The sequence below is a fragment of the Medicago sativa genome, chromosome 3, assembly GCF_051527215.1.
Source record: "Medicago sativa cultivar Bolivia chromosome 3, Bolivia_mono, whole genome shotgun sequence".
In the NCBI taxonomy this organism is placed as follows: Eukaryota; Viridiplantae; Streptophyta; class Magnoliopsida; order Fabales; family Fabaceae; genus Medicago; species Medicago sativa.
Window position 1 is genome coordinate 29,961,983 of NC_140751.1, and position 54,556 is coordinate 30,016,538.

At 37.8% G+C, this 54,556-nt stretch overlaps 2 protein-coding genes and 2 pseudogenes across 2 annotated transcripts; 3 read left to right on the forward strand and 1 right to left on the reverse strand.

Moving 5' to 3' along the window:
* Nucleotides 1–10,000: 10,000 nt before the first annotated feature.
* On the forward strand, nucleotides 10,001–11,372 carry LOC146937016 (FBD-associated F-box protein At1g60410-like; annotated as a pseudogene).
* Nucleotides 11,373–22,014: 10,642 nt separating this feature from the next.
* On the forward strand, nucleotides 22,015–23,519 carry LOC146937017 (F-box/LRR-repeat protein At3g58900-like). The gene is made up of 2 exons (XM_085749316.1): nucleotides 22,015–22,914; nucleotides 23,253–23,519. The coding sequence occupies exons 1-2, from the start codon at nucleotides 22,015–22,017 to the stop codon at nucleotides 23,517–23,519; spliced, it is 1,167 nt and encodes a 388-aa protein (XP_085605442.1).
* A 1,090-nt stretch (nucleotides 23,520–24,609) lies between these two features.
* On the reverse strand, nucleotides 24,610–25,795 carry LOC146937018 (FBD-associated F-box protein At4g10400-like; annotated as a pseudogene).
* A 4,954-nt stretch (nucleotides 25,796–30,749) lies between these two features.
* On the forward strand, nucleotides 30,750–34,121 carry LOC146937019 (uncharacterized). The gene is made up of 2 exons (XM_085749317.1): nucleotides 30,750–32,426; nucleotides 32,802–34,121. Exons 1-2 carry the CDS (start codon nucleotides 30,750–30,752, stop codon nucleotides 34,119–34,121), a joined length of 2,997 nt encoding a protein of 998 aa, XP_085605443.1.
* Nucleotides 34,122–54,556: the final 20,435 nt, after the last annotated feature.

Below are 54,556 nucleotides of genomic sequence, written 5' to 3' on the forward strand. Positions count from 1 at the left end.
GACCCTCATCTCTATGAACTTCATAAAACATCGCCCACCCATGCAATATGCCCTCAAGCACAATGTACCTATTTTATTTTTACTTCCTAACCCATCTCGGACTAACACCAAGGTGGAGGAGAATATGTTGTATGTTGATAATGGCCAGGTACATGAGGAGAAAAATCTAGATGAGGGAGAAAGTGCTCACTTGCACCATGATGAAGGGCACCATGAGCAAGAAGCCGGTGAGCTCAATGACAATGAAAGATGGGCATGGATGCAAACTGAGGTTGAGAGGATAAGCACCGAGCAACAAAGGCAAGGTGTTGAATTATCCGGGCTAAGAAATGATGTCCAAAGGGGCAACCGCATGACCGAAGAGAACAATGAAATGTTCCGGAGGATGATGCAACACTTTCATCTCCAAGGTCCTCCTTATGGACCTCAATGAAAAATTGTGAGCTTTCCTCTTCCTCTCTTCCCTTATCTCTTCTCTCTTTCTCCTACTATTTCTTCTCCTCCTACTCATTCTACTTCTTCTTCTTCTCCTCCTTCTCTTTAATTTTTCTTTTTGAATCATTGAGGACAATGCTTCTCCTAAGTGTGGGGGGAGCCTAATAAAGTGTCTAGAGTCGTAGTGTCCCAAACTCCCTTGAACTTTATTCTTTTGTTTTGTTTTTACTGCGAAAGGCATGATTAAGCAGCTTGTTTTTATTGAAAATTATGACATAAATTTTTGTTGTCTCCTCTAAATTGGTTGTTTCTTGTACATGAAAGTGAACTCTTGTGTTTTAAGTTTTCTTGATATACCCACATCTTGTTTTATTGTGAATAATTCTCCAATGAGAAAAGCACAAGTTGCATCCCTTGAGCAATTGTATGAATAGCTATTTTAAGGAGCACGTTCTGACTCTTAAGGTAAATTAACCCTCAAAAATTTTCAGAGTAAAAGTAGTGTAAGTTAGTGTGGGGGAGTTTATAAAAAAAAAAAACCAAAATAATTTCTGTGTTGCATCATTGAATCTAGATTGGGGAAGGAGGTAGGCCCTCCGACTTCCTACGTGAAGATGATGTTATCTTGAGAAAAAAGCATCACTGAATCGAGATTGGGGAAGGGGGTAGGCCCTTCGACTTCCTACGTGAAGGTGATGTTTTAAGGGGCACCATTGAATCTAGATTAGGGAAGGGGGTAGGCCCTCCGACTTCCTACGTGAAGATGTTATCTCCTTAAATTAATAAAAATTCAGCTGAAAATCTCAAAAAGAAAAAAAATATATGCAAATGAAAAAAAAGAAAAAAAAAATCAAATGATCGCAAATACTCCCATCTCTCTTATATGAAATGAAGAAAAAAAATTTCTCAATTGGTTTAGTCTTAAGGTTTGAACCTGTTTCCTCATAATATCTATCTTATACAGGAGCAAGAAAAGGGTTGGACTACACACACACACACACACACTCACTTAGAACTTGATTGTTGGGTTGAATAAAGATTGCAAGAAATGCTTGAGTTTGTGATTAGTGTACGCTTGAAATAAAAGCCTTTGAGGAGACATGAGTTTTAATTGAAATGTCATATGTTAATCTTTTTGTTGCTGCTATGTCTATGCCTTTTGCTTGAGGACAAGCAAAGATTCAAGTGTGGGGGAGTTTGATGAGTCAATAATTAGTTATTTTTATATAATATTTAGTTTCGTTTTATTTAGATTTAAGTTTATTTTATTTAAGTATCATTTCCTTTTTGAACTATTTTACTTCAATCGCATATTATTATATTTCAGGAATGAATGTTTGATAGATTGAGTCTTGGAGCAAAAGAAAGAGGACTAGGAGCTGATTCGGGTGAAAAATACAAAGATTGAAGACAAAAATATGATCCCTCAAAGTCAGAAGCTTGGCACGGCCATGCCACCCTCCAGGGCCACTTTTGCTGCTTTTGCTTCAAGAATTAGCTGCCTGTTTTGACCAAAAAGCCCGTGGTTTCTTGTGGAACATTCTGGTGAATAGTTGCTTAGGTTTTAAGTCGACAATATGACTATAAATAGAGTAGCTAGCTATCATTAACATTCATCTTGTCTTGGAATTCAATAAGTGACAATTGTCTTTCTAATAAAAGTGTTTTTTCTTTATTTCTTTATTTCTTTGTTATTTACTTTATGCTTTTCTTCTTCTTCTCTATGTCTACGATGAACATGAGTGAGTAGACTTCTCTTGTCTTGGGATTGTTGGATAAGTCTAATGACATAATCCGAATCAAACCAAGCCTTAAACCTTAATTTTATGTAACCCTAATTTCTAATCTAGATTCACCGTTTTAACATGAATTAACCATTATCAAAATGTAGATGCGAAAGTGGAGGGTTTGATAATTGTTAATTCATTATTCCAAATATCAATTCATAAAACGAAAGTGAAGTTTTTATATTCAAACAAGTGAATCTAGACAAGGATTGTGAAACATGAAAATAGTCTAGCAAACCTTGAGACACATAAAATTTCGAGCTTCAAGGATTCCAAAGGCAGTCACCAATGAAAATAGGCGTGGTTGTTGGAGGAACACACTCACTGACACCGAAAGGAGATGTGATAGGCCAAAGAGAAAATTGTCTTTAGAAATTAGGTCTAACATAAAGTTATAAGTTTAAAGGTTTGGGTTGTGAAGGATTTGTCGCCATGACGGACCAATAATCCCAAGGCTCTCTTTTATTATTATTTTCTACCATTTAAAAACCCCAACTTTGCAATTTAATCTCTTATAATCATCAACTAAAGTTAATTGAATTGAACAACTCCCTGTCGGAACGATACTCTTTTTATTACTACATCGGTAAATCGTGCACTTGCGGTTTATCCCATCAAAAACAAACTTCGCTTCCAAGTCCCTTAATACACATCTTAACTCTAGCAGTTATAAAAATCATGGTTTGACATTATCATAGCAAGTATCGTCATCACTTAACACGCATGGCACATGAGGGTATGAATCTTATCGTATAAAACGTGATGGTCGTGTCTTCCTTCATAGCAACACTCTTATTGTGTTATTCTTTGTTACATGAAGTTCACGTGTTCCTTGCATTATCCTACTAAATTTGGGTTTAGGGGTACACATCGCATTCTTAAGGATTGAGGATTTTCTTTAAACTTTACAAGATTGCATTGTTACTCATGGGGGATGGCACAAGGCATTAGGATAAGTAATTAGAAAATAAGTGAAAGATCTATACTGATTTCGATAATGGCGAAATGTCTCTGGAAAGTCTTGAGAATTTCGCTATTAGCGAAACTAACCTGATGCCATCATCTGAATTTCGCTATTGGTGAACTACTACTGAAAATTCTGTAAAACTTCGCCATCAGCGAACCTCATCTGATCATAATGTAAAATTTTCATTTTTGAATACTTGGACCTCAAACCTAAGTATGCATATGAACTCTAATCGTCCAAGATGACTAAAATTAAGGGAAGGAAATGTATGGAACTTTAAACATGATTCTTACCACTCTTCTAGCTTCATTGCATCTTTGATCATAATCCTGTTAAACCTTACGTATACTTTCTCTTGACACACTAAAGAGGGAACAAATTCATCATATTATTTCCACGTCTTTCGTTAACTATCTGATTTTTGCTACCTTGCTTCTGATGCTTCAAACTTCCTACTCTTCTCGTAGTGATACTTATTTCAGTATCCAAAACCTTGTGGACTTGATTAAATTTCTTACCGGCCAAACTTAGGTTGCGCTACTCTGATTCCTTATTCAACTTTAGCCATAACCATTAACCCATCGAGATGAGTGAAACTTCGCATTCTTCTTACCACATGGTTATCAATCCCGTGTATCATCTATACGAATTCCCATGATAGACTCTTCACATACTCGTACAAGCCTTCCTTGAACATCCAACATTGCATCTTCGTATTCTCGCATGCCGTGCTTTACTTAATCATACCAATGCTTGCTCGTTGATTTCCTTCTTAAAGAAAACTTCACAATATTAGCACACGGGTCATTGGCGTTGATGATTCTTCATCATATACATATAGTGAATCCGGGTCCTAAATGTTACCATAAAATCACGGAACGAGTTGACAACACAACTGTGCCATCAAATCTTGCTCCAAGTGAGTTTAGTACAGTCTGCGCGAGTCGTGACGGACCGGGATCTGCAGAATTCTATTTTAGTTCAAGAACGCCAACTCCAATCACCCATATGCATGTATTTATTCTTAAACTTTATAAACATTGAAATTCATCATTGTAACGAGCCTTAGCAAGGTAATTAAGCAAGACATAGACTCGAGGATTATCCATAACTTCAAAAAAATCCGGGAATCTTGTGATATCACATAACTCTTCACCATTTAACTTCTTGTCTCATGTCTTCACGTCCGCAACATCCATTCCATATGATCGAACCTCAAAACTCTTGGTCCACGCTCCTTCTTAACTCTTGACATATTAGTTCCTGCCTTCACCTTGAACTAGATTGCTTCCTTTAGTGTTTTCTCATGTCTTTTCTTTTGAAAACTTTAAGATGAAATACGTATTACATACTTGACATTTGAGGGGTTTCAATGTTAGAAAAAGTCTGCAAAAAGTTGCCTTGGAAAATACTACAGGGCCCTCAAAACAAACCAAGAACTCCCAAGAGATTGTGGAACTCGCCATAAACTCGCCTATGGCGAGTTGCCTCTGGAAAATCTTGGCTACAAGCGAATTATTTCACTTATAGCGAGTTCCTTCAGGTCCTGCACTTCAAAATTCAAATATTTGGCTTAAAGACCTCAAATTCAAGTTCTTAATGACCGCAATACACTTAAAACACATAGGAAACATTATAAGGTCATTGCATGGCAAACACTAACATCAAATCAATATAATTCATGGCACAATGAAACTAATTCCATATACATCGTAACACTTTAACATAAAATTGTCTCGTTAGACCTTGTCTTCATCTACTTCCAACGACTTTACATGTTTCTCTGCCGATCCACTTAATACTCCAAATGTTAGAACCTCGTCCACTCTAGGCATTCAAATCTTTGGCTTCATACACAAACTAATACCCCTGAAAGCTTACTGATTTCGTCAACATATGTCGACTTCTCCTTATCTTGTAGCCTTGCACTTACGTTCCAGAATACAATTCCTTTCTATATCACAATCCCGTTCCAACAACGACTCTTACCGAAGCTACAGATCAAACTTAGATATTTCCAAATTCTTCACTTTCGGGTATACGAAGTATCATTAACAACTCACCCAACGTTGTCGGAACACTCCATCTTAACATTGTTTCGCATTCCCGGAGGACTTAAACTTCGAATGCTTAGTTCACCGGCCACCTTCTGGTACGATTAAATTCTTACTATTACTCACTCCGAGTTCCTATTTCTGAGTTCATCTTCATCACATACTTCGTTCCTCCTGGACCCTATTCAACTCTCAGGCATCCGTCCTAATCATCGAATGTTAAATCGAGTTGATCAGGCTCAACTAACAACAACAATTAGAACATTTACCTGGAACCCAATTGTCCCACTACCTTAGTTGAAATTTATTAACCCATGGCACGATCTAAATCGACCTGCTCTGATACCAAATGTAACACCCATACTAAACGTATCTAGAAAGTTTAGCATGTGCATTAACTTGACACTGGATACATTAAAATTTACAACAATAAATCATCGAATAAATATTATATACAACAAATCACGTTCGTACAACCAACAATATAATACACCTCGTCCATACATAAAGAATACGTCCTTGATATCCATGACATCCTGCAGCGGGTACGAACGAGCACTTGCTGACATATCCATCCGGCTATGAGCTTGCAATACCATCCTGTTTATCTGAAACAAATAAGGATTGGGATGAGACATAATGTCTCAGTGAGTTCTACCTAATCCTAGGCTATAGGAAACCTCGGGGGAAACCTATGGTCACCACGTGTCTACTATACAACCTGACGGTTAATTATACGTGTGTGGTCATGTTTGCCTAGACGATCGTGCATGCTAGATCCGTCATAGGTTCATCTTAACTTGTCATGGGTCTTGTTTACTTCATACGTGTCATGGCGATTAAAAGGAACCTAAGACCGCTAACTCAAGAAACGGTAAACGCATAAAGACTTTGCACACTTATTCATAACACGATCCCTATACCGGACGATTAGGGAAACCTAAGATCGTCTTCGGTTTAACATTCACAACTTGCTCTATTTCATAAACTTGAAAGTGTCTAACATCATATCATAATCATACATAGTCATATTCGTTCATACATAGATGTTAGCGTTGAACAAACATATCATCTAAGTTCATTTTACGGAGAGCCCCGGGTGGAGTAACCCCGAGTACAATCCCATACATGACCGATGAAAACCTAGCTAAGGTACATCGGACTCCCTCAGTGACGTACGGGCCCCCCTTGCGGAGCTTATCCCGTTCCCCTTGGAGAACCTCTCGTATCCCCCTTGGTGTGGATAACGGAAAGACACGCACCTACATCTAACATACTTATTTACCACGGATACGTAAAAGATCTGATTAACGGTAAACTACACATACATTATAGTCTTGGTCATACATACATGAAGGGTTAAACCTATACATACATGCTCGTTTACCACGGGTCCGTAATCTACCCGATTAGCGGTAAACTACCTACATAGACTTTCTCGTTCATAGTGAAGAGATTAGCTTATCTATTCACGGCTTAACATGCTTGCATGGTCATTCTTGTTCATGTGCAAAGAGAATACACTAATCACTTCGCGTCTTAACATACATAGGATTCATGCTTAGCATTCTAGTTCTCGACAAACTATGTCGAGGCTCTACATTCATTCCCTTTCTTAGTTCATCACTACCTGAGTAATTCGGCTTAAACTCTCTTGTACCATTCTTGATGCATATGTTAATTTGGCCATGATTTTCTCTTCAAGAATCGTTTGGTGTTATGTGCATTGATTAGATGTTGTTTAGGGGTTATAAAGTTGGAAAACATAGCAAGAAAAGCCTCGGAATGCACTACGACCTCTTAACAAGCCAACAAGCCATACAAAAGTGGGAGATGACAGATCCTACTCACCTATGGCGTGTTGCTGTTCTAGGGAAACTCGCTATAAGCGACTTTTAGGCTTATGGCGAGTTTCTTCGGGTCTGTAGTGCAGATTTTATATTTTTGACCCAAACATCATCCAATCTGATCCTGTAATGCATGATACACATCCAGCAACTTATATAAACATCATAAAACATCTTACATGGCAATTTTAACATAAACATAACAAGATCATTGGCAAGGGTACTAAAATCATACTTTCCTAAACTTAACATAATTCATGTTTTCTTCATAAGATTGTACAATCCCACAGGTAGGTAATCTATCTATAGAACTCACCTTAAGATAATCTTGCAATTTCTTCAAGCTTCAATCTCCTCAAGATCAAATCCTAACTCCTTGAGTCTCTTGATCCACATGCTCCAATGATTTACCATTCCAATCTTGTTGTTTTCTTGCAATTTTAAACACCATAATCCATGCTTGGTTACCACATATTGATCTTCAAAGAGTTTGGTGGATTAGGAGAGGGAAAGGGGCGACATGCTTAGAGAGAAGGAGGAGAAAATCTCAAACTTTCAACCTAGAGAGAGAACGAACAAAGAATAATGAAATGTTTGTGGCCTCTAGTGCTTATATACCCTTTTTCGTGAAAGCACCAATATGCCCTTCGCCTTAATCGTGTTTAGCCTAACACTGATATTTAAACTCGTGCTTGTCTGATATCGTTTGATAAACATCCTCCGTCGTACTTACTTTCCATGAACATTTGTTTTCTAACACGTTTGACTGGTAATATCCCAATACCGACGAGCGGGATATTACAGTTCTACTAGTACCCATATTTCTTGTTTAGCATAAAAGCTAATACCACATAAACATTGGTTTGACATTGTGAATCAAAGCTACAGGTTGAAAAGAAGTATTTCAAATAAGGAAACCTTAGAAACTAACTCCAAAATGCTTGTTAGCCTACATCACCAAATATATCCCACCTTAACCTAAATCATGACAAAACCTTGAAAAGACCTCTATATTTATGTGTGATAATATGTATCTTGAATATCTGTTTAGAATTTCTTCAACCTCAGAAGAAGGGACAATCACTTGACGATTGGAGTGTAACATAAAAAACCAATTCAAGAAAACAATTTAAAAGACCAATCTAAAATAAGAGTTAAACATAAATGTCCTTCGATGTAATTTTACCTATTTATAATCTATACAAAAAGAAAAATATATATGTACTTTATATAAAGAAAATAGTCTAAAAATACATGAGTTTAGGGTGGCTTTTTCACTACCTATTTTACCCTTCATTTAAACTATTTTATCCTTTAATAATATTATTTTAAATTTTAATTAAAACAATTAAATTCCATTAAAATAGGAAATGTCCAACTACAAATGAACAATATTATCAATATTATATATGAAAGGGATAGATATTTTGGTCTTAACTCTATATAATTTCTATTATATCCTTAAACAAATTTTTCTATATTCATTTTTTTTTAGAGAAATTTTTTCTATATTAATGTTATATTGTTGGTGGTATTAAAAAGAGAATGATTTATATTATATTCGTTAAATTATTGTTGTTATTGAAAAAGATAAACATCGCTTTTTGGGTTTGTTACAATTTGAAAGTCAGAAATAATTATACTTATAATTTTTATCAAAATCAATTTTTTTTTATAAAACACCGTTCATATTTATACATTTTAGTACAATAAAAAGAGCGGAAAGACGTGCACGTGAGTGTGTTTGTCTTATCGCGGGTCATAAAAAACTTAGCAATTACTTACTTATTTTTTGAACCGTTACATATTATATACTTCCCTACAAAAATTAAATTTTGAACCGTTAATGACATATATTATATACTTCCCTACAAAAACTAAATTTATGTTTTGTTTTTAAGTCAATATTAAATAGGCTTAATTGCACTTTTGCCCCCTATATTTTGCCAATTGTGCGATTTTGCACCCCATTGTTTCAAACGAGCGATTTTGCACCCAATATTTTGCCAATTGTGCGATTTTGCACCCAATTGTTTCAAACGAGCGATTTTGCACCCCAAAAAATCAAAAAAATATTCAGTTTTTTTCCAAAAAATTTTAAAAATTAGAAAAAAAAATCAGAAAATATAATCAGATTTTTTTTTTAAAATTCTGGAATTTAATTTCAAAATACAAAAAAAGTAAATTTTCAAAATTTTAAAAAAAGGTCAGATTTTTTTTAAAAAAATTCTGGAAACAAAATTTAATTTTTAAAAATCTGGATACCAATTTAAAAAAAGGTCAGATTTTTTTAAAAAATTCTGGAAAAAAATTTAATTTTTAAAAATCTGGATACCAATTTAAAAAAAGGTCAGATTTTTTTAAAAAAATTCTAGAAAAAAATTTAATTTTTAAAAATCTGGATACCAATTTAAAAAAAGGTCTGATTTTTTTAAAAAATTCTGGAAAAAAATTTAATTTTAAAAATCTGGATACCAATTTAAAAAAAGGTCATATTTTTTTAAAATTTTGAATATTTACTTTTTTTTTTGTATTTTAAAAATTAAATTCCAGAATTTTAAAAAAAATCTGATTATATTTTCTTATTTTTTTCTAATTTTTAAATTTTTTTTTGATTTTTTAATTTTTTTGGAAAAAAACTAAATATTTTTATGATTTTTGGGGGTGCAATATCAGAAAGGGGGGAAACTATGGGGTGCAAAATCGCTCGTTTGAAACAATGAGGTGCAAAATCGCACAATTGGCAAAATATAGGGTGCAAAATCGCTCGTTTGAATATATTTTTCTTTTGCTTCTTCTTCTTCTATGAATATATTTTCCAAAAAAAAAAGAATATATTAAGTTATTTCTCACCTTAGTTTTTTCGTTTGCAAAATTTTGAAGCAGCACAATTGTTGCTTCTGCCTCACAATGAAGATACCATGGAGAAATAACGGCATCGATGAAAATAAAGTCAGGCTCAGTGATTTATGTGATTACCTTTTAATTCACATACTCTCATTTTTGGAGTCTAAAAAAGCAGTTCAAACTTGCATACTGTCCACTAGATGGAGGAATCTCTGGAAGCAACTTCCCATTCTTTCATTATATTATTCTCGTTTTAAGACTATTCAAGGTCTCACTGAATTTGCGTCCCAGTTTTTGTCTCTACGTGATGACTCAACTTCCCTGTTCACTCTCGAATTTCACAATGTTTATTTTGATGGTGTCATGGAGCCTCCCGAACTTGAAAGGATTTTACAATATGCTGTTTCACACAATATCAAACTATTAAAATATCACTGCCTACTGTGATATTCAACATTTTCCATCTTGCTTGTTTTCATGTCACACTTTAACATCTCTTTGCTTTTATCTTACCCCTAGACGTTGTCATCAACCAAAAATGTTATTTCCAAATAGTTTGAATTTGCCATCACTAACCAGCTTGTGTCTAGGGTTTGTCGCCTTTCGTGGCGGAGCTGAGCTTTTTGAAGCATATCCTAGGTTGAAGAGTTTGAAAATTACTCATTTTGAAATACTCGGTGAAAAAAACCTCTGCATATCAAGTACAGCACTTGTGAGATTAACAATAGGTTTTTGGTTTAAACCTAAGAAATATCGGAAAATTGAGCTATTTACACCAAGTCTTTGTGCATTTGTCTTTATTGGTACTCCATTTCAGATTTTATGTGGGAGCCCCCTTAGGTCTGTTAAGCACATAGAGATTGATGCAGATATGTGGTGGAATAATGCTGAGGCTCCATCAATTCTACTTAGATGGTTTCTCGAGTTTATTGATATCGAATCATTGATAGTGTCTTCCACTACTCTTCAGGTATATGTTAATAGAATTTACTTCAAAATGTTAGTTTGGCTGGTTAGCTTTTTGTTTTAACAAGCGTGCTTTTCAAAGTTATTTCTGTCATAAAATTACTTCACATGTTTTGAGGATTTATTTTTGCTTACATAATTTATTTACTTCTAAATTTACCTTTAACTGATCATGATTCACCATCATCCTTCATTTTGTTAGGTTCTCTCCTTAGTTCCTGATTTATTGAAGGTTAAGCTCTCTTCTTTGCGTAACTTGAAGTCACTCAAAGTAAAAAGAAAAAGTCTTTCATATCAATTATCCAAGATACTGATAGATGCCAACTTAGCGCAGCTGCCTTCCAGGTCAGAGAAAGAAGCTGCCCGATTACAAGAAGTGTTTAAAGTAGGATCTTCATCCATACCTGATGAAATGATTAATTTTTTGCTTCAAAACTCAACATCAAAAGAATTTCATATCATTAATTAGATTCAAAAGGTGAAATGTGCATTCTACTTTTGAAAGTGAGATTCTTTAATATGACTTTTGCCTCAATTGTTTTTGTTCCCGTTGGTTTCTATAGTTATAATTTACTATCATTCATAACTTGGGTGGAAAAACAAACTTTGTGGATGCTATTACTATATATCATGATTTGAATGCTTGTTTTGAAGGTTAGTGGTGTGGTTCGGTTTTGAAAAACATTTATTATTGGTATTAATGAAAGCCTATGAGAGCAAAGGAAGAAATAAATAATTCTTAGATGTTGAAGGAATGAAATAAAAAACTAATACTTAGATGTTAAGGAAACGTAAAATCTAGAATTTGTGTATATGTAATTGATACTCAATGGTGTTGTTTTTATGTTTCAACAACATTCACCAATCCACTACTATCATGCATCCATTAAACCATATTGCAGTTTCGTCTCCTGTTCGATAACTAGCGAAAACACTATTTATCTGACGCATAGCATAGGATCCATTAGCATCACCTATGATGCAACTCCTTGATACTCTTCATTCAATCCAAAAATAAAGCCATGATTCTTTTTTTGTTTTTTGGTCAAGTAAAATGGTATGATTTTATCTTCTGATCTAAAACCTTTTGCATATTACACATAGTTTTAAATGCTATATTACTAATGAATATGATTCCTTCAAAGCTATTCAAAACCCCTCGATGGGTGGGTCTTGCAGTCAATTAAAGATTTTTGGTTATTTGAGTTATGTTTCTACTTTACCAACTAATATAAACATAAAAAGTGTATTTCTTTGTGTCAGAGAAGATACTGCTTGAACTTAATTGAAGATTCAATTCTACATAGTTGTAAACTATTTAATACTCCACTTGACCCTTCAACTCATTCGTATCAAGATGTAGGTTCTGTCTATACTAACATCACTTTATATAAAAGATTAGTTTGACGCTTGCTATATCTCACCACTATATAAACAGACATAGCCTTTGCTGCTCAACGGTTGAGTCCACTATAACATAATTGAGATTTAGTAACACTTGAAAACTATTACTAAATCAAGAAAAATGTTACTTATAGTAACACTTATTTAATCACCAGTAACAATACAAAAAATGTTGCATTTATCATTTGGATAAAGATACTTATCGCGAGACATATTCTCACGAGCGTATCCCGATTGTGATTCCCCTGTATGCCAAAAAAAAAAAATTTGTCCCATGTCCCCATGAATTCCGGCCAACAAGTATTTTTATTGGTTAAGCACTGTTCGCGATTTGCTCGGGACACTTTCTCTCGGGGTATATAGCAATACTCTTATCATTTTTGAGAAGTTGAAAAAGTGTCGCAAAATTGTCTAGAATAAAAAATTTTGAATCTACCAAATAATTCTTTCTTTAGGCTTCATTCAATATTAGAAGATCAAATATCATTGATATTTACAACTCCAAATATGTTACAAATGTTTGAAATTTGATTTCATAATTGAAACGAACTATGCAACACAACAACGACAATTACATACCAAGTAGTGCACATCTATAGCCCAACTAATTTTGCTCCTTAGTATGTTTTCGTTTTCGCACTAAGTAGTGCACATCTATAGCCCCACTAATTTTTGAAATAGCAATATCCTCAAGCATGCCATCGTTTAGCCTCCAAAGATTTCATCACCACAACTTGGCCACAAAGATTTTTACTTTTGAAGAACCTGCAACAAATTCGAAAAACTAGAGAATTCAGCTCCATGGATATATCATGTATAAACCATAGAGAAACCCATAGATTTCATCTTATTAAAAGCCAAAACTCAATAAAACCAGTAAAGAGACACAAGATAAAAACCAGAAATCCTCCCAAGCCTATAACCAGAAAAATGTCACTTCTGATATGAGCCCGAATCAGACCCTGGTACTAAATTGCAATAAACATGAAGCAACATAGACAAACTTGCACTGATATCAATAACCTCAGACCAACATACAACAACAAAACCAAATATTATTGAACAAAAATATCAAAATAATACTCAAAACTGAGCAACAAAATAAAACACTCCAAAAACTAAGATTCCTTCAAACATTATAAAAACAAACAAAAAGACATCCTAGAGTCTGATATCAATAACCTCATACTATTCAATTTGATATTGCATTGTATATTCAATTCCTTAATACATATGAAGCTAGTATGCACATAGATCAAAAAGTTGAATTACCTTATGTTTTCCCAATTGAACCACCAAGCAAGAGTTTCACTTCTCTTACTATACTGTGCATTAAGCTTGTATTTGAAAGATGTGTGTCCAACCATAGCAGATGTATCTTTTGAAATAAATAAAGATAACTACTATGGTTATTTCAGGAACCATTAATCTACTTTCATTATAATAACATACACTATCCCATTATAATCGACCACTCTTCTGAATAACTATTTATTTTTAAATTCATTTTGTCAATCAGTGCCTTTTAATTACTCTAGCTACAATGCATTCAAATCAAGACTTGTCTATGCATATCTATGTTCATGTGTCCTAATAAAAAATGAAATTTTGTGCCAAAATTGGCATATATTAGATATCTTACGCAAATGGTCACCTCTCAGATAAATTGATATTTTTATACAAAAACATACTTAATAGAAAAATGAAAGAAAACATAAAACAAAAAGCTTTATATGTATAAAGTAAGTGAGCTAACCTTGTGACAACAAGAGGATACCCAACAGGTATTGGAAAAGAGCCACTACCTAGAAGTCCATCACGCTCATGACCTTACAACATGAAACATCATACCATCAGGGCCAACTAGAGGATCTTAAACTATGCAAAATCCTATCCAAGGAAACTAGACACGGGCATAGAATAACATGAACATCATACCATCAGGGCCAACTGTCTTCCATCTATAACAGCCCTCTCAAAGGGATCCTTTGCCTCATGCAATAGAAGAACATACGGCAAAAATCATTTATAAGCAGATATAAGATACAGAGCTTAATTAATCTTAAATTAATCACAATCTGCGACTATCAACAAACAATCTAAAACCATAGTATGAAATATTATCAATACAAACAGAAAGGATACCTTTAAGTCTGCTTTTGCACTATTACAGGTTTCTAATAGCTCTTAAAACTATGTCAGAAAGTTATCAATATTTCAGGTAAAGTTATCTACTGCAGTGGCACCACATAACAAAATCAGCCCCTAACCAATGTACACAAGTATCCTTTCGTCTCTGATATCCACCACGTCGGAGCTGAAGCTGCAATAGTTTGGTTGTGCGTGACGGAAAACTGATTGGCTTATGTAACATCGAGGAAAAAATATCCATTTCTTCAACCCAAGTTTCCATCAATTTAGTTAAGATCGAATCTAAAATTTACAGATAATCGCATTCCGAACAAACAAATCCGTTCGTTTTGCAGAACCGAAACACATTTAAAGAGCATAGATGCAGGAGAATCACATTGCTGAGATTAGATTTAGAGAAGTAAATAAAATTTGGTTCAAGCATTTTATCAGACAAAAATCAAGCATTGTACCATAAAGGTTGATTGAAGCATTTTATCAATTAGAAAACAAGCATTGAATCATAAAGTTTGGTTGTAGCAGTTTATCAAACACAAAACAAGCATTCTACCATGAAGCACAACAAAAGCAAAATCAAAACAATAACCAACACAATACAAAACTCACACTTCATCTCAACCATTTTTTCAACGTGAAAAACCAAAGTGAAAGAAAAATAAGCAAGGCATTATATCAATAAGATTACCTTCATCTAGGCATGGCAACAAAACCCATACCCACGGTTACCCGCCCGAACCAAACCCAATTTGACGGGTTTTCCCCATTTTGACTGGGTTTGGGTATGGGTATGGGTTTTCCGGATTTCAAAATACGGGTATGGGACGGGTAACGGATATATAGGTACCCACCCTGAACCCATACCCAAACTCGTCCCAAATGTAAAAAAAAATTACTTTATGTTGATATCTCATGTTATTTTGTTTGATAATTGTCATGTTGATAAAAACTACCATTAATATTTAAAGGATCAACTAAATCATTCTGTCTAACAAATGTTAAAGGGAACGTATTGTTGGATAATATATTACAACATTGCTCTTGGGGATGCAAAAAAACTTCTACTTTTTATTAAAAAAATACTCAATGCGGGGACGGAGATGGGGCGGGGATACCCGAACCCGTCAGGGACGGGGATGAGATTCAATTTCTCATCCCGTTGGATATGGATAGGGTAACGGGTAAGTATGTGAGAATCAGGTATGGGGACGGAGAAGGTAAAACCCGCCCCCAACCCGTCCCATTGCCATGCCTACCATCAGCGAAGATGGCTAATGGAGAAATTGAATACATAATCGAAGATGAAAACAAATACATAATCGAAGATGAAATCAAATACAAATTGGAAGATGAAATTGAATACAGAAAGATGAATTCGAATACAGAGTCGAAGATGAAAATCAATTTCAAAATCGAAGATGAAATCGAATCCGGAATTGAAGAATTGTGAATTCACCTATGATCGAAATCGCACATATTTAGCTTTAAGGCCATGTTTGAACCTTTATTTCTAATCAATCATCCCTACCAAAGAGTTGAAAAGTTGTGAATTCACCACTTATCTTTTAGCTTTGAGGTTAGTTCGAACACATGAGACAGAGAGAGAGTTCAAAGAGTTGAAATGTTTTTTGTTTTAGTAGTGCTGCAGTTGATCTGTTCCCACTGCCCAGCATATGGTCTGAACCTAACCGCTATGGGCCTACCACTACTTTCCGCTTGAGTGATCCTAAGATGAAAGTTATTCAGGACTTGGGGAACGCTGGCCGGAGCAGGGCGATGACCGAAGGGATCATTGCTGCAATGAAGGCTTTGGAAATAGCGGTGGTCGTGAATAATTCTTCGACTGAAGAACAAGTCATGGCTAAAGTGCTGGGGAAGGAGAGGGATGTCCTTTTAGCCAAGGTGTCCAAGCTGGAGGAGGACGCAATCAAGGCCAAGAATGAGTCTGACGGTCGGGTTGCTAAGCTCAGCGAGCAATTGGCGGAGGCCCAGAAAGCTCTAGAAAAGGAGGTTGAAACCAGGGAAAGCTTGCCAAGGAGAACAAATCCCGTGAGGCTTTTCGTAAGACCAACTCCCCCAAGACGAAGATTCTGAGGATACCGCTGGTTTGGACCGCTCCGGCTTGTTGGAGAAGATAGGAGTTTTTCAAGTCAACCTGTTAAATGGGGTCAAGCATGGTTTCAAGAATTTTGTGGCCAGCTGAGTAACCCAGACGTGGAGTTGTCCGTCGAAGGGATCAGTTTCCTCAATTTGGTTGAAGATGGAGTAATCTGATCTCCCACGCCTATCGAGATGGAAGTTGATGGACATGTTGCTAAAGCCCTGACCGAGGAGGTCGTGTAATTTTTACTTCTTTTGCTGAACAATTTTGCTTTTTGCTTTGACCGGCCTACGTGCCAGAGACAATGTGTGCCCTTCGAGGTTAGCACCAAATATTATGTAATATTTATGTCGTTTATTTTTCTCGCTTCTTTATCATATTTTGCTTGAAAATGTGTTTTATTTCCAAGTATGATGTGCGAACCGAGTGCTCGTTGCGCGAGGCTTTTTGTGTTAGAATTTGTTTTTACTTTTCATTGACTTAGGTGTATGCTTGGTAGGGTTTTTACTTATTGTCATACCCCAAGTTTTGCCGCCACATTGCACAATCATAGAAAGAAACTGGATTCTAGATCGAGGAAGTGTATCTATCGAGGTTTTAAAGATGGTGTGAAGGGTCACATTCTTTTTGATTTACTATCAAAAGAACTTTTTCTGTCTAGAGATGTTATTTTATTTTTTTTTAACATATTTTTCCCTATCAGTCAGACATGTCTAATAATAACAAGACATCTAAGTCTTAATATGCCCAAAATACTTCTCTTATTATTGATGACATGTTTGACAGTCATATATCTCCTTCTTCTGCTATAAGTAGTTCATCTCCTTCCTCATCTTTACCTACTACTTCAAGCCATGATAATACTTATTCCTTACCAAATGCGTCTACTTCTACTCCTTTATCTGATACTGATCATACTCAACAAATTGATACTTCACCAAATTCATCTCAATCTACATCATCTCAGCATAATCATATTGATAGCATTCCTCTTAGGAAATCTACAAGATTTACAAAGCCACCAGCATAGTTACATGACTATCATTGTGATTTTAACAAAAATACATTCCATAATTCACAACATGTTGTACCATCATCATCTTCACATAGTAAGTATCCATTAGCTTCTTACTTGTCTTATAATAATCTCTCTTCTGCACATAAACACTATACCTTCAATCTTTCCACCATTCCTGAACCTTCTTCCTATGAGGAGGATATGCGTAATGAGAATTGGAGATCAGCTATCCAAGATGAGTTCTTTGCTTTGGTTTAAAACAACACCTGGAATCTTGTTTAGCTCCCTGATCACAAGAAATCTGTTGGGTGCAAGTGGGTGTTCAAGGTGAAATTACATTCAAATGGCTCTGTGGAAAGATATAAAGCAAGGCGGGTTTGCTAATGGTTTCACCCAAACAGAGGGACTTGACTACATGGATACCTTTAGTCATGTGGTAAAACTGGTTTGCTAGCCATTGCAGCTTCCCAAAACTGGCCTCTTTTTCAGCTTGATGTGAATACCTCTTTTCTATATGCAACCTCCACCAGGGTTATCCTTACCTCAAGCTAACTTAGTCTACAAGCTTCAAAGATCTTTGTATGGCCTCAAACAAGCTAGCAGACAATGGAACATCAAGCTCAATAAAACACTTATTCTCTCAGGCTACACTAAATATAAGGCGGATTACTCTCTCTTTACAAAGAAAAGCATTGCTGGCTTCACTGTCATTTTAGTATTAAGACCCTCTTGAATGACAAATTCAGCATCAAAGACCTGGAAACTCTCAAGTACTTTCTAGGATTTGAAGTTTCTAGAACTCGGAATGGTATCTCGTTGTGTCAGAGGAAATACACTTTATAACTATTATAGGATGCTGGTTTACTTGGGACCAAACCTTATCTAACTCATATGCAACCTCAATTGCAGTTGTACAAGTCATTTGGTAAACCATTGACTGAACCAAAAACATACAAAAGAATGATTGGTCGATTGTTGTACTTAACACACTAAAGACCTGAAATATCATATGCAGTAAGTAAACTGAGCCAGTTTCTGGATGCACCAACAAAAGAGCATATGTTAGCAGCTATACATGTTCTAAAGTTCCTTAAGAATAACCCTGGACAAGGATTATTCTTCAATGCTTCTTCTTCACTTACTCTAAAAGATTTCTCTTACTCAAATTGGGAAGCTTTCCTAAATACTAGGAGGTTAACTACAGGCTTCTGCTTCTTGCTAGGAACATCATTGATAAGCTGGAAAAGTAAGAACCAACCTGTCATATCCATATCTTCATCTGAAGTTGAGTACAAAGCTTTAGCACAAGCAACATGTGAAGGTCAATGGCTTCTATATCTGCTACATGATTTGATTGTCCCACATCCATCTCCCATCATCATATACGGTGACAACAAATCAACTATGCATATAGAAGCTAATCATGTTTTTCAAGAGAGAACTAAACACATTGAAATTGACTGTCATGTGTTAAGAGATAACAAATTTCTACAAGTTTCATCCAAAGACCAGGTTGTAGATACTCTGACCAAATCCTTGCATCCTGGACCATTCAATACACTACAAAACAAGCTAGGAGTAATTGACATATTTTCCAGCTTAAGGGGGACTGTTGAACATAGTGAACACTGAGTAACGTGTCATATATAAAGAAAAATATATATGTACTATATATAAAGAAAATGGGCTTAAAATACAAGAGTTGGGGCTGGTTTTTTCATAACCTATTTTAACATTTATTTAAACTATTTTATTTACTATTTTATCCATTAATAATATTATTTTAAATATTAATTAAAACAATTGAATTCCATTAAAATAGGAAATGTCCAACTACAATATGAACAATATTATCAATATTATATATGAAGGGGATAGAGATTTTGGGCTGAATATTTTATAATTCTAATTATATCCTTAAACAAATTTTTATATATTAATGTTATATTGTGGGTGGTATTAAAAAGATAAGAATTTATATTATATTCACTAGCGGAAAGACGGGCACTACCGTGCCCGTCTGTCCGCTCTTTCTACTGCGCTAACACATGTGATTATTTTATTATGTTTATTTGTATAATTTTGATTTAAATTTTAAAATGTTAATGAAAATTATTGATATTTGATTTATAAACAAAATATTGTCAAGGCATATACCAATTATTTATGAACTCAACATATTTTGCTCACGTTTGTTACTAATATTTTTATCAGAGGATTTAAAGTCCAATTTTTAACATATATTTTTGCTCATGTTTGTTACTAATTTTTTTTTTTGCTAACATTTGTTACTAATATTTTATTAGAAGATTTAAAGTCTAATCTTTAACATTATTTTTTGCTCATGTTTGTTACTAATCTTTTTTTTAGAGGATTTAAAGTCCAATCTTTAACAATATTTTTTGCTCACGTTTGTTACTAATATTTTTTTAGAGGATTTATAGTCCATTTAATATAGTGCTAACAGATATTTTTCTAAAAAATTTTGAATCATAATATTTTGCTCACGTTTGTTACTAATATTTTCATCAGAGGATTTAAACCAATTTTTAACATTATTTTTTGCTCATGTTTGTTATTAATCTTTATTTTTTTTTTTTGCTCACTTTGTTACTAATCTTTTATTAGAGGATTTAAAGTCTAATCTTTAACATTATTTTTTGCTCATGTTTGTTACTAATCATTTTTTAGAGGATTTAAAGTCCAATCTTTAACAATGTTTTTTGCTCACGTTTGTTACTAATCTTTTTTTAGAGGATTTATAGTCCAATCCTCATCGGCTATTATTTTTGTTTAAAAAAAATTTTAAAAACTCAAAGAGTTGTGAGAAATAAAGCAGGAAAAAACATAAACTTTGGATTATTTGTTTTTGCATAAGTGATTATTGTTCACCTTTGATTTTCTCAAATTCTAATTCATTCATTCTTCTAACAAAAAAAAGTAAAAACAAAGCTTGAATTGTAATGTTGGCGGAAAGTAAATTGGTCGAAGGATATAACAGAAAGATATTCAATTCATGAAGTGGACCTTAAAGATATTCCATTCATTGGTGCTTCAGAAGTATTAATCAAGTTCTTGAGCCTTGAAACTTTCTAATTTTTTAGAGGTGATGAGATGTACTATGATGAATTCTGGATCGATTTGAATTCATGAGAAGAGACATAAAAAATGCAAATATAATTATTTTAAACTTTTTGTGAGTTTGATCTGTGGTTAACGATGGTAAAAGAAGGTTAACGATGACGATTAGCTAGTGACATTGATTATTAATACACGTGTTATTTTATAATTGGCTATTCGTATTTAAAATTAAGGGTATTTTTGAAAAGAAAATTACAACCCAAAAGTGTGCTGAAAGGGGTAGTTTTCTTTATATATAGTATAGATTAAATTATTGTGGTTATTGAAAAAGGTAAACATGATTTTTTGGGGTTTGTTACAATTTAAATGTCACTAATATTTGTACTTAATTTTAATCAAAATCAAAATTTCATATAAAATACCGTTCATATTTATACGCATTAGTGCAATAAAAAGAGCGGAAATACGTGCACGTGAGTTCCCGTCTTTTTGTGGGTTATAAAAAACTTATCAATTACTTACTTTTTTTTAACAGTTGATTACATATTATATGCATCCCTACAAAAATTAAATTTTGAACCGTTAATGACATATTATATACGTACCTTAAAAAATAAAATATACGTTTTGTTTTTAAGAAAATATTAAATATAAATATTATATTTTTTTATTTGACCAATATATAGTATATACCCGTAAAAAGAATATATTATATACTTCTTTAATTTATTGAATGCTTTTTAGGTGAAAGGCCAATAGTTATAACTTATTGAATGATTTTTTTATTCAATTTATGGAAAATGGAAAAACATTTATATTATATGTAATTTTGAAAAATATAAATAGAAACACAAGAATGGAAAAATATTTATATTATTGCAAATTGATAAATAATTTTTTTTTTGGATGAAAGTCAAATAAATTTCATTTATTGTTTTTCATATTTAATTATTATTAAATTAAAATCATATATAATATAAATGTTTGACGATTTTCCTTAATTTGAATAAAGAAAGTTTGATTATCTAAGAAACTCAATAAATAAAAATAAAAAAAAGTTTGACTATCTTTATTCAAAAAAATAGAGAAATATTTAGGAAAAAGCCCAATAGGAGAATCATACAGATTCTCGCCGATTCTGAGGGTTATCGCAAAATAAAATCTAGTTATTACTTACTTTTTTCGTTTTGTTTTCTGTTTCTTCTTCTTCTATTTTGTTTTGTTTTCTGTTTCTTCTTCTTCTACCATGCGTATATGTATATCTACAAGTATATCAAGTTATTTCTCACTATTGAGGCATACTCTCATCTTATTTTCTTAAGATAAATTTTGAAGCCCCACTGCTGCTTCTGCCTCAAGATGAAGATATCAAGGAGAACTAACAACATCGATGAAAATATAGACAGGCTCAGTGATTTATCCAATTACCTTTTAATTCACATACTCTCCTTTTTGGAGACTGAACAAGCCGTTCAAACTTGCATACTGTCCAGAAGATGGAGGAATCTCTGGAAGCAACTTCCCTTTCTTTCATTACATAGCTCTAATACTCTCCTGCGTATCTCCGAATTTGTGTCCCAGTTTTTGTCTCTACGTGATGGCTCGACTTCCCTGTTCATTCTCAAATTTTACAATTTTTGTAGTGAGGGTATTATGGAGCCTCACATGCTTGACACAATTTTACAATATGCCGTTTCACACAATATCCAACACTTAGATATCTATGTCAAATGTGATATTCAACATTTTCCATCTTGCTTGTTTTCATGTGATACGTTAACATCTCTTCGCTTTTATGTTGCCCATATACGCTATGATAAACTAAAAATAATATTTCCAAATAGCTTGAATTTGCCATCATTAACTAGCTTGCGTTTAGGTTTTGTCGCCTTTCATGGTGGACTCGAGCTTTTTCTGGCATATCCTAGGTTGAAGAGTTTGGAGATTGCTCATTTTGAAATCCTCGGTGAAGAAAACCTCTTCATATCAAGTACAACACTCGAGAAATTAACAATAGAACTTTGTTTTAAACCTAAGAACGATCGCAAAATTGAGCTATTTACTCCAAGTCTTTGTGCATTTGCTTTTATTGGTACTCCTTTTCAGATTTTATGTGGGAGCCCCCTTTGTTTTGTTAAGCACATAGAGATTGATGCAGATATGTGGTGGAATTATGCTGACGCTCCTTCAATTCTACTTAGATGGTTGCTAGAGATTTCTGATATCCAATCATTGATAGTCTCTTCCAATACTCTTCAGGTATATCTTAATCTAATATGCAAGTATGTTTCACATGTTTTGAGGATTTATTCACTACAACATAATTAAGATTTAGAAACGCTTTAAAACTGTAACTAAATCAAGAAAAATGTTACGAATGAAATTCAGTAACATTTTAACATTTGTTATGTAAAGCGCCTGTTACTAGAAAGTTTTAGCTACAAGTGTCACATTTTTTAACAATTGTTACAAAAAATAAATGAATAGTTACATTTTTTATAATGTTACAATGACAGTGTTACTCAATTCCAGTATTGAAGTAGTAGTGATTTCTGCTAACATAATTTATTTACTTCTAGTTAATTATATTTTTTTAGGTTCTCTCCTTAGTTCCTAATTTATCGAAAGTTAAGCTCTCTTCTTTGGGTAACTTGAAGTCACTCAAAGTAAAAAGGAAATGGCTTTCATATCAATTATCCAAGATACTGATAGATGCCAACTTAGCGCAGCTGCCTTCCAGGTCAGAGAAAGAAGTTGCCGAATTACAAGAAGTGTTTGAAGTAGGATCTTCATCCATACCTGATGAAATGATTAATATTGTGCTTAAAAACTCAGCTTTAAAAGAATTTCACATCATTAATTAGATTCAAAAGGTGAAATGTGCATTGTACTTTTGAAAGAGATTCTTTAATTTGACTTTTGCCTCATCTGTTTTTGTTATGAATGCTAATAGCCTATTACTATATATCATGATTTGAATGCTTGTTTTGAAGGTTATTGGTGTGGATCGGTTTTGGAAAACATTTATTTTTGGTATTAATGAAAGCCTATAATTAAATGAAAATACAGTTTCGTCTTTCATTTATAATTAATGAAAGACCAAAATCATTTATAATTACTGAATTCCTTTTTCTGGTATGATTTTATCTTCAGAACTAAAACCTTTTGCAAAACACATAGTTTTAAATGCTATATACTAATGATTAGGATTCCTACAGAGTACCTTACAAACTAATATAGAGATAACAAACGTGCTTTCTTAGGATACAATGTTAATGATTTCTAGATATTAGTATTAATGAGTCCCATCTCTTGAAACCTAACTCACAGGAAAATATCAATGAGTCCCATCTCTTGAACCTGGTCAGGTATCCAAGTAAACAAGAAATTCGTCAATGGTTGATAAGTTGGCAATGCATGGTATAAGCACTTCATGCCAATAATAGCTAAGCTAATTCTAAATATATTTATCTCTAATTGTACTGTGATATAGAAATGCTAATTCAAGAGACATGAATACTCACACCTTGGAGAACCCATCTATTTGGAGAAACAAAATGCATGTTTGATCTTTTGCATTTGCCAATATGACCCTGTGTGTGAGAGACAAAACACACCAGTGGCAAACCTATGAACACAATCTCATATTTGACACCCTTTGTCAATATTAAACTGCATGTTTGATCTTTTGCATTTGCCAATATGACCCTGTGTGTGAGAGACAAAACACACCAGTGGCAAACCTATGAACACACTCATATTTTACACCCTTTGTCAATAATAAACAAGAACTTCTGAAAAATGATAAACACTGATATACCTCCAAATTTCAAAATCAACCCAAAAAGTATAAGAGGATCAATAACCCAACTAACTATTTGAACGACAATATATATCATAGCGGACAAAATGAAACAAAAGTTCAAGTCTTTTGCTAACATGCCACAACTGTGGTCAATCAAATAAAAGTTTACATGTTTTAGATCCCCTTGAGCTTGACGATAGTTTCAGCGACATTTGGTACTTTTCAAGACAGGTACTCTTAATTATCATGGTTTCTAGTACTTTTGAATGCTGATATATTTTGCAAATTCAAACTCATATTCTGTGCCTCTATAACCTCTAATGCAACATGTTTTGAGCCGTGTTGACAGACATTCTGGAACAATTGGGGGATCCATCCAAATTGTTTTAAACATACTGTCTAGACGTTCATATTCCTGTCAACAATAGACAATTTTTGATTTTATAAAATGTAAAACGTATGAAACTAGACTTAATAAGTAAAAAAAATTATAAAGATCAGCAAAACCTGAATTGTAAGATTTTGAAGTTTTGGTGAGTGTTTGAGCACTTCAATCAACCACAAGCCCGTCAAAAACCAATCTTGATTTATAAAGTTAAGCTCCAAGTAAGTCAGATTCTGAAACATGGGAAGCTGCGTGATGCATGTAGAAACCATACTAATCAGAATACTCAAATCACTAATCCTTGCTTTAATCAAATTGGGTAACCTCCTAAAGTTTTCCTCTAGAGGATACCTTTCATTGCCGTTGGGTGCTTGTAAACATTTTGTTTTCAAATCCTCTAGAATAGAGCAACCTGATAAAAGCTTCATTACATGTTCATGACATCCAAAGTGAACCCTACTCAAATGGAGAGTTTTAAGACAAGGTAAATCTATATCCACCAGATGAGAAATATCGACCATCATTATGCTTTTCAACTTAAGAACTTCCAGTGTCCTACAACTTAAAATGTTATGAGGTAATTTAGTTTGTATCATACATGATTCTGGCAGGTGGAGGTAGATGTTTTGTATTCCACGTTGCAGTACAAATTTAACAAATTGATTGACATCCTTTTGGTCGAAACTAGAATATCTAGGACATCTTAAGCGAAAGGAATGGATTGGTAGTGTGATGTCTCTCCGTTTTATTGTTGAGTTTATTACACAGACTAAACGAACCAAAGTTTTGAAGTCGTTGGAGTTGAAGTTGAGAGCGAGAACTGAGAGCCACAATGGTCTCCATCGCTTTGAAAGGACGCTTGTAATTGCAGCTTGTTTGGTCGAGATAAAAGAGAGAATGTGACACATAATTGAATCCGGCAAGTTACTAATCCTATCCGCCCTTTCCATTGACAGCCATGATGAAGACTTCACCTTCTCCAACGGGGTGGATGTGACGAGCAAAGGATAATAGGTACAGGGGCGGATCTACATGCAAGTGAGGGTGTGCACTGAACTTTCAAAAAGGGTAGTAGGAATGTGGAAAACAAGTTTGGCTGATATAAGTTGTTTGCGTTTCAATTAATACACATATATAGATCTATGTATATAGGTTTTCTATTTTAGTATCAAATCTCATCACCAAGGTTTATTTTTGACGCAAATCTCATCACTAAAGATAAGAGTAAACTTTAAATATAAAATATATTATGAATCAATAATAGATATAACTTTAGTAAAAAGAATAAAGATAAATCTTGAACGTATATTCCAAATCTTGAATGTATTTTGTCACGCAATAATTTCTGAGCAAACTGTTCCTATAACAAACTTTTTTAGTACAAATTCTATAACAAACTGTTCACCACAAAAAAAAAATTCTATAACAAACTTTATCTACTTGTAATAAAAAATAAAACAAACTTCATCTAATATTTTATCAACGAATTCTTTATTTATAATTTGTTCTGGACCGGTCAAAGGGATTCTTGGCCCATTTACTTAGGCCCAATATCATTCAAAGCCCAAACTCCACGTTTGGCATTATTGCTCGCAACATACGCCATCTCCTGAAGGGGGGTGCACGAAGCAAAGAGACCGGTTCAAACGAACCCCAACGTCTCTCTTGCACGTTGTGCACGTTCCCGCAATAAAATCTCTGGCGGTTACTGTAACAGCCCGATTTTCGCTAGTTTTATTTTATTATTTATTTATGTGTGTTATATGTGCTCTTATGTGATTATTTGCCTCTGTGTGTATTTTTGGTTGGGAATTGTAGAATTCGGTGTTAGAAGGGTATTTTAGTCATTTTGGACTTAGGGGCATTTTGGTCATTTTGAGGGCAGTGGCAATTTTGTAATTTTGCAGAAAGTTATTTTTTTTTAGTGTTTAGTGGAAGTTATTATTTTACCAAGTTACTAGAGAGGGTGTAGTAATTATTTTAATTACCATTAAGTGACCGTTAGTGTTATATTTTACCGGTAGGTGAGTAGTAACATTTTTAAGGTTGAATTAGAAATGAGTTAGGCCCATTAAGGTTTGTGAGATAAGCCCATTAAGTGAGCCTTTATAAACTAATGTTAGTGAGAAGAGATAGGGTTACAACATTTTCATTTCATTTTTCATTTAAGAAGATAAGAGATAGATGCTAGAGAGAAGAACAAGTGCAAGGGTTAGAGGCAAGAGGGATTCATCATCTAGGAGCTAAATTGAAGCTTGGGTTAGAGAATCTTGGTGCTAGAGGTAAGAGGGTTAGATTTCAACCATAATTCACATCTTTTTCTCTTTACCCATTTTTGTGAAATTGTTGAATTGAACCTAATTGCTTTCAAATTCGTGTTCATGTTTTGATGCAATGTTTGAGTATGTAATTTGAATGTTAATTGAGTTGTTGATGATGAAATTACATGCTTAAGTTGTGGTTATATGTATACTTTGCATTTTTGCCCAAAAATGGTGATATGAGATGTTGTTGTGATGAATTGTTGGTGAATTCATGATGTTTAGCTGCTGTTGTTGTTGATAGATGTTGTTGTTGATGATTAAAACATTGGGTAATCATAATTGGAGAGTTTGATATGACTTTGTGTTGTTTTGTTTGAAGTTTGATGAAAATGGGTCAAATGGTGATTTTTGTTAGGAGAATGTTTTGGGGCAAATTTTATATGGAATTGGGTGTCTTTTCATGTTTAGAAATGTTTAAACAAACTTTGGGATCAAATTTGAGCTTTGGGAAGTCAAAATTGGGGTTTTGGGGTGAAAAAGTGAGTTTTTCTCGTAACAGGACTGTCCCAACTTGCCACAGCGAGTGGGAGGCGAGTTGGAGGCGAGCAGGAGGTGCTTTCGGTGATGCTTACTCGCCTCGCGAGTAGATTTACTCGCCACGGCGAGCTGCACAGTGGCAGCATCCCCTGTTTCGCATTCTTGCGTCTTTTTCCCTCGTTTCTGTTTTGAATTGGTTTTCGGTGTAAACATGAAAGTTGTAGATAATTTTGTTAGCTTCCCAATGGCTTTGTTTTGACTTGAAAATGATTATTGGTTTTTGAGTTATGAGGCAAATACTCCAAGGTGGTCTTGGTGAAATTTTACGAAAAATCCGCATAACTATTTCTAAGTCGACCCAAACCTTATGGATTGTTTCCAAACTTTCAAACTTATATTTTATGAGTTCAATTAAGGTGTTTAGTAGTATTTACACTATGATGTGAGGGATTTAACTTGTTTTACTTAGAAAATGGAAAATTTCTTGAAAAGTGTTTCGGTGAGACGAACTTTGTGATTTTTATGAATTCATCGTATTTGGCCGATGAAATGCTTATGTAATCTCTACTGCACATATGTGTGACTTGAGTGGATACATGGCATAGGCAATTGAACTCATTTACTTGGTTTTGGCTTAGGTGCTCAATTATTTTCAATATTGTGATTTTTGAGACGAACTTGATTGAAAATGATCATTGAAGGCCAATTGCTTATGAACCCTCTATGATTAGATTGATATGATTATGAGATGATGTATGAATGGTTGTTAGGTGATTAATATGATGTTTGTGATCATATGTTGTAATTGTTCTTTTATTTGGAATGTAAGGAACTATGTGGAGATATGAACTATATGATATAGTTGAATGATGATTATAGCCGTTGACTTATAGCCGTTGATTATAGCCGTTGAATTGTTGTGAACATATGCATAGTGAATTGAGTCATATGTTCATGCATCATATGTCGTGTCGGATGTTATATCCATATTGCCGTTGACTATAGCCGTTGATAATGATGTTTTTGTTGCATCATGGGTGACGACCTTGAGGAGAATTGGTACCACATGCATCTAGATGAGTCTAGAGCCATTGCATACTCGTTGGTGAATTGAAATGCATTTGAGTTGATGATTGAATTTGTTAATTGTTGATTAAGATGGTTGATTTTGTGATGTGTGTATGTTACACTTGTGGGTATGAATTTGAGATGTTGATATTGAATGATGTGAATGTTAAGAATACTTGTGAATACGTGTATGGTTTGTTATCCATCGTTCTTAAATGTATCTTTCATTCTCAAAGTTTCTTGATTAATTTCAAGTGGATTATGATGATGTAATGCTAACCCTCAGTGGTCTGTGGTGGACCGCCTACCTCTCTGTATGGATGGGTAGACGGCGTGCAGGATGTTAGTTGTTGCTTGTTGATGCCGAGGAGTGGAGTTCCTCTTTTTCATGCAAGTGTCTAGATTAGGGCTCTGATCTAGGATAGTCTTTGCATGTTGTTTATTTGACTTTGTATTTCGGAGTTGTTGAGATATTCTGTTATTTGAGATTTGGATGATACATTTGTATTTAAATTGGAGATCCAGAGATTGTTTATGACTTATATATTATTCCGCTGCTATGTGGTATAACATGATCTTTATGCATGTATGATTTGTGGTTTATTCGAAGACGTAGCATCTATTTCTAGAATATGTTAGTATATTCGCGCGTTTTACCGCTTATTAGAAATAGGGTGTTACAGTTACACTTCCCATGATTTCGTAACCGCCAGAGCCAGGTGTGCCTCCTCAACGGCTCTGCAGCTCTCCACCTCTATAAATAGGGGACTCACCGCAGTCCCCAAGGTAGAACTCTTCTCTTCCTCTAAGCCCTCACTCTCTGATCTCTACTGACTTGAGCATCGGAGTGCCTGCAGGTACACACCCCCCATCCGCTCCAAGAAGCATTCTGACGTATTCCACCACCGTCACATCCACCGCATTCAAAGCGCCGGCAATCTCCTTCTGATCAGGTACGATCAGTGGCACCGTCTGTGGGAAATATATAAGCTTCCCCGTTTTTATCCCTAAAAACCAAAGCTTTTCACAAAAAACTACAATGGCTGCCAACGGTGCTAAATCCCAGCTACGAAGTGAGGTGCGCATTCCTCAACAGGATGGCGTAACATCCTCACCTTCACCTGTGGATACACCCAGGGAGGAACCAACCCAGGTACTTCCTATCCAACAAAGGCCTCTGCTAGGTCCCATCCGCCCTACAGAGACGCCAGAAGACGCAACATCAACCGGCGTACTCATCAGCAACCTGATCCGCACTGTTCAACGACAAACGTCGTTAATCGTGGAACAGAACCGCCAACTGATGGATCTGGAGCAAGCACGTCCAACCGTCCAAACCCGGCGATCTCCCTCCCCAATACATAACAGAAGAGAAGGGAGCCCCAGCCGGTCACGTTCCAGATCCCCTCGACATTCGGCGAGCATCGGATCTCCATCCTACTCCCGGAGGTCAACAAAAAGGTCCCCCCGACGGTCTCCACCAAGGAGATCCCCTCCGTGAAGGGCACCGTCGCAAAGATCCCCTATGCGTCGAACTCCACCCAGGAGGTCTCCGCCCAGACGCAACAGACACTCACGGTCACCTTCCAGTTCTTTGGACACTCGTGATACCCGAACAGATCGTAATGCTTACGGTCCGTTCACACGGCGTATCCGGGAAGCTCCTATCCCTCGTAGATTGGAAAAGCCGCCGCAAATGGACTCATACGACGGGACTACCGATCCAGATGAGCACATCGAGAACATCGAAGCAGTTCTCACTTACCGATCGGTGCGGGGCACCGTCAAGTGCTAGCTCTTCGTCACTACTCTAAGGCTAGGAGCCGTTACGTGGTTCAAGAACTTGAGGAGAAACTCCATCGACTCTTGGAGTGACCTCTGCAACGAGTTCACCACCCATTTCACCGCGTCAAGAACGCAACCAAAAACGGTGGCTTCCGTCGAAGCCATCGTCCAAGGAAGAAGCGAGCCTCTCCGAGACTACATCGAGAAGTTCAACAAAGAAGCCGTCCAGGTCCGGGGCGCAAATGAGACAATGAAGCTGTACCTCATTGCCAAAGGCCTACGCGACGAGACGGACGTCAAGAAAGCTGTCCTCTTTGATCGCCCAAGGACTCTCAACGAGTTCCTAGCGATCGCCAAGATCTACATCGCCTACGAAGAGGCTTTGTACGCGGACAGCCTCAACAAGGTTAGGAAGGAGGAACCTACTGCTGAATCCTCCAAAAAGCCCTTCCACGAGAGAAAGAAGGAAGGCAAAGCTACTCGAGAGAGCAAGAGGCCCAGCGGCCACTTCGACGAGTACACTCCTTTGGCCATGTCAAGGGAGAAGATCCTTGCCGAGATCGCAGTAGCCGATCTAGCAGAAGTCGGCATCAAGCCGCCAAAGGCTCCATCTCAGAAGAGGAAGGGAGTCGACAAAACAAAGTATTGTCGATTACACAAGTGCCATGGACACACCACCGAACTCCACTCAATCATCGAACTCCTCATCCAAAGGGGTCGACTCAAGCAGTACGTCAAAAATCCGGAAGCAGAACGGAAAGCCGTCGAACTTATAGGTGACAGATCTGAGCCCGGAAGGACCATCGCCATGTCCGTAGAACATCTTGGTGATTTCCCTGACAACGTGGAAATCACCCCCTACTCATGCACCTGGGAGCAGTTCCCTACCGCTAACATCATCACCGGAGGATCGCTGAACATTTCCATGGGCAGCATGAAGAGGAAATTCCAGGAACTCATTGAAGTCAATGCCATGGCCCCCTCCAATCGAGGAGGAAGACCATCTTTGGCATTCTACGACTCCGAACTGCCTGGTGGAGCTTCAAATTCTGCCATCCCTATGCTCGTGCGAGCATCGATGGCCAACGCAGATGTCAGACGAGTCCTGATAGACACAGGGGCCTCATGCGACATCATGTACACCAGCCTGTTCAGAACTCTCCAACTGACGGAGAAAAACCTTTCTCCCTACGCTGGGGATGAACTCTATGGCTTCAACGGCTCATCCACTCAACCATGGGGGTATGTAGAGCTACTGGTCACCTTCAGCGAAGAGGAGGCCAAAAAGACAATAAAGATCCCATTCTTGGTGATCGACTACCCTTCTCTCTATAACTGCATTATAGGGAGGACCGGGTTAGCCCAGCTGGGGGCCGCATGTTCAACCGCTCATCTGAAGTTGAAGTACCATGCAAAAGACGGCATCATCGCCTCTCTCAACAGAGACATCGAAGCTGCTAGAAGATGTTTCCTCCAAGCTAATAAAACCCAGAAATCGGTTTCCCAACCCAGCAAACCTGCTGGGGACAAAGGGAAAGCTGTTGCGAGTACCCTGGACGCCAACTTGGTCGAACTCGACTCCAGGTTCACCAAGGAAGACCTGAAGGAGCAAAAATGGGATAAGAAGGATCCGATCAACGCGAAACTTCTTCGACCTGTTCCCGATGGTGAATTCGAGCTAGTCCCTTTTGGCAACGACCCCTCGAAGAACTTCAAGATTGGCAAGGATCTCCCCGAACTTGTCAAGAACCAGCTGATCGCCTGCCTCAGAGAAAACGCTGACCTGTTCGCCTGGAGCGCAACTGACATGCCCCAAATCGACCCTAGCGTTGCCTGTCACCAACTGACAATGGATCCCGGAGTCAGTGCTGTAGCCCAGCGTCGTAGGAAGCAGTCTCCTGAAAAGTCAGAGGCTGCAGAAAAAGCTGTAAAAGACCTCCTAGAGGCAAAGTTTATTTCCGAGGCCAAATACACTACCTGGCTCTCCAATGTTGTACTTGTCAAAAAATCTAATGGAAAGTGGCGTATGTGTGTTGACTATACCGATCTTAATAGGGCCTGCCCTAAAGTTGCATATCCTCTTCCTAACATCGACAAACTCGTTGATAATTCCTCTGGCTATAAACTTTTATCCTTCATGGACGCCTATTCTGGGTACAATCAGATACCCATGGCTGAAGAAGATAAAATGAAAACGGCCTTCATGACCGAATCAGGGAACTATTACTACAACGTAATGCCCTTCGGTCTACGAAACGCGGGGGCTACTTATCAACGGATGATGAACAGATTTTATGATAAGGCACTTCTGGGCGACATTCTAGAGGTTTACATGGACGACATGATCGTAAAATCCCAACAAGAGGTGGATCATGCCGCCCATCTGAAAAGAGTGTTCGAGCAAACTCGGAAATACAACATGAGACTCAACCCAGAAAAGTGCACCTTCGGAGTCCAAGCGGGTAAATTCCTTGGTTTCTATCTTACAGAAAGAGGAATTGAAGCAAACCCAGACAAATGCCGCGCATTTACTAAGCTTCCAACACCCCACTCCAAAAAGTGCATCCAAACACTCAACGGAATGCTGACCGCTCTCTCTAGGTTCGTGGCCAAGTCCGCTCAACACGCACTTCCTTTCTTCAAACTCTTGAGGAGAGAAACGAAGTTCGAATGGACGGACGAGTGCGAGCCTGCCTTGCAGCACCTCAAAGAAACGCTATTTGCGCCACCAGTGCTATCGCGACCAAATCAAGGTGAAGTACTGTACCTATATCTCTCTGTTTCCTCTGACGCGGTAAGCGCCGTCCTCATCAGAGAAACTGCGGAGGGACAGAAACCAATATACTTCACCAGCAAAGCATTGTTGCGACTTGAAACAAGGTACCAGAGGATCGAAAAGGTGGCCCTCGCACTCCTCACCGCAGCCAGAAGGCTAAGGCAGTACTTCCTAGCTCATACGGTGGTAGTCCGGGCGGATCAACCCATCAGGCAGATCCTGGGTCGTCCAGACATGGCCGGTCAGATGATGAAATGGTCACTCGAGCTATCCGAGTTCGACATTCATTACGAATCCAGGAAGGCACTAAAGGCTCAGGTGTTCGCTGACTTTCTCGCCGAGATGACTTTCCCAGCTGAGGAAAACCCCGAAGAATGGACCGTCTTCGTAGATGGGTCATCTAACGCCAAGGGAAGCGGAGCCGGAATAATCATCGAAGACAACAAAGGTATCGTTGTCGAAATTTCCCTATCTTTGTCTTTTCATGTTACCAATAACACTGCAGAGTATGAAGCCTTCCTGGCTGGCTTGCCAACCGCCAAAGACATGGGGGCCAAAAGGGTGAAAATCTTTACCAACTCGCAACTAGTGGCTTCCCAAGTCACAGGAGAGTTCCAGGTAAAAGAAGACCACCTCCAAAAGTACGTCCAGTTAGTACTAGAGAAAATGAAAGAATTCGACGCCGTAGAAGTAATTCACATTCCCTGCGAACAGAATACTCGGGCAGACATTCTTTCAAAACTCGCAAGTACGCGAACAGCGAGCGGAAACAAAACAGTAATACAAGAGGTCCTCGGCGAGCCAAGCATCCAGAACACAGGAACTCTGCATCAAGAGGTCAACTAGATCATCGGAATGGAAGATTGGAGGGGACCCATCTCTCGATACATAGAGAATGGCGAGCTTCCGACCGATCCGCAAGAACAGACAAGGTTGAAACGAAGGGCCTACTCATTCACTTTAGTGGAAGGAACCTTGTACAAAAGAGGTTTCAACATTCCGCTAATCAAGTGCCTAGGACCCAATGAGACCCAAGAAGTCCTCGCCGACATCCACGACGGCATCTGCGGACAACACCTTGGTGCAAAAGCTCTCGCAAAAAAGGTCCTACGAGCAGGATACTACTGGCCTACCATTGTTATACCCTAATTTTGGACCTAAAAATACTAACTCATTTCTTTTCTTGCATTACAAGCCATTTGAACTGTCTCTGAGCAACTACATCTTTCTCTGCATTTTATTTCAATATCATTTGCAAAATTCATGAAAAAGGGTATTTTAGTCATTTCCTATGTCAAATTTTTCTTTCAGTCTTTTAAAAATTTGTTTGAGTCCTTTCAAGTAGTTTGAATAAGTCTCTGTTTCATTCTATGCCAAAATCCATTCCAAAAATTGCATTTGAAGTCATTTTGGGTCAGTTTTGCCCCTAGGGGCATTTTAGTCTTTTCATGTGTTAAAGCCCTGTTTAAATTCTAAAAATTGTCTTTGAGTCTTTTAATTTGCTTGTATAAGCTCTTGCTTTGACTCCTTGTTAAAAATCCATTTTTTAAAAAATTGCATCTGAGTCATTTTTAGTCGTTTTAGCCCTAGGGGCACTTTGGTCATTTCACACGAAATTTCGGCAGAGAGAGGTTACTTTAAAGTACCTCATTTAGGTAATTGGTTCATCTTAGTCCGTTTTGTCAATTTTAATCGTTTCACTTTACATTATTTTCCATTTTACCAATTTTAGTTCAATTTTATTTTAAATTTCATTTTAGTCCTAAAGTTCCTAAAATTGCATTTTGGCCCTTTATGTCATTTTGTTTTAAGACTTTTTTTTTATCTTTAGGTCAATTTTCATTTAAGTCCCTTTTTTGGTCAAATACACTTTAGTCCCCAAAGTTCCAAATATTGCAAAATGGTCCTTTTTTTTCCAGAATCCAGTCCAAAATAGGTCCAAAAACACGTGGCAGTTCCACATTGGTCTAGGGATCACTAGCTGGCCTATAAATGCAGGCCAACTCATCACAAGTGTCAGATTTCGTCAATCACACAGTGCCACATCACACAAACGCATTTCACCCATTCTCTCTCCTCTAACAGAATCCAAAACCGTTTTCCAGAAACACGATGAAATTCATGAAGAACTTCATCCCCAAATCATAAACCCTAACTCAATTCAAGTTCAATCCTTCACAGAACCGTACCAATTTCATCACAAAAAGCTCAAATTCAGCAATTACGTAACAAAAACAGTTCAAAATTAAGGTGATTTTGCTTCACAATTCTCAGAGATTCAAAGGAATCATCATCATCGAATTGTGAACTCTGCAATTCCAACACCGAATCATCCAGAGGATAAAACGGTGTGATCACAGAGTTTGAGGAAGAGAAGAAGAGAAATCAAAGAACCAGAGAGTACGAAGAGCGAGAAGACGAAGAGAGCTTCGATTTATTTTCGAAGTTCGAATTCAGGAGTTCACCAGAGGCAAGAAGAAGATATCAGATCATCTTTTCACCATTCTTTCGCTCGAACCTCCAAAATTCCAGCAGGTAAGCCGTCAAACTCACCTTTTTCTCTCCTAATCTCGTACTCTTTTGGTTACGAACACTTTCACATTAGAATCCATGTAGATCGTAAAGAATCAGTGTGATTTGAAATGTTTCGAAGTGATTTCATCAAAAAATATCAGGTTTAAAACGTTTCGAATCCTTTTCTTTGAAAAACATCTGGATTGAAACATTTTAAACGACGTTCTTCAAAAAAATATCCAGATCGAAACGTTTCGAATAACTTTCCTCAAAAAGCAGCAAGATCGAAGCATTTCGAACTGATTCCTTTAAGAGATAACAAAATCGAACGTTTCGAATGACTTTCCTTCAAAAAGTACGCAGATCCGAAACGTTTGGTCCGATCTACATAGATCTAGGGTTTCTTTGTGATTTCTGGTGTTTGATGCATGTTTAGAACGAAAAACAAACGGTGAGAAGCTTTAGATCATTGAGTTTAGGTGAGTTTAAGTGACGGTTAGGTTTCCGGCAACGGAATCTTCACCGGCGGCGGTGAAACCCGCCGGGGAAGACGACCAGAAGTCTAGAGAGAAGGAAGAGCGTTTAGGTTAGAGAGAGAGTGAGAAGGAAGGAATGAGGTGAACCGGCCTCATTATCCCTTTAGAAACGTTTTTGAACCGGCCGGTTCACCCAAACCTTACTGGTTCACTTGGTTCAGTTTTCTCCCTTTCAATCTGGACCATTCATCTTGCCTGATGATGACGTGTACGGTCTTGATAGCATGATTCTGGGTGTCTGCATGTTTCTTATGGTGCGCTGCACGTTCTAACCGTTTGATTTAGGGTTTGTGGATCCTGGATCAATCCAACGTCCCTGGTACGTTTGGATAGTCCAGGATCCATATTCCCTTGGGCCTGGACTCCTCCCTTTCGTTTCTGGTGTTTTTTTGCTATATGCACCCTTTTTCTTGCTACTGGGACTCCTGCCTTGCCTAAAAAATTCTTACAAAATTCCAGATAAATTTCCATGAGTTTTTAGTATTTTCTTTAGTGTTTTTTATGATATTTTGTATGATAAAACTTGACAAAAATAGATGTATTAATTCTTGTTACTTGTTTGCTTTTTCTTGTCAATTTTTGCGAAATCTTGCTATGTTTTGACCATGATACTTTGTTATGTGATATTGATACTCGATATGGGACTTTGTGATGTGTTTATCCCTGGATGTGTGCTTGTTTTGTGTATTCAATTATGAGTTTCTTGCTTTGCAAGTAAGGAAGGTATTCTTGTGAAAAATTTGTGCAAAATAGACCTAAGAATATACTATGACCCTTTGGCTTGTGATTTTCTTGTGACTCTCATATTAGGGCTGATCCCAAAACCTCTTGAAAAATGTCATAATATGAGGGTTATGAGTCTTTTGTGTGCTTGGGATTTTGGTATTTTGTTAGGTGTATTTCGTCACCTTTTCTTGCCATTTTTTGTTCTGTTATCATGCCTCATTTCTTTGCCAATTTTCTACTATCCTATGCCTATTATTACTAACCATTCCATCTATTGGTTTCATACATAAGCATCTCATCTCCCATCCCTCATTCTTAGCTTTTATTTTCTTTCATGCAAAAATTAGGATGTAAACTTAGGAATTTTTGTAATATTTTTCTTCATGCAATTTTTAATTTCTTGCAAGACCATAGAATGTATCTAGGCCAATGATGTAAAGGACAATGGACTCTAATAATGTACACCGACACAAGCACCGACACATGCACACACACCACTTTAGGTATGTAGCTAGAATATGCATGTTTAGATGTATGTTTAGGATTGTATGTTTAGATGAATGTTTAGGCTCTATACTTAGAAAAATCAATTTTCAAAAAAAACTTGAACGAATTTCATTCAAATCATTTTCAAAATAAACCTTGGGATCCAAAATCCCATTGTATTTTCTCTTTCGTTTTCTTAATCAAAATTCAATGAAAATAATCATATTTGACTTCTTTTGAAAATGACTAATCAAACCTCACTTTTTTCTTAAATTCTCATGCCCTTGAGGCCTCTCAATCTCTACTCTTCAAAATCCATTTTCAAACTTAAAATCAACCAACAAAAACAAAAACATTTTTGGAAGAGAACTACGACGGATTTGATCCCTTAAACGGGTACGTAGGCAAGGACAAAATTCCTTCAATTCAAATAAAATAAAAATTCAAACACATTTTTCTCCCTCCAATTCTTCACTTAGAAACCAGTAGGTGTAAACAACACTTTTCAAATAGCATTTAAAAATAAAGCGCGCGCGTAGAAATTAAAGACGGTTCCTATAGGTTACTATAGTCGTTATGGGTGCCTAACACCTTCCCGTAGCGAAAACAACTCCCGGACCTCGATTCTGAAGGGTTAGGCTTATTTTTCCCTTCCCAAGAAAAAATGAGATATCACCGGTTAAAAAGGTTCAAACGTAATCAATGTTTGACACCCGAAAAACCAAGATAAAACAACCATGATGAAAGACGCCCAAGACTACGTGAACCTCTTGTTTTATCTTGGTTTTCGGGTGTCAAACATTGATTACGTTTGAACCTTTTAAACCGGTGATATCTTATTTTTTCTTGGGAAGGGAAAAAGTAAGCAAAACCCTTGAGAATCGAGGTCCGGGAGTTGTTTTCGCTACGGAAAGGTGTTAGGCACCCATAACGACTATAGTAACCTATAGGAACCGTCTTTAATTTCTACGCGCGCGCTTTATTTTTTAAATGCTATTTTGAAAGAAAATATTAAGCCTAAGAGTGTCTAAGTGAAGAATTGGAGGGAGAAGAATGTGTTTGAATTTTTATTTTAGTTGAATTGAAGGAATTTTGTTCCTTGCCTACGTACCCGGTTAAGGGATCAAATCCACCGTAGTTCTTTCTCAAAAAATGTTTTTGTTTTTGTTGGTTGATTTTAAGTTTGAAAATGGGTTTTGAAGAATAGAAAGAAGCCTCAAAGGCATGAGATTAGGAAATAGTGAGGTTGAATTAGTGAATTGCAAAAGAAGTCAAAGTTTGATTATTTTCATTGAAATTTGATTAAGAAAATGGAAAAGAAAATACAATGAGATATTGGATCCCAAGGTTTATTAGGAAAAGATTTGTGTGAAGTTGTTCACATTTGTTTGAAAAATTGGTTTTTTCTAAGTATGAATCCTAGGCATTCATCTAAACATACAATCCTAAACATACATCTAAACATGCATATTCTAGCTACTTAGTGATGTGTGTGCATGTGTCGGTGCTTGTGTCGGTGTACATTTTTAGAGTCCATTGTCCTTTACATTATACCCTAGATACATTCTATGGCCTCTTTGCCAAGAGAAATAAAAGCATGAAAGAATATTACAAAAATTTCCTAAGTGTTTACATTCTAACTTTGGTACAAATCAAGTTGCAAGAAAGAAAATAGAGATGAAAATGGGATGCAATGATGGTGCTTATGGTGAATATGAAATATGAAAGGAAAATGGTTAGTAGCATAAGGCAATGTCAAAGAAGTGAAGTAAGAGGAATATTAGGATGTAAAAGGTAGAAAATAAGTGCAAACATGGCTAAAATTTGTTCATAAAATGCAAGAACCAAGTGACCTATAATCCTCACATTCCAATTACATTTTAAAGGTTTAGAAACAAGTATTGGAACGGGAATTAAGGCTACATGGTTTACTTGACATTTTAAAACAAGTTTGAAGCATATTTACATTATTTATTTGCTTAGTGACTTGCAAGCTAAGTAACCTACCAAGACTCACAATTATGCAACAATATTAAACACAAACAGCAGCTAAAACCTTATGAAATCAAGTGGCATAGGTCACTAAAATTTAGCAAGCACCTTGGATTGAAATCAAGCAAAAGATCCACTTATTTTTAGCACAAAATATGACAAAAATAGCAAGAAAAATGATACCTAATTTTTTTAACCAATTTTAACATGTGAAAATTGTCACAAAATACTACAAAAAATATCAAGAGATCTACATGATTTTTTTTGGAGATTTTTTAAAGATTTTTGGACTAAAAATTGCAAGAAAGTTGCTAATTCTAATAAAAATGAAGAAAAAATGCTATGCATATTTTTTCAAATTTTACCATGTAAAATGTCATAAAAAAAAACTAGAATATCATCAAGAGCCTATGGAAATTTAATTGGAATTTCTAAAAGATTTTTGAACAGGCAGGGGGTGCAAATAACAAGAAACAGGGGTAAGAATAGCAACAAAGCAAGGAAACACGCAGGAAACTAAGCCCAAACCCAAGCCCAAGGGGTGAATGGATCCTGGATCCTTCAGGAATCAACGAAGGCCGCTGGATTGATCCAATTGGATCAACCCCTAGATCTAACGGCCAGGACATAAAGCTGGTGAACCAAAACTGAACCAGACCGGTTCAGTCACCTATACAAAGGCTATTGGACCGGTCCAGTCCATTATCACCATTCGTTTCTCTCTCTTCTCTCAGACTTCTCTCGTTCTCTCTTCTTCTTACCCTAACCCTAACGGCGCCGTTCATGGCTTTCACACATCAAACATGATTTTGGACTATGAACTATGAATCAATACACAAATCAAACATAGAACAGACATGAATCACTTCGATCTTGTTATTTTTCTGAAGAAAGTTGTTTGAACCGTTTGATTTTGATTTGATTTTTTGGAGAACAAGAGTTCGAAACGCTTCGATCTACACGTTCTTTGAAGACGAGCGTTCAAAACGTTTCGATCTACATGTTTCTACAGGTTTGATTTCGGATTCTTGTGTTTTTTAGGGTTTCAACTTTCTTTTCAAAATTTTTTGAACCAAAACCCTAATTCGAACTACTTTCTTCATTATTCATGGATTTGAAACTCAATTGATGAAATAAACGGTGAATTTTGGACGATTCATGTTTCTAGGGTTTCGTTCGAACTTCTTCGAATCTTTTTCAAAATCTTTCTTCAATTCACCGTTTATTCTTGATCTCAAACCTTCGATGATGATTTCGAAACAAAAACGAGAAGGTTTTTCATGAATATACCTGGATTTGTTTGGAGATTCGAACAAAAAGATCCACGCAGCTTTGAATTTTTCTGATAGGCTTCGAAACCGAAAATAAATCGGTGTTTTGATCTTTCTCTTCTTCGAACTGTGATCTTGCTTCAATTCCTCTTCTTCTCACTCTCTTCGAACTGTGATCGCACAATTGTGCTTGAATTGCAGTTTTTCAATTCGATGATGATGATTCCTTCGAATCTCTGAGAATTGCGAAACCAAATCACCTCAATCTTGAACTGTTTTCATTGTGCATTCGTTGAATTTGAGTTTTCTGTGATGAATTTCTATGGATTTTGGTTATGAATTGATGAATTTGAGAAACTTTGTGGCGGTGATTGATTTTGATTGCGGTGGTTTTAGTTTGTTACGGTGGTGATTGAATTCTGTTACGGTGGTGATTGGAGAGAGAAATTCTGTTAGAGATTTTTGATGGTGATGTGTCACTGAGTAATTGGGAAAAGTTCTGTGTAATTGGTGATGTGGCCTCAATTTATAGGCCAAGTGTAATGCTCTGGACCAATAGCCTTGTGACACCTGGACCTGGACTTGGAATAATTCGGCCTTGGACTATTTTTTGGACTGAGGGCCTTTCTGCAAAATTGAAAGTTACAAGGACCTATCTGTAAAAATAATAAAAGGACTGAAGAAATAAACTTGGACAAAAAGGACTAACTTGCAAAACTGTTAAGTTTCTGGACTAAAGGGTAATTGACCAAAAGATTTAAGAAGTTTGACTTAAAAAAAAAACAAATAAAGAAAAGGACCTAAAAGGAAATAGAGTGACTTAGGGGATTGGAATGCAATTTTTGGAATTTTAGGACTTAGGAAAAAAAACTAAAATAAAATTGGAATAAAAAAAGAAATCTGACTAAACGTAAAGTGAAACGTCTAAAATTGACAAAACGGACTAAAACGAACCAATGGCCTAAATGAGGTACTTTAAAGTACCTCTCTGCCGAAATTTCGTGTGAAATGACCAAAATGCCCCTGGGGCTAAAAACGACTAAAAATGACTCAGATGAAATTTTAAAAGGATTTTTATCAAGGAATTGAATCAAAGACTCCTACAAGCAAAATTAAAAGACTCAGAGACAATTTTTAGAGTTTAAACAGTGACTTGACACTTGAAAAGACTAAAATGCCCCTAGGGGCAAAACTGACCTAAAATGACTTCAAATGCAAATTTTGGAATGGATTTTGACATAGAATGAAACAAAGACTTATTCACCCTATTTGAAAGGACTCAAAACAAAATTTTGAAAGACTGAGAGAAATTTGACATAGGAAATGACTAAAATACCCTTACATGTGAATTTTGCAAATAACATTGAAATAAAATGCAGAGAAAGATGTAATTGATCAGAGACAGTTCAAATGACTTATAATGCAAGAAAAGAAAGATTGATTATTATTTTTAGGTCCAAAATTAGGGTATAACAGCTGCCCCTATTTAAGTTTCTTTGTCCGGAGAGTCAAGGGACGAAGTCTTAGAGTTGACGGGACAAAGATACTTAAATATTAACATTTGCACTGTTTTTGGACGTAAAAATACGCTTTCAGATTTTCAAAGTTATGAATGCTTTGCAATGTTTGATTATGAATGCAAGACAAACAACTGGAGTCTATGGAACCTGTCATGTCACTGGGGATTCAGATAGACATTGGCAGGGTAGACAAACCAGGGATAGAGAATAGGGTACAAGTTGTTCTTTGGGTCGAACTAGTCACTTGACCGAGGAGTACAAAACAAGAGATAGGTGCAAGCTGTTCTTGGGATTGAACTTGGCACTTGACCGGAAACATAGACATATAGGCAGATGCAAGCGGTTCTTTGGATCGAACTTGACACTTGGTTGAAGATACAAACAGATAGGCAGACACAAACTGTTCTTTTGGATTGAACTGGCTATTTGGCCGGAGACATAGACAAAAGGGTCGATACAAGCTGTTTCTTTGGATCGAACTTGCTTGTTGGATTATCACCACATCATGTGGGAGAGTGCAGACTGTTCTTTTAGAACGAACTCGTCGTTTGACCGATAACAAAGCGTAAGCTGGGTACAAACTGTTCTTCAGATTGAACTTGCCGTCTGACTGATAACAACGCATGAGCTGGGTACAAACTGTTCTATCGAACCTGCCGTTTGTCCGGAAGCACAGGTATACAAGCAGGTACAAGTGGTTCTTTTTTGGATCGAACCTGGCATTTGACCAGTAACAAGATACCAATTGAAAGTCTGGCTTAACAAGATACCAATTGAGGGTAAATTGTCATTGACTTGATTTGGAAATAGACATGACCATTTTAGTCGGCCCAAGAGTAAGTTGACATTGATTTGAATTGAAAATTGGCATGACCATTTTTGTTGGCCCAAGAGTAAATTGACATTGATTTGAATTGAAAATTGACATTGAAAGTTGAGATTGAAAGTTGAGATTGAACAGAGACATAGACATAGACATTGGAAATTGGAATTGGATTGAGACATAGACATTGACATTGGATTGGAGAGTTGCAATTGACATTGAAATTGGATTGAAAATTGACATTGACATTGGATATTTGACATTGGAGATTGTCATTGGAGATTGACATTGAAATTGGAATTGAAATTGGGGATTGGAGATTGGAGATTGGAATTGGAATTAGAAATTGGCATTGGAATTGGAATTGGAAATTGACATTGACATTGTCATTGGATGTCAATATTGGAATTGGAGATTGACATTGACATTGTCATTGGATGTCAACATTGACGTTGTTATTGGAGTTGAGATTGCTTCGAATTTGACATTTGACATGGTTTGAAATTGAGATTGGGAAGTTGAGATTGCATTGAATTTGACAATTGAATTTGAGTTGATTTTGACAGTTTGACATTGAAATTGAGATTGGAATTGACATTGGAGATTGGAAATTGCTTCGAATTCGACAGTTGACATGATTGGAATTGAAGTTGGAGAGTTGAAACTTGCATTGAATTTGGCAGTTGGATATGCAATATGTATGTATGGTATAGCAAGATTATTAGATGTATGGGCACATAAAATGCATGATTATGCATGTATGAATGTTTGGAATGCATGATTGATCGGCAGTTTGACAGGGAAGTTTCACAAAGGCAGATGAGACATTGGAAGATTGGGCACGTAGTGGCTCGTGCTGCAACATATTCACAGGGGAAAAACCTCTTTGGAGAGACCGTCGTTGGGAGACGTATCGAAACCATGGCTGAGGGCAATAAAACTTGTAGAAGAGGGACCCTTGGAAAGTCCTTGGATATAGGTCGCCGTTGCTAGTCGTGTCAGTGCTAGGTAAACATTGGATGTTCGCATCTGTGGTCAATGCTTTTTCAATTTTTCATTCTTTCATTTTCAAACCCCATTTTTGCCTGAACCGCCCTTTCGGGTTTTCGATTCACCGGGGAATAGATTCTTTTCATTGCCCCCTTTTTGCCTGAATTGCCTTCATAGGTCGTCAATCAGCGGGGTGCTCATTTTTGCCTAAGCCGCCCTTTCGGGTTTTCAACTTAGCGAGCTTTTCATTTTTATTTTTCATTTTCATTCTGTTTTTTCATTCTTGCCATTGACCACAGATCATCCTGGGGGGGGTAACCTGCTTGCAACGTGTATTGAAATAGACATTGACACTCGTTTATTCATGCATGTTTCATTGAAATGTACCCTGTTGCTCAGGTTTGCTTTCAAAATAGACAGAAAAAGATTTTTCAGTTTTCAAAAGATGTTTGTTTCAGACATTGTCATTATCAAATAGAAAGAAAATATTTTGTACATAGCATTTGAAAGTAGAAGGAAAGATAGAGTTTCAAACAATAGAAAGGCTCAAATTGATGTAGAAGAGTGAAGGTCAGCCAAGGGCATGACTCCACGGATTTACAAAGCTTGGAAAATGGTAATTTTATTGGTTGGTGATACATTGAACACGATGACCGCTACATTTCATAGAAATTTTGAATTCACAAGTACCGAAGTCTCTGATGAAGAAAATCATTGACAGTTGTAGATGCCCCAAGGGGTGATGGTGATTTGCCAGATATAGTTACTTGTCTTTTATTGTCAACCTCATTTTTGCATGAACCGCCCTTTCGGGTTTTCGGCTCATCGAGGCGCTCATTCTTGCCTGAGTTGAGTACAATCTCAGCGAGCTCTTTCATATTCATTTTTTTTTGTCCCTAACTTTTGCCTGGATCGCCCTTTCGGGTTTTCGATCCACCGGGAAGCGCATTTTTGCCTAGGCCGCCCTTTCGGGTTTTCGACCTACCACGCTGTTCTTTTCTTTCTAGACAAAGTATTTCTTGACTATATCGGCATTAACAGGATTTGGGAGTTCAACACCATCCATGTGTGTAAGAATCAAAGCACCACCAGAGAAAGCCTTCTTGACAACATAAGGACCTTCATAGTTAGGTGTCCACTTGCCCCTTGGGTCGGGTTGCTGACTTATCCTTCGTTTCAATACAAGTTCGCCTTCCTTGAATTCTCGAGGTCGGACTTTCTTGTCAAAAGCATTCTTCATTCGCACTTGATACAACTGTCCATGAGTCATAGCATCCATACGTTTCTCTTCAATCAGATTCAATTGATCATACCGACTTTGACACCATTCAGCCTCAGTTAACTTTGCTTCCATGATCACTCGAAGAGATGGAATCTCCACTTCCAGAGGGAGAACTGCTTCCATACCATATACAAGAGAGAAAGGAGTTGCCCCGGTTGAACTACGCACCGTAGTACGGTAACCATGCAAGGCAAAAGGTAGCATTTCATGCCAGTCTTTGTAAGTAGTGACCATCTTCTGAACAATCTTCTTGATGTTCTTGTTAGCGGCCTCAACTGCACCATTCATCTGAGGTCTGTAAGGAGAAGAGTTGTGATGTTCAATTTTGAATTCTTCACATAAAGCTTGCATCATGCTATTGTTCAGATTGGAACCATTGTCAGTGATGATTTTGTTGGGAACACCATATCGACAGATGATGTTATTCTTGATAAACTTGACAACCACTTGCTTGGTCACATTTGCATAAGAGGCAGCTTCAACCCACTTGGTGAAGTAGTCAATTGCCACTAGAATGAAACGATGTCCATTGGAAGCCTTAGGTTCAATTCTTCCGATCATGTCAATGCCCCACATAGAGAAAGGCCATGGGGAAGATATAACATTGAGGGCATGTGGAGGCACATGGATCTTGTCAGCATAAATTTGACATTTGTGGCATCTCTTGGCATGTTTGTGGCAATCACGCTCCATAGTTATCCAGTAATAGCCGGCTCTTAACAGTTTCCTTGACATGGTATGGCCCGAAGCATGGGTCCCAAAGGTACCGTCATGTACATCATGCATCAATTTCTCAGCTTCTTGTTTGTCAACACATCTCAATAAGACCATGTCATAGTTCCTCTTATATAGGATTTCTCCGTCCAGAAGGAATTTACTAGCCCATCGTCTCAGAGTCTTTCTATCCCTGTTGGAAGCACCAGGTGGATATTCATGATTCTGCAAGAATTGTTTGATATTGTAATACCAAGGCTTTTTATCATTCACATCTTTGTCAGCTTGATCTGGCATATTTTCAATGGTAAACACATGAGCGGGTCTATCAAGACGTTGCACTTTGATTACGGGCACATCATTCCAGTGATTAACACGAAACATGGAAGACAAAGTGGCAAGAGCGTCAGCCATTTGATTTTCATCCCGAGGGATATGGTGCAGCTCAACCTTGGTAAAGTATGTCAATAGACGTCTTGCATAGTCACGGTATGGGATCAGCTTCTCATGATGAGTCTCCCATTCACCCTTTATCTGATTGATAACAAGTGCAGAATCTCCATAGATATCAAGGTGCTTAATTCTCAGATCAAGGGCTTCTTCAATGCCCAAGATGCATGCTTCATATTCAGCTATATTGTTTGTGCATTCAAAAGTTATTCGAGCAGTGAAAGGAATGTGGTGCCCCTGCGGAGTTACAATGATGGCTCCAATTCCTTTACCATAAGCATTGACAGCACCGTCAAATACCAATCCCCACTTGCTATTGGGATCCGGCCCTTCATTGATCAGTGGCTCTTCACAGTCTTTTGCTTTCAAATACATGATCTCTTCATCAGGGAAATCAAACTTAATTGGCTGGTAATCATCAAGAGGTTGACAAGCAAGATGCTCGGCAAGGATGCTTCCTTTGATTGCTTTCTGAGCTTTGTACACAATATCATATTCAGACAACAACATTTGCCAACGTGCAATCTTTCCAGTAACAGCAGGCTTTTCAAAGATGTACTTGATTGGATCCATTCGGGATATCAGCCAAGTTGTATGATTCACCATATAATGACGCAGGCGCTTGGCAGCCCAAGCTAAAGCACAACAAGTCTTTTCAAGCATTGTGTACCGAGTCTCGCAGTCGGTGAACTTCTTGCTCAGATAGTAGATAGCATGCTCTTTCTTACCAGTCTCATCTTGCTGACCGAGGACACAACCCACTGAATCATCTAACACTGACAGGTACATGATCAAAGGCCTTCCTTCCACTGGTGGGACAAGGATAGGTGGTTCTAGCAGGTATTCTTTGATGCTATCAAAAGCTTCTTGACATTCATCATTCCATACAACAGGTTGATTCTTTCTAAGCAATTTGAAAATTGGTCCACAGGTAGTAGTCATATGAGATATAAATCTTGAAATGTAATTCAGACGTCCGAGGAAACCTCTGACTTGCTTTTCAGTTTGAGGGGCCGGCATCTCTCTGATGGCTCGGACTTTGTCAGGATCAACTTCAATGCCTCTCTGGCTGACAATGAAGCCTAGTAACTTTCCAGATCTTACACCAAATGTGCACTTGTTAGGATTCAACCGCAGCTTGTACTTTCTCAGTCTTTCGAACATCTTTTTCAAATACACAACATGCTGCTCTTCATCACTTGACTTCACAATCATATCATCAACATATACTTCAATTTCTTTGTGAATCATACCATGAAACAGAGTTGTCATCCCCCTTTGGTAGGTAGCACCAGCATTTATCAAGCCAAACGGCATCACTTTATAACAGAATGTTCCCCATGGAGTGATGAAGGACGTCTTTTCTCTATCTTCAGGGGACATTCGTATCTGATTATAGCCAGAGAAACCATCCATGAAAGAGAACACTTTGGATTGAGCAGTACTGTCAACAAGCACATCAATATGAGGCAATGGGAAGTTATCTTTTGGACTGGCTTTATTCAAATCTCTGTAATCAACGCACATTCGAACTTTCCCATCTTTCTTTGGTACTGGTACGATGTTGGCAATCCACTCAGGATATTCAGCTGTCATGAGGAAACCCGCATCAATTTGCTTTTGTACTTCAGCCTTGATCTTAAGAGCCATGTCTGGACGAGACCTTCTCAATTTCTGTTTGACAGGAGGACATTCAGGTCTTGTCGGTATCCGATGTTCCACAATCTTGGGATCTAGACCCGGCATATCTTCATAGGACCATGCAAAGACATCTGGATAATCATGTAGAAGCTGAATGATCTTCCTTTTCACCTCTGGCTCAAGTGCGGCACCGATCTTGATCTCTCGCTTGTTCTCTTCAGTACCCAGGTTGATAAGCTCAATTTCTTCCTGGTGAGGCTGAATGGCTCTTCTTTCTTGCTCGAGCAGTCGAGTGATCTCATACGGTATCTCTTCATAATCATCATCCTCATCTTCAGCTTCATATACAGGGAATTCAAAATTTGGAGGAACCATAGGGTCACTGTGTTCAACGGGTTTATTATGGTTCAATCTGCATAATATGATTTGGGATGATTTTAGAAAAATGTTTTTTCTATGCAGATTTTTGAAATTAATAAGAAAAATACAGATGTTTTGGTTTTTTCTGGCATTACCATTATTTCCAAGAAAAAGGCACTAAAAAGTAAAAAACAAAGAGTCGTGAGAAAAACGACAACTTTTATTGATAACGGCAATGCCGAAACAAACACGCCCTTACAATGATATCACTTTCGCCTTGGGCAGAGCGAAAGGATTGTTATTTTGAAAACAAAAGACATGAGCAACAAAACACATTACATGGAAGCATGCATGACTAAAGGAACATCAATGGCTTCCCAATTTCTCACAGTGCCTCCTGGTATAACAAATGCAGGCACGTGGCTTCTTTCAGCAGCATCTTCAGCAATAGCATTGATGAACCCAGCACTGTAGAAGGTTCCCTTTGAAACAGCAGATGTCGGGGAGAATCCAAGGCCTTCTTTACGCTTGTTTTCCAAGATCTGAATCACCTTGCCCCAGCCAGCAGCTTGCCCTGCTTGAACAGCCTTCTGGGCATCTTTCAGTGAAGCCATGCTAGCACCGGCCCTCCGGGGCTCTGCACCCTCAACAGTCAAGCCTTGAAATGACGTCCCTTCTGCGGACCCTGCTTCAACACAAGAGAATGATGATATTTGGCTAACCAGAAATGCCTCCTCACCATGCACAGTGACAATCTTACCATTCTTCATGAACTTGAGCTTCTGATGCAAAGTAGAAGTGACGGCTCCAGCGTCATGGATCCATGGTCTTCCGAGGAGACAGCTGTAAGAGGCATTGATATCCATGACTTGGAAGGTTATTTGGAATGTCTCGGGTCCAACAGTAATTGGCAAGTCCACTTCCCCGAGAACATCCTTGCGGGATCCATCAAAAGCTTTAACCAGATAACTGCTACCCCTCAGAGAAATTCCATGACGGCTCAATTGCCTTAGCGTGGACTCAGGCATTACATTCAGAGATGATCCAGTGTCTACCAATACGTTGGATATCAGGTCAGATCCACAATGCACTGAGATATGCAGAGCCAAGTTGTGGCGTTTTCCTGCTTCGGGGAGCTCATCATCACCAAAACCCAAGTTGTTGCAGGCAGTAATATTGCTCACTATCCCATCAAATTGATCCACAGAGACTTCGTGGTCGACATAAGCTTGCTCCAGTATCTTCATTAACACCCTCCTGTGAGCTTCTGAGCTCATGAGCAGAGACAAAATAGATATCTTTGATGGGGTTTGTAGCAGCTGGTCAACAATCTTATAGTCACTTTTCTTGATAAGCCTCAGGATTTCGTCCAGATTGGACTCTTCAATAGATTGGCCTGCTGGGCCGGTGTTCTTGTCAACAGGAGGAGTGACTGGTGGAGTTACCGTAGCAATAGGTGTGACCACCTGTCTTTGGAACAAGGGTGGACGGACTTTTCCACTTCTCAGAGTTGTAACTTCACCGGCAACATTGTCAACTGTAGCTGGGGATACCAGAGGCACCTCCACTCCGTTCTCGACCATGGTTGCATTGTATTTGTAGGGAATTGCTTTGGTAGAGGTATAAGATACCGGACCAGGTAACCTGATCACCAAAGGCTCAACATTCTTTGCACTTTCAACAGGAGAATCATGGAACACTGGCACAATCACACATACATCACTGACGATCAAGTGCTTGTCATCCATCAGACTCTGGATATCATTTTGCACAACACAACAGCCCATAGGATTCTGCAGACATTCTGAACAAGCAGCATGATCATGATTGAACAGAGAAGCCTGGCAAAGTTTGACATGTAATGGCACCAAGGGAGTAACGACATTGCGGACATCCAACCTGGGATCCTCTTGATGGACAGGAACCCTTTCAAAGGCCTCAATCATATTGACAGCAGCATGGTTTGGAAGCGGGTTGTCAAGGACATGAGGAACACTATTCTCAAAAGTCAACCGTCCCTTTTCTATCAGATCTTTCACAATATATTTCAGGGCAAAGCATCCTTCAATATCATGGCCTTGAGCACCCTGATGAAATTCACATGTTAGGTCTTGACGGAACCTGGGAGGCAATGGATTAGGCGGAGGCTTGCCTGGTCTAGTGACGCAGTGTCCCTTAGCCAGTAGAGTTGGGAGCAGCTCACCATACCGCATTGGTATTGGTGGAAAAGAAGGCTTGGGTCGGGGACCCTGTTGTTGCTGTCGTTGCTGTTGAGCAGGAGACTGTTGTTGCACTGGCTGAGGAATAGCATTGACGGGCATTGGTGGTTGACCCGGTGGCAGAGGATATTGTTGGTAGAATGGTGGGAAGAAAGGATGCTGAGAGTATTGCATGTAGTGATAGGGCAAAGGTAGTTGCATGGCTGCTGCAGACGGGTTACCAGACACCATCCCTACATCAGATTCTTTTCTCTTGTGATGACCGTTACCGTACTTCTTTGGTGCACTGTTTGAAGATTCACCTTTCTCTAGGACAATAATACCATCTCGGACAGCCTCTTCTAGACGGGTTCCCATTGTAACCATATCAGAGAAGTTGTTTGGGGCAGAGACTATCATTCTCTCCTTATATTCCTTCTTCAGAGTCTTCAGGAATGTTTGTGTTAACTCTTCCTCATCAAGTCGAGGAGAAACACGAGCAGCTGCCCCTCTCCACCTTTGAGCGTATTCACGGAAGGTCTCATCTGATTTCTGAGATAGGGCTTTAAGAGAGTCCCTGTTTGGCCTCAGACGGGTGTTGAACTCATATTGACCTTCGAAAGCAGCAGCGAGTTCTTCAAAAGTATGAATGTTGTCTTTGCTCAGACTAGTGTACCAATCTGCTGCATCATCTGTCAAACTACTCTGAAAGCAGTGGATCATCAGTGCATCATTGTCGGCATAGTTAGCCATCTTTCGGACATACCGAATAACATGGTTGTGTGGGCAAGAAGTCCCATTGTACTTGTCAAATTCTGGCTCTTTGAATTTCTTCGGAACCTCAAATCGGGATACCAAGCACAGATCACGAGCTTTAGCAGGAGCACCATTGTTTCCTCGGCTAGCCTTGACCTCACGGAGTTCTCCAGCCAACTCCCTTAACTGTCTCTTCATAGCTTCCATTGCGGGATCTTGTCCACGCGGAGTATCGACATCAATCACCTGTTGTACAGTGTGTACAATAGGGTCGGTAACAACAGTAGTTACTTGAGGCATAGCAGTAGACACAGGAATCTGTCCTTGACCAGCAAAACCAGAGACACCAGCAGCAGTATTAGGAGAGTAGTAAGCTGAGAGGCCATAAGGACGGCCGTTGGGCATAACAAAACGAGCATCAGTAGCCACAGTAGACAGTGGGATAGAGGGATTCACCTCAGCAGTAACTGGAACAGAAGTGGCTGGTTGTTCCTGTGAAGCCATCATAGCAGACATAGCGTCATGTGCCTTAGCCAAATCTTCTTTCATAGCAGCCAATTCGGCACGGAGCTGAGCATTCTCTTCTTCAAAATTAGCCATCATCCTTCTCTTGTGAAATCTTGTCTGATGAATTCTATCTGGTTGGTAGACTTTGCGAACACGAGCCACCTTTCAGACTGCGGCGGACAAAACCAGGAGGCAATGAGCACGAGAGAAGTTCTTTGTGGTCAATGAATGCATATGATGCATGAAATGTGTAAATGCATGCAAAAAAGACTCTTTTTATGTTATCGAAGGGTTTTAGACAAATTATAAACTTGTAAACATTACTAAACAACAATTGACATAAACGGGAAACAAACAACCAACATATAGTTTTACAAGGCAATTTCAACATAAGCAAATGGAAATAACAACAGAAAATGGCAATCCTCAAGCATAGGAAGTGGAAGCATCATCCTCAGACTCAGACTCATAGTCGCAGTATCGTGCATAGAAGTCACGGGCACCCCTAACTCTCTTGGAGTCCCTCATAAGCAGTCTATCTTTCTCCTCAATCTCTCTCTTAGCCTTAGCTAACTCCTTCTTCAGCGTCAAGACCTCATGAGTCTGCTGCTCACCCTTTCCATCCAAAGTCATGATCAGGTTCTCAGCCTCATAGTATCTAGCCCTCCACTGATGCTTCTCCCGACTCTCCATAGCTAGATGCTCCTGATACATCTCCTGGGTAGGTGGGAGTAGAGGCAAAGGCATGGTAGGAACAGTTGCAGACACATATCTCATAGAGGGGTAAGGCATACCAATCTCCTCAGCTTGGTTTATCACCCACTGTGTATAGGCCTCATGAGCAATACCGGACCTTACACCCATATGTTTTACCTCTTTCTTCAGAAGCTTAGTCCAAGCTTCCATGAAATCCTCTCTAATTCCCGTGGGAGCATTGGAGTAGTGAAAGAGGTAAGGAGCTGTAGCAAGATTGATAGGTTTATCTTTCATCGGAAAACCAAATTGTCGCAAAGCAAGCTCCGGGTTGTAGTTGATTCCACCCCGGGTACCAAGAAGAGGTACATTAAGAAACTTTCCACCACCAAAGATAATTTCCTTAACCCTAGAAGCGGGAGTGAGCCAAACCACTTCATTAGGAGTGAGAGCCATAATCCTCTGTGAAATAGACCAATTCCTCGGATTGTCGTGGAAAGACTGCGGAAGGTGCGAAATAAACCACCTATAGAGGAGAGGTACACAACAAAGAATGTATCCACGACCTTTGCTGGAACGATCGTGAATAGCATGGTATGTGTCAGCTAGTAAAGTAGGAACCGGATTCTTGGAGTGGAAGATCATAATAGCATTCATGTCCACGAAGCCATCAAGATTCGGGAAGAGAATAAGCCCATAGATGAGGAGTGCGAGAATAGCCTCAAGAGTGTCCTGACAAGTGGTATTGAGGTTGGCTTTCCCAAGAAGATACTCTGAAGTGAACCCTCGGATATGTGCCTTAGTGACAAGATTCTTGGAGACATCGGTGGTCTTGAGATAGAGATCCTTAGCAATAACCAATGGAGGCAGAGGATCTTCAGGTCCTGAGAAAGGTATCCCCTTAGCAATAGATAAACCCATCAAGGAAGAATAAGCCTCTAGAGTAGGCACCAACTGAAAGTCTGGAAAAGTGAAGCACCGATACCCTGGATCATAGAATTGCACTAGAGTGTGCACAAGCTTCTCATCCACATTAGTATGGAGAATAGGAAGTAAAGCCCCGTAACGGCGTCGGAAACCAGTCGGATCCTCAATCTTGAGTGCCAAATCCCTCAAACTAGCCAAATCCACTTCCTTGAACTTGTAGGACTTAGTCATCTTCATGCCTACAATGTTTACAAATTCAACTTGTCTAAGCCCTTCGATAACAATGCATGACAAAAAGTTTATGCATGTATGCATGTATGCATGAATGCATGATTATGTTCAAGTTCGGAGAAAACATGATGGGTTTGAAGTTCAAAGTCGAGGAGTCATGGGTGGACACGACGTCCGGTGAAACTAGGGTTTTAGGATAATAGTAACCGGGTTCTAAAAAGGTTCCCAAGTTGCAACCTCTCCGACGTATCTCATGGTGTCACGAGACAACTCTCGCTCCATGATTATACGTGGAAGGTCTAACTTGAGTGTAGTATCGCGTGACAACTAAAACTCGAGACGACACTCGGTTTAGCCTCCGCACTACGTCCTAGAAAATGGCCATGGATGGGTTTGGTTATCTACGGTTCATAGCGTCATAGAACAATTAGAAGCAAAGTGCCTAAACGCGACAACCCGCGCCGACAACATCACCTCCAAAATGCCTCAGCTATGTGGGATTGATCGCATAATCCAAAACACGAGGCAACCCCCGGAATGAATTGTCGATTATATCCCTCCTAAATCCTAAGTTCACTCAGCCCGGGTGCAGGACTTTTGATATTCTCACCCCACACGTTTGCAAGAAATTAAACATTTATTCACATAGGAAAGCAAGTAAAAG

What these genes read in the sequence shown, in the direction of transcription:
- LOC146937017 (XM_085749316.1), top strand. Translation starts at nt 22,015, where the DNA reads ATGAAGATATCAAGGAGAACTAACAACATCGATGAAAATATAGACAGG. An exon ending in TCTCTTCCAATACTCTTCAG is followed by an intron (nt 22,915 to 23,252) that starts GTATATCTTAAT and finishes ATATTTTTTTAG; the next exon opens with GTTCTCTCCTTAGTTCCTAA.
- LOC146937019 (XM_085749317.1), top strand. Translation starts at nt 30,750, where the DNA reads ATGAAGCTGTACCTCATTGCCAAAGGCCTACGCGACGAGACGGACGTC. An exon ending in CAGAGGCTGCAGAAAAAGCT is followed by an intron (nt 32,427 to 32,801) that starts GTAAAAGACCTC and finishes TTTTATGATAAG; the next exon opens with GCACTTCTGGGCGACATTCT.